A 72,089-nucleotide genomic window follows, 5' to 3' on the forward strand; every position below is an offset into this window, starting at 1 on the left:
TGCCCATACCCGATTATTAATTTTCTTTTGGTGATGAAGAAGATGGTGGTGGTGGTGAAGTAGTATTCTCCAATATAACCATGAGTAGATCCTTCAAACCTTGAATCTCCCGAAGGGCCTGATGAAGTAATTCACTATTTTTCTTCACCTCAACCATTATGTGTTTATTCTTCGGGCCCCACGGTTTTGTTCCTGCACTGTTTTCTCTTGGCCGAGATATGTCCCAATTGGACGGAATGTGCCTACGAGGAGTGTTCTCGAACCCATAATTGTGAATCAAATTGCGAAAATTGTTACGATGTAACCTGTGTAAAGGCCTCCTTGGTGGGAGTTCTTCTTGAACTTCCAGGCTCGCTTGATTGTTTGATGATCCCATGACTTGATGAGGATTAAGGTGAGTAGAGATGCGAGCTTGTGTGCCTCTCTCGGTGGCCGGAGAGTGAACCCCAAAGGGATTTTCCTCCTCTTATTCCATGCCAACCACTTCAGCTTCATCCCTCCTTAGATCCTCCTGAACCACCCTTGTGTCTTCTTCTCCATTGTTGAAGGGTGAGGAAGACATGATGTTGGTCTAGCTGAATCTATAAGAAAACAGCAAGAAAAGGGAACAAAAGATTTCTCTGCGATACGATGGTTAACAGGTTCGGGGAGTATATAAAGATTTTTATCTTGGGAGACAAGCAAACGGAAGAAAAACGGAGTCCGGAAGGTGCCCCAGGTGGGCACAACCCACCTGGTCAGGCGCGCCCTGGTGTCTTGTGCCCACCAGGGTACGCTTCCTGAATGTTTCTTATTTTCCTAATTTTCTAAATATTCCAAAACTGACAAAAAATATTTTTGCGGATTTTTTGGAGTCCGTTTACTCACCGTATCACGTACCTCCTTATTTTCACGATTCTGGAGTGTTCTGGAAGGACTCTTTTATGTGTTCTTCCGGCGTCAAAGATTCGATAATATTGCTTTCACATTAATGGGCGTACATGAGATACAATGCTTTATTCGTTGCCCATTAACAACCTTTGGGCTAGTACCTTCGACATTATTTATTTTGATAGGTCCAGACCGGTAAACCTCCTCGATAAGATAGGGTCCTTCCCATTTCGAGAGGAGTTTTCCTGCAAAGAACCTGAAACGAGTTGTACAAAAGAACATATTCTCCAAATTTAAACTCACACTTTTGGATTCTTTTATCATGCAATCTTGTAACTTTTTCTTTAAACAACTTGGCACTTTCGTAAGCTTGGGTTCTCCATCCATCTAATGAGCTAATATCAAATAACCTCTTTTCACCGGCAAGTTTGAAATCATAGTTGAGTTCTTTGATTGCCCAATATGCTTTATGTTCTAATTCAAGAGGCAAATGACAAGCTTTTCCACAAACCATTTTATAAGGAGACATACCCATAGGATTTTTATATGCTATTCTATAAGCCCAAAGTGCATCCTCTAATTTCTTAGACCAATTCTTCCTGGACCTATTGACAGTCTTTTGCAAAATTAATTTTATTTCTCTATTGCTAAGCTCAACTTGACCACTAGACTGAGGATGATAAGGTGATACAATTCTATGGTTAACATCATACTTAGCAAGCATTTTACGGAAAGCACCATGAATGAAGTGTGAACGACCATCAGTCATTAAATATCTAGGGACTCCAAACCTTGGGAAAATAGCTTCCTTAAGCATTTTAATAGAGGGTCTGTGATCAGCACTATTGGTTGGAATAGCTTCTACCCATTTAGTAACATAATCAACAGCAACCAAATATGTGTATACCCATTAGAGGAAGGAAAAGGTCCCATGTAATCAAATCCCCAAACATCAAATGGTTCAACAACAAGTGAATAATTCATAGGCATTTCATGAGGCCTACCAATATTACCTAGTCTTTGGCATTCATCACAAGATAAGACAAACTTACAAGCATCCTTGAAGAGAGTAGGCCAATAAAATCCAGATTGCAATACCTTGTGAGCGGTTCTATCTCCAGCATGATGCCCTCCATATGCCTCGGGGTGACATTTCCAAAGGATTTGTCCCTTTTCATGCTCAGGTACACAACGTCTAATAATACCATCTACTCCATCTTTATAAAGATGTGGGTCATCCCAAAAATAGTGTCTTAAATCATAGAAGAATTTTTTTCTTTTGTTGGTATGTAAAGCTAGGTGGTAAATATTTAGCAACAATATAATTAGCATAGTGAGCATACCAAGGAGTATTATGAGCAACATTTATTGCAGCTAACTGCTCATCAGGAAAACTATCATTGATTGGTAGTGGGTTATCAAGCACATTTTCAAGCCTAGAAGTTATCAGCTACGGGGTTCTCAGCTCCTTTTCTATCAATGATATGCAAGTCAAATTCGTGTAGCAAGACAACCCATCGAATAAGTCTAGGTTTAGCATCTTTATTTTCCATAAGATATTTAATAGCAGCATGGTCGGTGTGAACAACTACTTTTGAATCAACAATGTAAGATCTAAATTTATCACAAGCAAACACCACTCCTAGAAATTCTTTTTCAGTAGTACCATAATTCTTTTGAGCACTGTCTAGAGTTTTACTAGCATAATAGATGACATTCAATTTCTTATCAACCATTTCTCCTAGAACAACACCAACAACATAATCATTAGCATCACACATAATTTAAAAAGGCAAGTTCTAATCAGGTGGTTGGACAATAGGTGCAGAAATTAAGGCTTTCTTGAGTGTTTCAAAGGTTTCAAAACAATCATCGTCAGAAACAAAAGGGACATCCTTTTGCAAAAGGTTTGTGAGAGGCCTAGAAATTTTAGAGAAGTCTTTGATAAATCTCCTATAGAAACTAGCATGACCTTGGAAACTACGCATACCTGTAATGTCTTTAGGACATGGCATTTTCTCAATTGCATCAACCTTAGCTTTGTCCACTTCAATACCCTTTTTAGAAATTTTATGACCCAAGACAATACCTTCATTAACCATAAAGTGGCACTTCTCCCAATTCAAGACAAGATTTGTTTGTTCACATCTCTACGGAACTCGATCAAGATTGCTTAAACAATCATCAAAATACTGCCCATAGATGGAGAAGTCATCCATGAAAGCTTCAACAATCTTTTCACAAAAATCAGAGAATACAGCAGTGATACATCTTTGAAAGGTAGCCGGTGCATTGCATAAACCAAAAGGCATACGTCTATAAGCATAAGTTCCAAAGGGACAAGTAGAAGTTGTCTTTTCTTGATCAGGTTGAGAAACAGGTATTTGTGAAAAGCCAGAGTATCCATGAAGTAAGCAAAAGTGTGTGTGCTTAGATAATCTTTCTAACATTTGATCAATAAAAGGCAAAGGATAATGATCTTTTCTAACGTTTGAGTTTTTGCTTTCTAACATTCTATAGCCTGTAACAATTCTTTGCGGAATAAGTTCATTCTTATCATTAGGAACAACAGTAGTACCTCCCTTCTTAGGAACACAATGAACAGATTATACCTGCTTCCAGAAGTTTTAATATTTCCGTTCTTACCACCTCTTTCATCTTCGGATTTAACCGATGTTGGTGATCAACATTGGGTTTAGCATCAGGTTCCATATTAATCTTATGCTGACAAAGAGTGGGACTAATGCCCTTTAAATCATCAAGAGTATACCCAATAGCAGCTCGGTGCTTCCTTAGAACTTTCAATAATCTTTCTTCTTCATGTTATGAAAGGTTAGAACAAATAATAACAGAATATATCTTCTTTTCATCAAGATCAGCGTATTTCAAAGTGTGTGGCAATTTTTTTAATTCAAACACATGATCACCTTTAGGTGGAGGAGGATCTCCTAGGGTTTCACAGGCAAACTGTGTTTAAGCAGAGGATGTTGTTCAAAGAAAATATCATCTATTTCATTTCTTTCATGCATATGTAAATCATTTTCATGGTCTAGCAAATATTGTTCTAAAGGGTCAGTAGGAGGCACATCAATAGAAGCAAGACCAATTATTTCATCCTTTCTAAGAAATTCTTTTTCATGAAGCTTTCTACGAAACTTGGAGAAATAAAATTCATGGTACTCTTCACCAAAGCTAACACCAACAATTTGTTTCTCACAATCTATTTTAGCATTAACAGTGTTCAAGAAAGGTCTACCAAAGATAATGGGACAGAAGTCATCTTGTGGGGAACCAAGAACAAGAAAATCAGTAGGGTATTTTATTTTCCCACACAAGACTTCAACATCTCTAACAATCCCAATTGGTGATATAGTATCTCTATTAGCAAGTTTAATAGTAACATATATGTCTTCTATCTCTACGGGTGCTATGTCATTCATAATTTCTTGGTATAAGGAGTAGGGAATAGCACTCACGCTAGCACCTATGTCACATAAACCATGATACAGTGATCCCCTATTTTAACTGAGAAAACGGGCATGCCAACAACAGGTCTATGTTTATACTTTTTATCAGGTTTGGCAATTCTAGCAGCTTCTTCACAGAAGTAAATAACATGCCCATCTATGTTTTCTTCCAAGAGATCCTTAATCATAGCAATACTAGGTTCTACTTTAATTTGTTCATCTGGTTTAGGTGTTCTAATATAACTTTTGTTAACCATAGTTCAAACTTTAGCATGTTCCTTTATCCTAACAGGAAAAGGTGGTTTCTCAATATAAGCAGTAGGAACAACTGGATCAACATTATAAAGTATAGTTTCTTCCTTAGCTAGTACCCATTCCTTAATTTCTTCTTTAATAGGTGGGTGATATTTAAACAACTTCTCTTTAGGGAGATCAACATGAGTAGCAAATGGTTCACAAAAGGAGGCTACTATCTCAGAGTCAAGTCAATATTTGTGCTAAACTTTTGAAAAGCATCGGTATTCATAAAAGATTTAACACAATCATACTTAAGCTTAATATCTGACTCTTTACCTTCTCGAGTTCCCAATCTTCAGAGTTGCATTTAATTCTTTCCAAAAGATCCCACCGGAATTCAATAGTCTTCTTCATAAAGGAACCAATACAATAAGTATCAAGCATGGATTGATCATCATGAGAAAAGCCGAGCATAAAAATTCTGAATAATAATTTCCCTCGAGAGCTCATGATTGGGGCATGAATATAACATTGACTTAAGCCTCCCCCAAGCTAGAGCGATACTTTCTCCTTCATGAGGCCAAAAATTATATATGTAATTCTGATCACGATGAACTAGATGCATAGGATAATTTTTTTGGTGGAACTCCAATTTCAATCGATTCCAATTCCAAGATCCAATATCATCGCATAGCCTATACCATGCCAATGCTATTCCCTTCAAAGATAAAGGGAAAACCTTTTTCATAACTTCATCTTCGGGTAAACCTGCAAGCTTAAACAATCCACAAATTTGTTCCACATATATCAAGTGCATATCACGATGTTCGGTTCCGTCTCCTGCATAAGGATTAGCTAGCAGTTATTCTATAATACGCGAAGGAATTTCATATTCAATATTTTCAGTAGGTGCAGTAGGTTGAGGGGTAGCTAATTGTGGTTCCGGACAAGGTGAAGATACCCCGAACAAACCCCTTAAAGGATTGTTTTCCATAGTAAGAAGTGACAGTAAATTTCAGCACACTATATAAATGTTTCCTTACCAAATTCCACTTACCAAAGGCGCTTCACTCCCCGGCAATGGCGCCAGAAAATAGCCTTGATGAACCACAAGTATAGGGGATCAATTGTAGCTCTTTTCAATAAGAGTGTCGACCCCAACGAGGAGCAGAAGGAAATGACAAGTGGTTTTCAGCAAGGTAATGTCTGCAAGTGCTGAAATTGTAGGTAGTAGAGTAGTTTTATAGCAATATAATTTGCAGTGAGCAAGTAACAATATTTGTAACAAAAGTGCAACAAGGTAGCCCAATCCTTTTGAGTCAAAGGACGGGCCAAAATGGTCTCTTATGATAAGCAAAGCGTTATTGAGGGTACATCAGAATTTCATCTAGTCACTTTCATCATGTTGGTTCAATTTGTATTCGCTACTTTGATAATTTGATATGTGGGTCGATCGGTGCTTAGGTGCTGTTCTTACTTGAACAGACCTCCTACTTATGATTAGCCCTCCCGCAAGCATCCGCAACTACGAGAAAAGTATTGAGAATAAATTCTAACCATAGCATTAAACTTTTGGATCCAATCGGTCCCTTACGAAATAGCGCATAAACTGGGGTTTAAGCTTCTGTCACTCTCGCAACCCATCATCTAATTACTACGCCACAATGCATTCCCCTAGGCCCAAATATGGTGAAGTGTCATGTAGTCGACGTTCACATGACACCACTAAGGGAATCACAACATACATACTATCAAAATATCGAACACATATCAAATTCACATGATTACTTGCAACATGATTTCTCCCGTGACCTCAAGAAATAAAGTAACTACTCACAAATGATAATCATGCTCAAGATCAGAGGGGTATTAAATAGCATATTGGATCTGAACATATAATCTTCCACCAAATAAACAATGTACTAATCAACTACAAGATGTAATCAACACTACTAGTCACCCACAAGCACCAATCTATAGTTTCGGTACTTGATCGCTTGGAACGAGAAGAAGTTCGACTACATCAACCGCGTTGTCAAATGCTTCCGCTTTCAGTCTATGAGGGTACGTATACACACTCTCCCCCTCTCGTTTCTATGAATCTCCTAGATAGATCTTGCGTAAGCGTAGGATTTTTTTTTGAAATTGCGTGCTATGTTTCCCAATGGTGGCATCCGAGCCAGGTCAATGCGTAGATGATATGCATGAGTAGAACACAAAGAGTTGTGGGTGGTGATCATCATACTGCTTACCACCAATGCCTTATTTTGATTCGGCGGTATTGTTGGATGAAGCGGCCCGGACCAACCATACATGACCACATTCATGAGACCTGTTCCACCGACAGACATGCAACTAGTTTTGCATAAAGGTGGCTGGCGGGTGTTTGTTTCTCCTAATTTAGTTGAATCGAATTTGACTGCGACCCGTCTTTGTTGAAGGTTAAAACAACAAACTTTATATATCACCGTTGTGGTTTTGATGCGTAGGTAAGAACGGTTCTTGCTAGAAGCCTATAGCAGCCACGTAAAACTTGCAACAACAAAGTAGAGGACGTCTAACTTGTTTTTGCAGGGCATGTTGTAATGTGATATGGTCAAGACATGATGTGATATACATTGTTGTATGAGATGATAATGTTTTGTAGAAGTTATCGGCAACTGGCAAGAGCCTTATGGTTGTCGCTTTGTTGTATGAAATGCAAATGCCATGTAATTTCTTTACTTTATCACTATGTGTTAGCGATAGTTGTAGAAGCAATAGTTGGAGAGCCGACCACGACGCTACGATGGAGATCAAGGTGTCGAGCCGGTGACGATGGAGATCATGACGGTGCTTTGACGATGGAGATCAAAGGCACAAGATGATGATGGCCATATCATGTCACATATTTTGATTGCATGTGATGTTTATATTTTATGCATCTTATTTTGCTTAGTACGGCGTTAGCATTATATGATGATCCCTTAACAAAATTTCAAGTTATAAGTGTTCTCCCTGAGTATGCACCGTTGCGACAGTTCGTCGTGCTGAGACACCACGTGATGATCGGGTGCGATAGGCTCTACTCACATACAACGGGTGCAAGACAGTTTTGCACATGCGGAATACTGGGGTTAAACTTGACGAGCCTCGCATGTACAGACATGACCTCGGAACACTGGAGACCGAAAGGTCGAACGTGAATCATATAAGTAGATATGATCAACATAGAGATGTTCACCATTGATGACTACTCCATCTCACGTGATGATCGGACATGGTTTTGTTGATTTGGATCACGTATCATTTAGATGACTTGAGGGATGTCTATCTAAGTGGGATTTCTTAAGTAATTCAATTAATTGAACTTAATTTATCATGAACTTAGTCTTGATAGTATTTGCATATCTATGTTGTAAATCAATAGCTTGCGTCGTAGCTCCCCTATGTTTTTGATATGTTCCTAGCGAAAACTAAGTTGAAAGATGATAGTAGCAATGAAACGGACTGGGTATGTGATCTGAGGATTATCCTCATTGCTGCACACAAAGAATTATGTCCTTGATGCACCGCTAGGTGAACAGACCTATTGTAGGAGCAGATGCAGGCGTTATGAACATTTGGCAAGCTCGATATGATGACTACTTAATAGTTTAGTGCACCATGCTTTACGGCTTATAACCGGGACTTCAAAAATGTTTTGAATGCCATGGAGCATATGAGATGTTCTAAGAGCTGAAATTGGTATTTCAGACTCATGCCCTTGTCCAGAGGTATGAGACCTCTGACAAGTACTTTGCCTACAAGATGGAGGAGAATAGCTCAACTAGTGAGCATATGCTTAAAATGTCTGGGGTACTACAATCGCTTGAATCAAATGGGAGTTAATCTTCTAGATAAGATAGTGACTGGCAGCATTCTCTAGTCACTATCACCAAGCTACTAGAATTTTGTGATGAACTATAATATGCTAGGATGACGAAAAACGATTCCCGAGCTCTTCTCGATGCTGAAGTCAACGAAGGTAGAAATCAAGAAAGAGCATCAAATGTTGATGGTTAACAAGACCACTAGTTTCAAGAAAAAGGGCAAAGGAAAGGAGGGGAACTTCGGGAAGAATGGCAATCAAGTTAAACTTAACGAGCCTAGCATGTACATACCTGGCCTCGGAACACTGAGACCGAAAGGTCGAACGTGAATCATATAGTAGATATGATCAACATAGAGATGTTCACCATTGAAAACTACTCCATCTCACGTGATGATCAGACATGGTTTAGTTCATATGGATCACGTGATCATTGAGATGACTCGAGGGATGTCTATCTAAGTGGGAGTTCTTAAGTAATATGATTAAATTGAACTTAATTTATCTTGAACTTAGTCTTAATAGTATTTGCAAGTTATATTGTAGATCAATACCTCGCGTTGTAGCTCCCCGTTTATGTTTTTGATATGTTCCTAGAGAAAATAAGTTGAGCAATGATGTGGACTGGGTCCATGATTTGAGGATTATCCTCATTGCTGCACAGAAGTATTATGTCCTTGATGCACCGCTAGGTGAAAAAGCTATTGCAGGAGCAGATGTAGACGTTATGAATGTTTGACAAGCTCGGTATGATGACTACTTGATAGTTTAGTGCGCCATGCTTTACGACTTAGAACGGGACTTCAAAAATCTTTTGAATGCCATGGAGCATATGAGATGTTCCAAGAGCTAAAAATGATATTTCAGACTCATGCCCGTGTTAAGAGGTATGAGACCTTTGACAAGTACTTTGCCTACAAGATGGAGGAGAATAGCTCAGCTAGTGAGCATGCGCTCAGAATGTCTGGGTACTACAATCGCTTGAATCAAGTGGGAGTTAATCTTCCAGATAAGATAGTGATTGACAGAGTTCTCTAGTCACTATCACCAAGTTACTAGAACTTCGTGATGAGCTATAATATGCAAGGGATAAGAAAAACGATTCCCAGGCTCTTCGCGATGCTGAAATCGACGAAGGTAGAAATCAAGAAATAGCATCAAATGTTTATGGTTAATAAGACCACTAGTTTCAAGAAAAAGGGCAAGGGAAAGAAAGGGAACTTCAAGAAGAATGGCAAGCAAGTTTCCACTCCCGTGAAGAAACCCAAAGCTAGACCCAAGCCTGAAACTGAGTGCTTCAACTGCAAAGGATATGGTCACTGGAAGCGGAACTGCCCCAAATATTTGGCGGATGAAGGATGGCAAAGTGAACAAAAGTATATTTGATATACATGTTATTGATGTGTACTTCACTAGTGTTCGTAGTAACCCCTGGGTATTTGATACCGGTTCAGTTGCTAAGATTAGTAACTCAAAACAGGAGTTGCAGAATAAACAGAGACTAGTTAAGGGAGAAGTGATGATGAGTGTTGGAATTGATTCCAAGGTTGACATGATCAACATCGCACACTCACTCTACCTTTAGGATTAGTGTTGAACCTAAATAAATGTTATTTGGTATTTGCATTGAGCATGAGTCGGGGGGTTGAACCCCGGGCAGGCAATGAAACCCGAATCCTTTTCAAAAACAACGGGGCTCGCCACACCCCTCAAGCCGGCCCACGCTTGGCCGGGTTGCTCAACCCGTCCAAGCCCCTCAACCCGGCCGAACTCCTCAACCCGGCTCCAACGACCGGCACAAGGCGGCCGAACGTGGTGCACCAATACTTCTCCAACAAGCCAGCTCGCCTTTTGGCGTGTTCCTCAACCCGGCCTCGGGTCAGCTCCCGTCCCATCCCAGTCGTACGATGGGACGAGTCTCCATTCACGGAGGATAAAGGCCACAGTGCCCCGCCCATGCCTCTGGTCAGCTGGGACGTGGCAACAGTGCCCCACCTACCCGCTGACCAAGGCCGGCGTGGCTACAGTGCACCAATCATCACTGCTGACGCTAGCAAGCAGTGACTTGACGGAGCGCCACTGTAGCGGCTGTCAGTTCTCAATCCGGCATATCTTGTAGTAGGGGTCCTAAGCTAGGCATCTTGGAGCAATGGTAACACGGACACATGATTTTACCCAGGTTCGGGCTCTCTCAAAGAGATAATACCCTACGTCATGCTTTTGATTGTATTGATATGAGAATAGTACATAGTACATGTATCTACCATGAGATTCTAGTAATGAATATGAGATAATCTATTGACTAGCCTGACCTCGGTTTATATAACACACCGAAGGCTTAGGGTTTCAGGAGAGTCCTTGGCTTGAGCGCCAAGTCTTGTGGAGTCTTCCTTGTATGCGGCATGGGCTGTCCGAAGTGGCCCAATAGCGAACCACCATGGGGGTCCTCGGCCTGATCCAACTGGTCAGGAGACGATGTGGTGAGTACCCATAGTCCAAGACACCGTCAATAGCCCCCTGAACCGGTCTTCAAGTTGGAGACACTCCTCGGTTCTTCCGAACCGTTCTTCGTCTTCGGTCGTCGGTCTTGAAAATTGGTTCAAAAAATCTTCTCAGCTTCTATCTTGAGGATCGCTGAAGTGAATCCGAAGAGTTTACACGTCGGGTATCCGAGGAGCCCCTTTTAAGTTCTCGGCCTTTATCAATGCTTTGTTATTTTTTACGCCACATCTCGGGTTTGAAGTTGTTCCCGTGCGAGGGTGTCCTCTTGCATCCGAGCCCCAACACTGAACTGCATTTGAGGTATCCTTTGCAGCCGAGCACCAACGCCAGAATGTATCCGAGCTCTAATGCCGGATTGCATCCGACCTTAAACACCGGACAATATCTGAGGTGTCATAGATCACCTTGGCTTGAGAAAGTTTGGAGGAGGTTCTTCGAGCTTAACGCTGAAATGTTCTCTATGGAGCCAGCCGCTCACAGCCGAGCTTTTTGCTGGACTGCTTCTGAGGTGATGCACCACCTCGGGCTTGGGCTGATTGTTTGCGGATTTTATTTCCGATTGATGCAATTTATTTACTGACAAGATACATAGTCAGTAGCCCTCAAGGTGTGTGTCAGCCTAAAATTTGAGATGCACATTAGAGGAGATAGTGATCGGCAGACGGGCCCTTGAGAGAGGATTTTGAGAAGCCATCGTAATATATTAGCTTGATACCGGATAAGTACCCGATGGTAACTATTGTTGTCCGAAGACGAGTTTGCCCATAGTTTGGTCAAGCCGAACAGTGAGCACTTTGAATTTTCTGTATTGAGTAGGCAATGCAGATCAGGGGATCAATGTGCCCCTTTAATATTTGTAAATGATAAGCCCGAAGCCCAGTAGCCCCCGAGCCTTAATCCGAGCACGGGAGGCCGGATTAAGGATCGATATCCAGAGTAAAATCACAAATTATGTGTAATGATTCTATGTATCCAAGTACTCTACATCATTAATGCTCGGATCCGCAGTATACAAAACTTTGTTGACCGACCATCGGCTTCAACCTCTTCGGCCAGTAGCCGAGGAGTGTTTTCCTACTTTATAAAGCCGTTATAAGGGCAAATATTTATGGAAAACAAGGCAATCCGGCCATACGGTTTTATAAACAAAGGTACGCAGAGAGATATAAAACATCTTCCAAAGAAAATAATCCCGCTATCGGTTCCTTTCTTTGGGTTGTCATGCTGATCATGATCATGAAACCTCACCTCCGATCAATGTGAGGGGAAAATATTGAGGATTTAGTTCGCGGAAAGTTCCCGAACTCTATGGTATTAATGAACCAAAATTTTCACTCCTGTCATTGCCGACCAATTATATCCTTTAAGATCGCTAGCTTTCAGCTTCATCCAGTCTGAGGTACTAACTCGGATGACCCGGTAGTAACAATCATAGAGGTGCTCCCTTTACCGCCTAGCCGAACAATCGGAAACGTAGGGGTAAGCACAGGAGCCACACAACCCAGCTTGGCCAAAATCTTAAGTCAAGTTTATGCATATTTATGGCTTTATAACAATGATTGAGGAAGGCATCCCTCGTATATTAAATACAAACGCCGATGATATGTTTATTTTGATTCCGTTCCGACCGTTTATCAGTTGAAAGTGGCCCATCATCGGCTTCCACCCCCTTGTAGATGCTACGCAGGGTGTTTTCGCAATAACAAAACAACCCTTAGCCGACGTCTCGGTGCCCGAAGGCGGTTGTGTTAGCGGAAATGAGGCAATTAGATATGCGGTAACTTTCACTTAGTCATGGGAGTTTAAAGTAGGGAGGCTAGTTACTAGCCCCCGGTTAGTGTTCGGCGACAGTTGAGGTCAAGCCGTAAACACTTCGACCAATGTTATGAATGGACCGTCATTTAACACGGGGTGACCTCTATCGATCTTATAGTTTAATACAGTCATCGGATCGCTGACCAGTTTACGGTTATTGTGACAGTCAGTTTTCTTCTTTCTCCACTGAGGCGCTTAACCATGCTAGCTGGAAGCACAATCGCAGTGGTTCTCCCTTTGTGCACCTAGCCGAACAAAGCGGAATGTAGGAGGCAAGCACAGGAGCCGGGCAACCCAACTATTGACCGAAGACACAAGTCTAAACCGATGCATATATAGCAATATCCAAGAATGTTTTTGCTTAATCTCTAAAGGTGTCCGGTGTTGCACTGCGAGACTTATGCTGGAAACACACAAATAGTTTAAAAGTGCCATAGGCTTGGAAAACCAAAAAACATCAGTAAAAACTTGACGTCCGAACTAGATCAAGTGTTCGGTGCCAATCCAAAAATTGGTTTTAGAAAAAAATGTGCTTCTGTCGTGCTTTAACATGACACATCCTATCTCAAGACTTCAAGCGGGTCAGCCCATGGCTTCAACCTCCTATCCCAAAGGCGGAGTACTTCTTGTTAGGCCGGTTTAGCAAACTAAACTCTAGCGGCTTTGAGAGAGAAATTAGGCTACCCGGCTATTGACCACACACTTGCGTCGAAAAAAGGAGTGATAGAAAAAGACTTTGCCACGACTAAGAAGAAGAACACTTATTATAAAACAGCTCACATAAATTTTAAGAGCCCCCAGTTAACATGGGAAAATGGAGTTTCTTTTAACAAACAACGTATGTGAGCATGGTTGAACCAAACACAAGTTAAAAATTTAAAACATTGAGCATGAAAACAACTTAGCTGGTCAATGTGTTCGGCATTGATGATGCGCTCCCAGCTTGATGCGGGACAAGGTCCCAGTCCCCAAGCCGGTCTTGAGGTGGCGGAACGAAGAGCTCGACACTCCGAAGTGGCGACATAGCATGGCCAATGTGGCGAGGTGGAACCCCCAGTCCGACTGAGGCGACGGAGCAGGCCGGTAGTATGACGCCGAAGTCCCCGGCATGGGTTAATGAAAAGACGACGAAGCCCCCGGTCCAAGCGAGGTGATGTGGTACGTCGGTACGCCGAGGTGACAGTGTTGCCCAACCCCGATCATGTACCGGTGCACAGAAAATAGTGCAAGCCGGAGATAATAGTAATAATAATAAATTAAAAAATTTGTTGCATAATTAATAATTTATGCAAAATGAGTAATAAAAGAAATATGGCCCGTGTGCCGGACACTTGATGAGGTAGATCTCTCTCAACGATGCCGAAGTGACCACGTGACACAGTTGAAGTCGATTACCTACACATGCAAAATAGTGCAGTCCAAAAATAAAAAAATCTTCTTCTTAATTGACATAAGTGAAGTAAAAAAATGAATAAATATGGCCTGGGCGACAAGGTCAGCCTGGCGGAGCGGCAATGCGTAAAAGCCGACACAGGGACGCGCGTCGAGGCGACACCACGACTTGGTGAACACAAGGGGAACGATGACTTCGGCTTGCCAAGGTGTTAGCGCGGCCCAATCTAAATAGATTGCCTGCACACACACAAAGTAGTGCAACCAAGAAATAATAATAAAAAAAAGGTGCATAATTAATTTATGTGAAGTCAAAATGTTTGGTAAATATGGCCTCAGCGCTGAGGCTAGCTCGACGGCGCGATGGCGTTGTGGCACGGCTATGTCGGCGAAGGTCGCCCTGCCCAGGTGACAGGAAGGAGCTGGCCGGACTGACGCTAGGTACAAGTGTCGAGAAAATATCTCTGCAAAAATAATGCAGTGCAAAACAACAAAACATATTCTGTGTGCAATAATTTTAGGAGCTAACTGAATAGTTAGGAAAAATAAAACCTGTTCGTCGGCGGCGATGACCTTAGCGGACCTAAGCAAACGTACGAACTAATCCATACTGAACACGCTGCAAAAATAGTCCTCACTATACTTGGTAATACTTTTGTTTTGCGTGCTTGTCAGCAAAAGTAGTGAGAAACCGGCGATCGACTAAGTAGGTATTGAATAAAAAGGGGAAAAACAAATCTCCCTGTGGTGTGCTGCCATCGAGCTAAGCTCTGATTGGTGCACTGCCTTGCACTGTCTCTTCGACGCTCATGATTTCTTCGGTTGGATCGTCCGCCGCCGCCGCGCTGCTGCGCATGCGTATGCCCGTCTAATCCCTTTGACGACACGTCTCTTCGGCCGTTGTGAACGGCTCCATGAGAACCTGGTCAAGTGAAAGCTAGCTAGGCCACCATGTGATCACAACAATGATCAAGAAAAGGAATGCTTAATTAGTGACCTGGACAAATTAGTATGTAGCCGGGCAAAAACAGTGATATTCATCCATTAGACATCGAGAAGCGTGCTAAAGTTTGTGAGGACTTTCCTTGCTAGTATTCAAGGGACGCTTTACTCTGTAGATGGATCGTCCCTGCTGAAGAGTAAAAGAATCTTTGGCGATCGCCAGCGGCCGCGTACGGAATATTGCATAATCTTTGTCAAGCTCCATCTGCGAATAAAAATTGCTCTAGACAGCAGTATCAATTCGCAAAAAAGAGGAACAAATATAAGTGAAATTATAGCACCTAATTTGGAGTTAGTTGAGATCCCATCGATCTGTGATTATCTGCCGGCATCACGCACGAGCGCCAGTAAAATACCTCTACAAAACGGAAATGTTAACGCCCACACGTGTGGGCGTTTGCACATCACCCACACGTCTCCATCACCACTCATTTTGCCACGTATGATTAGATGACATCAGCAGAATTTTTTTTGACTTTCGGCTTAAAAATGTTGTATCTCCTAAATAAAAAAACGAACTAAAAATCCGTTTTCACCATTAAATCTGTCTCGACGAGATCTTCGAAACTAGACCCCATGTTGATATGTTTCGACGATTTTTTGCCAGAAGTTGCCACGATGTTTACACTGCAGTTGCCATAGGGCTTAAACTAAAGTTGCCATGTGGCAATTTTAGTTTGTAGATCATGGCAATTTTAGTATTTTGATGATGTCAACTTCAGTATTTTGACCATGAAAATTATTTTTTGTATGAACCATGGCAATTTTATGTGCATGTATCATGGCAATTTTAGTTTATGGTTCATGGCAAGTCTAGTTTCTTAATTTCCCGTTTTATAAATGTCAAAATTTACTTTTAAATATAGAAGAAAATAGCTTAAACATATCATGACAACTTCAGTGTAAACATCATGGCAATTCATATGCAATAGACATGGCAACTTTTAATCCAAAAAAATTTTCATCAAAACATATCAACATGGGATCTAGTTTCGAAGATCTCATCGCGAGGGATTTAATGGTGAAAACGGATTTTCAATCGGATTTTTTGTTTAAGAGATAAAACATTTTAAAAACTGAAAATCTAAAAAGATTCCTGCATGCATGCATGCGATGACGTGACAATCTGTTTACATTAGAGACGTGTGGTGCGTCTCTCTTTCTGCGACACGTGTGGCAGTTAGCGCGACCCCAAAACGGATAAGAAAATAATGTTCCGCGTGTAGAACCATCTTGTGCGATAAGAAATCCTCAAAAAGACATCACCTGGCAAATTGCTCGGCGCGTGGCCGTACTACTGGTATTGGTACTGATAGATTTGCCATGAGGAATCGCTTGCGAGTCTGTGCAAGCTGGCTGATGGTTCTTGTAGGGGAGTTTTCGGATGAAGCTTCCCTAAATTGTTTATGAAGAAACTACGGAAATGTTAACGCCCACACATATGGGCGTTGATCATCTCGACCACACGCATCCATCATCGTCCAGTATTATATGTACGAATCTTGGCACAATTTGGCTGATTTTCTGTGCCACGTAGGACAAGGCGTGTGTGTGGTGTGTGACATAGTTCGCCCACACATCGATTTTACCACACGGAGGGACCGGTGTGTGGGTGTTTAGCATTTCACCCACACACCAGTTTTCAGTCACGCACAAGGGCTGGTGTATGGGCGTTTGCCATCTCGCCCACACGTCCGCCTCCTCTCCCACACCCAAGCTACCATTTGCCATGCGTTTTGCAGTGTACATGACAACTGCCCTAGTGTGATTGCAAGCAGATGGCAACTCTCTCTTTTTTTACCCGAACATGTTAGTTTTCATATGTTTATACGGTACATTGCAAACTGCCCTAGCGTGCATGTAAGTAGATGGCAGCTCTTTCTTTTTACATGGCAACTGCCCTAACGTGCTTGTGAGCACATGTCAACTCTCTCTTTTACCCGAACATGTTTTTTTGTCATGCCATTTTTTCAGTGCTACATGGCAACTGGCTAGTGTTAGTAGGTGGCAACTCCTAAAGTTTTGAAATCATGGCAACTGCAGTAGACCAGACCACACATGGCAACAACTGTAGTTGTTCAAAAAATGGCAATCTGGAACTTTGACCTGAGATGGCAACTGCAGTTGAGCAGACATGACAACTGTAGTTGTCCGACATGGCAACCGCAGTTCAGCGACATGCAACTGCACTTAAACGAACATAGACGAGGGTCCGGCCCATGGCAACTGCATGCGCGCGGTAAAGTGTCACGTGGGGCGTGCGGGACCATGAGGTACGAGGCCTGACGTACCGGACGTGTGGGCGTTATCTATTTTCGCCCACACGCACGCGTGTAAGAGGGACCGGGAGGGAAAAAAAGAGGCGTGTGGGCGCTAGTTGTTTTGCCCACACACAAGCGTGTGGGCTGGTCCTCTTAGGCACCACACAGAACGTGTGGGCAGATTCCTTAACGCCCACACATGTGGCAGTTATCGGGACCCAAAAACTAACGCCCACATGTGTGGGTGTTTGCACATCGCCCACACGCTTTCATTACCACTCATTTTGCCACGTATGAATAGATGACATTAGCAGAAATCTTTTTCATTTTCGGCTTAAAAATGTTTTATCTCCTAATTAAAAATCGAATTAAAAATCCGTTTTCACCATTAAATCCGTCTCGTCGAGATCTTCAAAACTAGACCCCATGTTGATATGTTTTGACGATTTTTTTTGCCCAAAAGTTGCCATGATGTTTACACTGTAGTTGCCATAGTGCTTAAACTAAAGTTGCCATGTGGCAATTTTAGTTTGTAGAACATGGCAATTTTTGTTTTTTGATGATGGCAATTTCGGTACTTTGATCATGAAAATATTTTTTGTATAAACCATGACAATTTTAAGTGCATTTATCATGGCAATTTTAGTTTATGGTGCATGGCAAGTCTAGTTTCTTAATTCCCGTTTTATAATATGTCAAAGTTTACATTTAAATGTAGAAGAAAATAGCTGAAATATATCATGGCAACTTCAGTGTAAACATCATGGCAATTCATGTGCAATAGACATGGCAACTTTTAACCCAAAAAAATTCGTCAAAATATGTTGATATGAGATCTAGTTTCGAAGTCTCATCGCGAGGAATTTAATGGTGAAAACGGATCTTCAATCGAATTTTTCATGTAAGAGATAAAATATTTTAAAAACTGAAAATCCAAAAAGATTCCCCATACATGCATGCGTGACATGACGTAGTCTGTATGTTATAGGGCGTGTGGGCGGGTTTGGGTCCCACCACACATGTGGGTGTTAGCGTTGTCCATTGTTTATCAATCATTGGTAATCGCTCTCACGTACTAGTACTAATTGGGCGTACTAGATGACAAGCCGCCATCACGTGAACCAGGGTAGGTTTGTGTTTTCCAAGGCATTGCCATCCTCCATCTTGCTCATGCCTGTAGCGCTACTCGACCACAGCCGAACTCTCCATAGCCAGATCTAATCGATATTGAAGATCAATTTAGATGGACTGTCCAACACTGCATACGGACGCCATAATCTGAACTCCTCTTAGTCCAATCTAGTACAATCTGCCACCAAAAATTGCACGGACGAGCAGTAGTATATTATATATATATATATAAGAGATTGACATGGAATACATCTAACTGAAAGTATAACACCTGATCTGACGTTGGTTGAAGATTCCATCCCACGGCAACGAAAACCCAGCAGGCTCTCAATGAAAGCACCAATGTTGGTTCTCAATTCGGCATATCTCATAGTAGGGGTCCTAAGCTAGGCGTCTTGGAGCGATGGTAACACGGACATAGGATTTTACCCAGGTTCGGGCTCTCTCGAAGAGATAATACCCTACGTCCTGCCTTTGATTGCATTGATATGAGATTAGTGTATCTACCACGAGATTGTAGTAATGAATATGAGATGATCTATTGACTAGCATGGCCTCGGTTTATATAACACACCGAAGGCTTAGGGTTTCAGGAGAGTCCTTGGCTTGAGCGCCAAGTCTTGTGGAGTCTTCCTTGTATGCGGCATGGGCTCGCCCAACCTATTGTGCGCCATGATGCAGAGCCTTCGCGTCCCATCGCCACCGACGTCGACGCCTCCAACATTGCCGAAGCCCAGACTTAGCTCGAGGAGGACCGCCAGCGCCTGCTGGACCTGAGCGAGATGCTCGCCGCCATGCAGCGTCGCCTAGACTCCGATCAGCTGGAGCGCAACGCCGCGTACGGCTTCATGCCTGACATGGACGAGGCAAGCCAGGTCGTCGACGTGTGAGCCAGGGGCGGCGCGATCGGCCGCGCCTTCGACGCCATCCCTCCCGTCTAGGAGACTCCCGTGAAGAACATGCATGCCGCCCAGGCGGCCGCAGTTGGCCTGGATCAGCTCGCGGGGCGAAGAGCTGAGAGACCGCCTGAAGCGGGTAATCAACCTCCTCGATGCGGCCAACGCACAACAGGACCGCCTGAACGAACTCGCCAAGCCAGCGGGATCCGGCTCCATCCGCGCCAACGGCCCTGAGGACCAGCAGAACACGGCGTCTTCACCACCCGACGAGGTGCACTTCGGCCGCTCCCGAACCCGGCGCAACCCCGCCCCGATGACTGTCGGCGGCTTGGGCGACGAGCCGGCCCTGGATGGCCGGCGCCGGCGTGACCCTTCCCTGCAACCCGGCCAACGTCCGGCTTCGGTCGACCCAGCCCCTGTGGTGCGGTCGCCACCCGGCTAGGTCCGTGCGCCATCGACGACGCCGACACTCGCCACCGCCTCGACCAACTCGCCCTCTCCCTGGAAGTGGAGGAAAGGGGCGCTGTCGGGCCGGCGTGCTTCGGCCCGCGCATCCGGGAAGAGCCTTTTCCTAAAGGGTTTACTCTCCCCCATGACACCACCAAGTACAACGACACCGACAAGCCGGAGGACTGGCTCATCGACTACACCACCGCCATCGGCATTGCGGGCGACAACAATCGGCTCGCCATGCGCTACGCATCGCTCATGCTCCAGGGGTCAGCCCGCACATGGTTGAACAGCCTGCCGGTGGGCAGCATCAACGCGTGGGTCGATTTCGAGCAAGCCTTCGTATGCAACTTTACCAGGACCTACCGGCAACCCGGCCGTCCCAGCCAGCTCGCCATGTGCGTGCAGGGGCCTACAGAAACCGGGCAAGAGTACCTCGCATGCTGGACCGAGCTCAGGAACAGTTGCGAGGGCGTCCACGAAGTCCAAGCAAACCAGTACTTCCTCAACGGGTGCCGAGATGGCATCCTCCTCAAGCACAAGCTCTTGCGCTCCGAGCCGGCCACCATGGCCACACTCATGGTGACGGCGGACAAGTACGCCAATGCCGACTCCGCCATAAAGATCTAGGTGGCGCTAGACGAAGCCGGCAAGGCGAAGCCGGTTCCCCCTCCGAAGCCGTCTGGCAAAGGTAGCCGACAGCAGCACAACCAGCAGAACAATAAGCGCAAGGCTGATCAGCCGGCCCAGCGCTACGACAATCGGCTCATCGCGGCCATCGAGCAGGCGCCCGCGACCGACCCGGCCGCCAAACGCCGGCAGGCCGGCAAGACTATGTGGCAACCCGCCATGAGTTTTGAGGAGATGCTCGACGCTCCCTGTAAGCACCACAACGGCGTGAGGCCGTCCACACACACATGCTTCAACAGTGCGCCATCATCAAGCGCATCATGAGGGGCGACATCCCACCTCCTTCGGCCCCGGCTCCAGGAGCGGGGCAGCCGGCTCCGCCTCCTCCAACGCCCCTGACTGGCGGCGCGATGCGCCACGACGTCTACCCTGCCCAAAAAGCGACCTACGTCATCTTCACCAGCCTCAGTGACGACAAGCGTAGCGAGCGGCTGCTCCGCCAAGAGGTGAACAACGTCATCCTGGCCAAGCCAGAATTCATGCACTAGTCGGAGCGCCCGTTCACATGGACTCAGGAGGACCACCCGACTGTCATGCTGAACCCGGGTGGCTACACCCTCGTCCTCAACCCCACCATCGTCGTGCCTCGACGTACGTGCAAGTTCTCCCGGGTTCTCATCAACGGCAGCAGCAACATCAACATCCTCTACCGCTACACCATGACCAAGCTCGGCCTCGAGGCCAAAGACCTGGAGCCGACCCGGAGGGTCTTCCATGGCATCATTCCCGGCCTCTCCTGCTCCCCGATCGACCGGATCCGGTTTCACGTCCTGTTCGGCACCACCGACCACTTCCGACGCGAGCCGCTCTGGTTCAAGGTGGTGGACCTGTCTAGCGCGTACCATGTGCTGTTGGGCCGGCCCGCGCTCGCCACGTTCATGGCGGTCCCCCACTACGCCTATCTAAAGATGAAGCTGTCAGGTCTGAAGGGCCTCATCACCATCACCGGCGATTACCGCAAGTCCCTGGAATGCACCTGAGACGGTGCCAAACTGGCCGAGTCGCTGGTCATAGCCGAGGAGCGGCGCCAGCTCGACCGGATCTTTGCTTTGACTGGTGAGATGCCGGACGCGCCGGTTCCGGCCGAGGAGCCGACCGATGAGGCCACGTTCAAGCCCTCCAAGGAAACCAAGAAAGTGAAGCTGAACCCGGAAGACCCTAGCTGCAGCAAGTACGTCGTCATGGGCACCCGCCTCGACAGCAAATAGGAAGGCGAGCTCGTCGACTTCCTCCGTGAGAATCGGGATATTTTCGCATGGACTCCCAAGGATATGCCGGGTATCCCGAGGAAGTACACCAAGCGCAAACTCAACGTATGTAAGGATGCCAAACATGTCCGCCAACCCCTACGATGTTTCTTCGAGGAGAAGAGAAGAACCATTGGTGAAGAGGTTGCCAAGATTTTGGCGTCCGACTTCATCATGGAAGTGTTTCACCCCGAGTGGCTGGCCAACCCAGTCCTCGTCCTGAAGAAGAACAAGACCTGGCGCATGTGCATCAACTACACGAGCCTGAATAAGGCATGCCCGAAGGATCCATTCGCCCTCCCGCGAATCGACCAAGTCATCGACTCCATCGCCGGCTGTGAGCTCATGTCCTTCCTGGACGCTTACTCCAGCTATCATCAGATAAAGCTGGACCCGGCAAACGCCCTGAAGACATCCTTCATCACGCCCTTTGGGGCGTATTGCTACATCACCATGTCATTCGGCTTGAAGAATGCCGGCGCCACTTTCCAGTGCTGCATGCAGAAATGCTTGCTGCCGCAACTCAGTCGCAACGTGCACGTCTACGTGGGCGACATCATGGTGATGACCAAGATGCACCTCACGCTCCTCGACGACCCGAAGGAAACCTCCACCGAACTACACGAGTACCAAGTCAAGCTCAACCCGGAGAAATGCGTTTTTGGTGTCCCGACCATAAAGCTACTCGGCTTCCTCGTCTCGGAGCGCGACATTGAGGCAAACCTGGAGAAAATCAAGGCCACCGGGCACATGCGCAAGCCAGCTTGGTTGCGCGATGTCCAGAAGTTCACCGGATACTTGGCCTCGGTCAGTTGGTTTCTCAGCCGGCTGGGCAAGAGGGCCTTGCCCCTATATCAGCTGATGAAGAAGACGACGCCGTTCAAATGGAACGACCAGGCGGACGAGGCTTTCTGGGACCTCAAGTGCATGCTCTCCACTGCACCCGTCCTGGCTGCACCGGCCGAGAGGGAGCCGCTGTTGCTCTACATTGCCGCGATCTCGCGGTCGGTCAACACGGTCATGGTGATCGAGCGCCCAGAGAAGGGCAAGATCCAAGCCGTCCAGTGCCCGGTCTACTACCTGAGCGAGGTGCTCTCCATCTCCAAGCAGAACTACCCGCACTACCAGAAGATGTGTTACGGCGTGTACTTCACCGCCAAGAAATTGAAGCAGTATTTCCAAGAGCACGTTGTTACCGTGGTCAGCACGGCCCCCTCGGCGAGATCATCGGATGCCGAGACGCCTCTGGCCGGGTTGCCAAGTGGGCACTCGTGCTAGCCGACCACACCATCCTCTACAAGCCTCGCACTACGATCAAGCCCCAAGCTCTGGCCGACTTCCCCGTCGACTGGACCGAGACTCAGTACCTGCCGCCGCCGCCGAACTCGATGCACTGGCGCATGCACTTCGACGGCTCCAAGATGCGCCTCGGCTTGGGGGCCGGCATCGTGTTGTCCTCCCCGAAGGGCGACCGACTTTGGTACGCGCTCCAGATCCACTTTGCCGACTCCAACAACGTCTCCGAGTACGAAGCCCTTATGCATGGCCTCCAACTTGCCAAGGAACTCAGCATCCGGCGCATCCTGTGCTACGGAGACTCGGATTTGGTAGTGCAGCAATTGAGGGAGTCCTGGACTAAGGGGTCCTCGGGCGTTCGACCTATTAGCCATGGGCCGGACTGATGGGCTGTGAAGATATGAAGACCGAAGACTGCACCCGTGTCCGGACAGGACTCTCCTTGGTGTGGAAGGCAAGCTTGGTGATAAACTATGTAGATTCCTTTTTATGTAACCGACTCCATGTAACCCTAGATTTCTCCGGTGTCTATAAAACTGGAGAGCATAGTCCGGATAGGCGGATACTCATTATCATAGTCATACATGCTAGACTTCTAGGGTTTAGCCATTATGATCTCGTGGTAGATCAACTCTTGTAATACTCATATTCATCAAGATCAACCAAGCAGGAAGTAGGGTATTACCTCCATAGAGAGGGCCCGAACCTGGGTAAACATCGTGTCCCCCGTCTCCTATTACCATCGACCTTAGATGCACAGTTCGGGACCCCCGACCCAAGATCCGCCGGTTTTGACACCGAAATTGGTGCTTTCATTGGGAGTTCCACCATGCCGTCCTCAAGAGGTTAATGGCTCCTTCAATCGTCCATAGCAACGCTGTCCAAGAGGAAACCTTCCTTCCCGGATAGATCTTCGTGTTCGGCGGCTTCGTACTGCGGGCCAACTCGCTTGGCCGCCTGGAGCAGATCGATAGCTACGCCCCTGGCCATCAGGTCAGATTCGGAAGCTTGGACTACGTCGCAAACATCCGTGGATACTTGATCTTCGACGGATTTGAGGTCGTGGCAACCGCTCCCCTTCACCCCAATGAGCATGGCTGAAACCTGTCATCGGACCACATCCAGGAGATAGCTCATGTGACAGCTCTGGCCTTAGATCTGGAGCAGATCGCGCCATCCGAGGAGGCCGCTGATTCCGTGGCGTTGGAGCCGCACACAGATTCAACTTCATGTGATATCTGCGTCACCGAAACTCTGGACTCGTCTCCGGTGATAAGTTCTGAACCATGAAAGTCCGCGGATACCGAACTTGATAGGTTATCAATCTTCAAGTTTAGCACCGCAGACATCTTCCAGCACTCGCCCATGGGTGATGTGCTAAACTCATTAAAAAACCTATCCTTGGCGGGTGACTCGCAGCTGAACTATGTCCGGTTTGAACTAACGACTGAGGATGGAGAATTTTGCTTCCCACCCGCCACCCACTTAATAGCCACTGTCGAAGGCCTAACCGATATGCTTGATTATGGCTCCGTAGACATCGATGGTATGGATGACGATGCCGATGAAGAGCAAGGCCAAAACCCGCCATTCACTGGACGTTGGACGACCACATCATCATACGACGTGTAGATGGTAGATACACCCAAAGAAGCTAATGACGACGACAAAGAAAACCCAGTTGAGGATAAACCTCCTGGGATACAGTCCAAACAGCAGTGTCCCCGGCGCCGTCCTAAGTCACGTCGCTCAAAAGACAACAATACCGGCACCGGAGAAAATAATACTCTGGACAATGCCGAAAACAATGAAGACCCGGATGAGATAGCATCCGAACAAGAAAAACAAGAAGACGGGCAAGTCAGCCCAAATGAACAGGCCATGCCCAACGACCCGGAAGACGGTAGTTATCGTCCACCCTCCAAGGATGAGGAGAGCCTCGGCGACGAAGATTTCATCGTGCCTGAGAAACCCCTCGAGTAGGAGCTCTTCAAGCGCCCGCTAATAGCCATGGCAAAGAGCCTAAAGAAGAAGTAGCAGCAACTTCAAGCGGACCAAGACCTGCTCATTGACAGATGGACTGACGTCCTCGCAGCTGAAGAATACAGCCTCAAGCGCCCAGCCAAGAGTTACCGAAGCGCAAACTGCTGCCTAAGTTTGATGAGGAAGCACCGGAGCCCATACCTCCTTTTCACAATGCGGCTGACCGATCACCACGCAGACGGGACAGTGCGGCGGAGCGACCACCATGCGGCTGGGATAAAGCGGCAACTCAAGCCGAACACCAGCCCGCCCTTCCACCGCATAAAAATAGATACAAAATAGCTCGGGATTACACACACGACCTTCGGCAGGACCTGGACAATAGTGCAGGACACCCCAGACCAATCTATGGATCGCGAGGATGTTCCTTAACGCGCGATGATGGCTACCTATTCAGACGTGACAAACCTAGTCACACCCGGGCCGATAACCATAGACGAACTCCTTCAGAGTTTCGTCGCGACGTGGCGTGATATGGAGGCGCCGCGCATCCTCTTTGCTCCACTGACGATGTAATGGATCATGAATTTTCCGTAGGATTCAAACCCGTCAATATCAAATCATACGGCGAAACAACCGATCCCGCGATATGGATCGAGGATATTATTCTTCATATCCACATGGCTCGCGGCAATGACCTCCACGCCATCAAATACCTCCCACTAAAGCTCAAAGGGCCAGCTCGGCACTAGCTAAATAGCCTGCCTGAAAAATCTATCGGCAGCTGACAGGACTTGGAAGAAGCCTTCCTGGAGAACTTCCAAGGTACATATGTCCGACCACCAGATGCCGATGACTTAAGTCACATAGTCCAACAACCTGGAGAATCAGCCAGGAAGTTCTGGACTAGGTTACTAACTAAAAAAACCAAATCGTCGACTGTCTGGATGCCGAAGTCCTAGAGGCCTTTAAACACAGCATCCGCGACAAATGGCTCTCCCGCCACCTCGGCCAAGAAAAGCCAAAATCTATGGGAGCCCTCACGGCACTCATGACCCGCTTTTGCGTGGGTGAGGATAGTTGGCTGGCCCGCAGCAAAAACACAGCCAGCGAGGCAGGCCCCTCTGAGGTCAAAGGTAGCAACGGCAAGCTCCAACGCAACAAACACAAACGCCAAGGCAACGACGATAACACCAATGACACTAAAGTTAATGCCGGATTCAGAGGCTCCAAGTTCGGTCAGCGGAAAAAGCCATACCAAAGAAACAACCAGGGACCATCTAGCATGGACCGCATACCCAACCGTCCGTGCCAAATCCATGGCACCCTGCACAAACCAACCAACCATACCAACAGAGATTGCTGGGTCTTTAAGCAAGTCGGGAAGTTAAGTGCCGAAAACAAAGAAAAGGGATCACAAAGTGAGGACGAGGACGAAGAGCCCCAGCAACCGAACACGGGGGGGGGGGGGCAGAAGAAGTTTCCCCTTCAAGTAAGAACGGTGAACATGATATATGCTACACACATCCCCAAAAGGGAGCGCAAACGCACACTTAGGGACGTCTATGCGATAGAGCCAGTCGCCCCAAAATTTAATCCATGGTCGTCATACCCGATCACCTTCGATCATCGAGATCATCCGACTAGTATTTGTCATGGCGGTTCGGCCGTGTTGGTCCTTGACCCCATCATTGATGGATTTCACCTGACATGCGTCCTCATGGACGGCGGTAGCAGCCTCAAGCTGCTCTATCAGGATACAGTCCGCAAAATGGGCATTAACCCCTCATGGATCAAGCCTACAAAGACTACCTTTAAAGGAGTCGTCCCTGGCGTAGAGGCCCATTGTACGGGCTCAATCACGCTGGAGGTTGTCTTTGGTTCTCTGGACAACTTCCGAAGCGAAAACCTCATCTTCGATGTCGCCCCCTTTCACAGCGGCTATCACGCACTGCTCGGACGAACCGCGTTTGCTCGATTCAACGCGGTGCCATACTATGCTTATCTTAAGCTCAAGATGCCCGGTCCATGCAGCGTCATAACAGTCAATGGAAACATAGAACATTCCCTCCGTACAGAGGAACACACTACCGCCTTAGCAGCAGAAGTACAGATCGACCTTCTCAAGCAGAACCATAATCCGGCTGCCGAGCCCCTGTACACCATCAAGAGAGTCCGAACAACGCGGCAACAGGACAACTCAGCTCGTCAAGAGCTTGATTAGCAATTCGCTATTTCCTTTTTTCCTTTCAAGGTTTCTTTGGCATAGGCCTTCTTTGCTGGCCTGCTTACTGGTACTGTCAAAAGGTGATAATACCAAGGAGGCAAGGAGCTTTAATGTACAAGGGGATCCCCATACTGGTACAAGTACGCCTCGACGTATTATTCATGTTATAATGGTAAATCAATGGCAGCATCAGCTTATTGCTTCATTTCCCCCTTTTCCGTACCTTGGTATTTATTACTCATTGCACACATACACTCTGGTGCATTTTATTCACCAGGGGCTTTCACACCCTGCAGTACGGCAATAAAGTCCAAACACCTTTTCAGTGCAGTTCGGCACCCCGAACTTATAGCATTATATGCATCGGCTCCGAATCATGTCTTTGGTCAATAGTTGGGTTGCCCGGCTCCTGTGCTTACTACCTTAAGTTCTGCTATATCGGCTAGGGTAGTAAAGGGAGAACTACTACGATTGTAGCCCGGTTCTTCCGGACGAGCACCTTAGTAGAGAAAGCCGAAAACTAACTATAATGATGCGGCGAGAGCTGGTCAGCTATTCGAGAGGTCTCAAATCCTTAGAGATTTTTACCTCTTTATGCGAGGAATCATTTTTTCTCCAATTAGGCGTGTATAGCGGCCCCTAGTTCGGCTTTCCGAACACTAGGGGCTTCGCAGAAATTCTCACTGTCAAACTCCTGTGGCTAAGTGAGGGTGATAAAGGCCGTATAGTCTAATTGCCTTGTTCGTTGCGCTAAACACCTCCTCGAAGGACCAGAATGTGGAGTAAAGAGTGTTTAGATTTATCCCGAACACCCCCGTACTATCTATGTGGGGGTAGAAGCCGACGACTGACCAGCCCTCAGATTTCATAAACGGCCACGCAGGAGGAAAAATTTCAAAAATCACAAGTATTATATTACATAAAGATCTTGTTTCATATTACAGGACAGGGCAACCCAAATGCCTTCATGGGAATATAACGTCCTTCACACATTGATCCGCCACAAGGTGAGACCCCTCCAGGACACTATCAAAATACAGCTCGGGTCGATGATGCTCCTTGCCCTCAGGAGCCCCCTCGGTCATCAGCTTCTTGGCATCCATCTTCGCCTAATGCATCTTGACACGGGCAAATGCCATCCGTGCACCCTTAATGCAGACCAGCCGCTTCACGGCTTCAAGCCGTGGGCAGGTGCTACTGTCCACACTGTGACATTCTTTCTCCAATTATTACCTCAAAGCCTGTTAAAAGGCTAGCGCAAGCCTCAGTCTATCCGCTCTTGGCGGACTGGACCTTTTCAATCACCGTATCCATAAGGACACGATGCTCATCCACAATGGAGGCGCCTTGCAGCGTTTCCAGCAGATTATCCGGTGCCTCTAGTTGGACAGAGGTCACCGGCGGAACAGGCACACCTCCTCCTTTCGGGGAAGGCCGTTCGCTTGACTCCAGAGTCGCGTAGGTCTCCGGAATAATATCCGGTGGAGGGCCGAATGGAATTTGGCCCCCATCACCAGTCCCCATGGGGGCTTTTCCCCCATGTGCCCGGCGGCCGAGGAGTCATCCTGGGGCGCCACTCTGATGATCTCCGGGACCTCTCCCCAGTCTGGGAAGGTCCTTTGGGATGCCACCTCGCCATCACCCTTGAGCGAGACAGAGTGAGCGAGCGGCGGAGACATACTAGCCATTTCCTCTGTGTCTAGGGAACCCTCCGTCGAGGATCGCGGGGAGCCATCATGGGCTGGACCGGAAGGGCATAAAGCAAACATATTAATATTATAAAGTGGAAGAACCAGGATACTTATAAGGCTTTTTGTACTTACGAGGCGGCCCGAGGCTTGGCCCGAGGTGTTTGCTCTGGGCTGCTATTAGCATCCCATGCGGAGTTATCCGCAAAGGAACCCTTCCCCCTCTTGGGCACCTCCGCCTCCAAATTCGTGGAGGCCTCCCTTTTCTTCCTTCCCCCCTCAGGGGGGAGCCGCTTTATTCCTCGTCGCCATCTTCGGCGGCTGAGTGGTCTGTCTCGTCATCAGACGAAATGACCAAGGTGCCCCTTCGGCGAAGACCACTCCTGGTCCCCTTGGCCGTAGTCTTGGCCTTCTTTTTTGGCACGTCGTAAGGCGCCAGAAGCAGCATCTCCGTCAAGAGCGGAGTTTCCTCGTCTTCGGGTAGCGGAGCCGGACAATTAATCCGCCCCGCTATATCAACCCAGTCCTAAAAAAGAAATTGGTAAGAGGGCTTAGTCTCCTTCCTCAAAGTGACTCCATAAAGGCTATACCTTGAAAACATGAAAGAACTTACTGAATTGACCTGGCGCTTTAAGCTAAGCCCATATCCTCGGTCATAGGCGGTGGTGTCTCGCTGGTCTTAAAAAGCACTTTCCAGATGTCTTCGTGCGTCATGCCAAAGAGCTCTAGCAGCGTCTGGTGCTTGGCCTGATCGAACTCCCACAAATTGCAGATCCGGCATTGGCACGGAAGGATCCGGTGAATGAGCATGGCCCGGATCACATTGACAAGCTTGATCTTCTTGGTTATCATGTTTTGGATGCACGTTTGGAGCCCGGTTATCTCGCCCAACAATCCCCAGGTCAGGCCCTTCTCTTACCAGTAGGTAAGCCGCATTGGGACTCCAAATCGGAATTTGGGGGCTGCCGCCTAGTTGGTGTCACGCAGCTCGGTGATGTAGAACCACCCCGATTGCCACCCCTTCACTGTCTCCACAAAGGAGCCTTTGAGCCAGGTGACATTAGGCATCTTGCCCACCATGGCACCTCCACACTCAGCTTGTTAGCCGCGCACCACCTTCGGCTTCACGTTGAAGGTCTTCAGCCATAGGCCAAAGTGGGGCGGGATGCGGAGAAAGGCTTCGCATACAACTATGAATGCGGAGATATTGAGGATGAAGTTGGGGGCGAGGTCATGGAAGTCTAGCGCATAGTAAAACATCAGTCCATGGACAAATGGGTGGAGAGGGAATCCCAACCCACGGACGAAATGCGCAAGGAACACCACCCTCTCTTGAGGTTCGGGGGTAGGTATGATTTGCCCCTTGGCCGGGAGTCGATGGACAATCTCCCCGGCCAGGTATCCGGCCTCTCGGAGCTGCTTGATATCTTTCTTCTTAACGGAGGAGGCCATACACTTGCCTCCAGCTCTGGATCCGGACATGGTTGGAGTACTTTCTTGGGTGGGGAAGGCTAGAGTTTGGGCGCTGGAGCTCAAGAATGTATAGGAGAGGAAGGAGAAGGCACGGGTGAATGAGGAGGAATCCTTATCCCCTTATAAAGGCCGCGAATATCAAACGCCCCCCACTCGCCCTAAAAGCTCGCCTATTCCCAAAGGGCTATGTAAACAGTGCGGTTGGATTACTCACGCCCGTATTGATGAGAATCCCGTGATAAGGGGACACGATCTCTGCTTTGACAAGACGTGCCAATAAAACTGCGTCTCAAAACATGGGACAATGGCTAGCCAACGGTTCGAAAATAATGACTGGGCAGACGTGACGTCATGTTACCAAAAGATTGTCAGCGGATTGGATTCGTGAAATGTTGTATTCTCTCTACAGTTGTGTATACAGGTCCGGATATACTCATTTCGTCCGAAGACTATTTTGGAGTTCGGGAAGGGGAACCCGCCTTGCAATGCCAAAGACAAATCTACGCGCCAGACTCCTCGTCATTGAAGCCAGGTTTAGGGGCTACTGAGGGAGTCCTGGACTAAGGGGTCCTCGGGCATCCGTCTTGTTAGCCATGGGCCGGACTGATGGGCTGTGAAGATACGAAGACCGAAGTCTGCACCCGTGTCCGGACAGGACTCTCCTTGGCGTGGAAGGCAAGCTTGGCGATCAACTATGTAGATTCCTTTTTATGTAACAGACTCCATGTAACCCTAGATCTCTCCAGTGTCTATATAAACCGGAGAGCATAGTCCGGATAGGCGGATACTCATTATCATAGTCATACAGGCTAGACTTCTAGGGTTTAGCCATTATGATCTCGTGGTAGATCAACTCTTGTAATACTCATATTCATCAAGATCAATCAAGCAGGAAGTAGGGTATTACCTCCATAAAGAGGGCCCGAAGTTGGGTAAACATCGTGTCCCCCATCCACTGTTACCATCGACCTTAGATGCACAGTTCGGGACCCCCTACCCGAGATCTTCCGGTTTTGACACCGACAACAGTGCTCCGGCGAGTGGGACGCTCGCGACTCCAACATGGCAAGCTACCGCTTCCTTGTCCAAAAGTTGTCCGGTTTCTTAAAGGGGACATGGTCACCAAGATCGCGTCGTCCCGGCAGTCCATCCCGTCCGGTATCTCCCTCGAGCAACTTGCACAAGCCGTCCGTCAAGCTGTCTCCGGACTCGGAGTACATCTTCATCCCAAGCGACCCGACCGCGCCTCAACCCGGCCCGGGGACTGCCGAACCTGGCCCGGTGGGTGCCAAACCCCGCTCGGGTACTGCCGAACCCGGCCCAAGGATTGCCGAACCCGGCCCGGGGGCTGCCGCAGTCGACCCGGTCGCCGTCGTCCTCAACCCGGCTGCCGCCTCCAGCTCGGGGGCCGACATCCTAGAACCCGTCATGGTGTCCGTCTTCGCCGTGGTTACTGCACCATCATGGGGCCTGCCCATCTCTGAGTTTCTGGAGAATGGGGTTCTCCCCATGGATGAGATCGAGGCCCGGCAAGTGTTGCACCGGTGTCCGCCTACAGCATCATCAACAACGAGCTTGTCAAGCGCAGCTCCACCAGCGTGTTTCAGCGCTGCGTCGAGCAGGACCGGGGCATTGAGATCCTCCTCGACATACACCAGGGCGATTGCGGGCACCACACCGCCTCATGGTCCCTGGAGGCCAAGGCTTTCCACCATGGTTTCTACTGGCCCACGGCCCTCCAAGATGCCGAGTCGCTTGTCCTCTAGTGCGAGGGATGCCAGCGTTTCAGCAAGCGCAACCACCAGCCGGCCTCAACACTACGGACCATCCCAATCGCCTGGCCTTTCGCGGTCTGGGGACTCGACATGGTGGGACCCTTCAAAACCTCCCGCGACGGCATGACGCATTTGCTGGTGGCGGTGGACAAGTTCACCAAGTGGATGGAAGCACAGCCGATCAAGAAGCTGGACGGGCCGACAGCTATCCGGTTCGTCAAAGACATCGCGGTACGCTACGGCATGCCGAACAACATCGTCACGGACAACGACACCAACTTTGCCAAGGGCGCGCTCATGCAATACTACTCCGTCTCCGGCATCCGCCTCGACCTGGCTTCCGTTGCACACACGCAGTCCAACGGCCAGGTTGAGCGGGCCAACAGCCTCATTCTATCCAGCATCAAATCGCGGCTCATCGAGCCACTCGTTCGCTCACCCGATAGCTGGCTCGACGAGTTGCCGGCCGTCCTCTGGAGCCTCCGCACCATGCCGAACCAGTTGACCGGGTTCACCCTGTTCTTCCTCGTCTATGGAGCCGAAGCCATCATCCTGATCGACGTCGAGTTCGACTCGCCACGCTTCATGATGTACACTGAAGCCGAAGCCAAAGAAGCCCGTGAAGACAGCGTCGATCTACTCGAAGAAGCACACCTCTTGGCGCTCAGCCGGACAACCATCTACCAGCAAAGTCTGAGGCACTACCACAACAAAACGATCAAGCCCCTTGCATTTCGCAAGGGAGACATCATCCTCCGACTCGTCTAGCAGCAAGCCAGGCAGCACAAGTTGTCCTCCCCATGGGAGGGCCCCTACATCGTGAGCAAGGCCTTGTGCGACCGCAACGCCTACTACCACATCGACGCCCGCAAGTCAAACAAGTGCAAGAGAGACACCGCCAGCAAAGAAACACCTGGTCGTGGAACGCATAGCTCCTCCGCCCGCAAGTTAGCTGTGTGTAGGTATGTATCGCTGCCTTTTGTAATCAGATGAAAACTCTGGAGTCCCCGAACGATGCTCGGGCGATGCCCTTCCCGACCAAGCTATTGTGTCTCCGGCACTTGCGCATTCTTTTTCTCCTAATCTGACACCCACCACCGGTTCGACTTGCTCGACTCGGGGACTCAGGGGCTGGCCGGCTTGGTCACCACCCGCCGCCCTCCTTAGTAATTCCTGACACGTCAAGGTCGCCACGGCCCCCACTTCGCCCTAGGCCACAGAACCGGCTTCGGCTGTCGGTTGGCAAGCAAAGGGGCCAAAACACTAACGTGACATGAATGCTAAGTCAAGGACCACTGGATTGCCCAACCCGGCCCCATCACTTTAAATTGCCGCACGACCGGCTACTCGCCAACCGGCTTCGCCGGATTGCCACCAGCCGGCCCAGTGGGTGTTTCGCTCGCGCTCAACATTTCGAAAGCCTAAGTACCGTGCCTTCCTCTCAAAGGCCGAACTCCTTGTCACGGACCGAAGCCTCGACCGCAAGACTCGCGGGGAGGGGGGGAGGGGGATGCCCAAGAGGGGAATGTCGCAAGAAAATGGCTCAAAAGACGAGAAGCAAAAGCGCAAACATCCACGAAATTTATACATCACAAATTTAAAGACAGGCCCAAGGACACAGTTCATTACACCCAAATACCCCCAGTGGGTGGGTGGTCCTGCTACCTAACGAAAATTTTTACTAAGTTAAAACAGGACAGCATCAGGCATTCCTAGCGCCGGGTCGCGCAGCCGCCGGCTCCTCTTCGGTGGCCTCCGAGTTCGCCGAGGTGCCGGTGTCCTCCTCCTCGGCATCATTGCCGTAGACGCCCGTTTCCTTAGAACTGCCCTCCGGGTCGCTCAGAAGCAGGCCGTAGTCGTCAGCTGGCACGACTCCGTCATCCTCTATCCGCTTCGGCTGGAACTCGTCGTGAAGAGCGAACCCGGAAATATAGCTGGCTCGGGCAGCAATCTGTCCGGCCTTCGCCCGCAGCTGGTTCTCCGCGCCGGCTCGCTAGCCCATCAGCGTGTCCAGCGACAGATCCGAATGCCAGGACATCATGAACCTGAGCGCCATCTCAGCACCAGCATGAGCAGGGGAAACACGCCAATCGTGGAGCCAGTCCGGGCGTGCCTCCAACCACCGCGAACCGCGTGAAGCTGTTCGGTGCAATGGAGCCCGGCCAAAGGGTCGTCGTCATCACTGTGCTGGCCTCGAAGAGCCGCGCCATCTGATCGCCCAAGGCTCGCAGACAAGCCCCGGCAGCGGTCACGATCTCCGGAAAGGTCCAAGCCACCCGCAGGTCGGTCCCAGAGCGGACGACTCCCTGCGGATCTCGCTCAAAGCGAACGGCCTCCTCCGCTAGCTAGCTTGTCTCCAGGAAGGCCCCTATCAAAAAGCAGAGCAAGTCAGTATAATCACCAAGGAAAAGAAGCCGACATTCCAGCACCGGCCGAACCCAAGAAAAGCACTTACTGGAGAAGGACTCTTCCAGGTGCTACACTTCAAGCAACGTACCACGCCGCTCCCTGGCAAGTGTATTCTCACGGTAGACAACTTTTGCAAGGGACACTTTCAACTCGGTTCTCTTGGCCTCGGCCGCCTTCTCGGACTCCTCATAGCGACGGGTTTCTGCTTGGCGGGCCTCCTTCGTCGTGGCCACCAGCGCCTTCAGGCGCTCCACCTTAGTCTGGAGCTGGCCCTTGTCGTCGGCTAGCTTGCCGCGTTGCTGGTCAGCCTCGGCAGGGGCCCGCTGCGCCTCCACGACCTTGGCGGCCTCCTCCTTGAGGAACTCCACCTCAGCCTCAAGACGATGCTTGTCGCCTGCCAGCTGCTCATGCAACCAGCCGGCTTCATCAAGCGCCTGCCAGGCTCCTGCCGCCTCCGCCCTCGCTTTCGCCACCTCGGCCCCAAGTCAGCCGACGTCGGCAACAAGCCGGTCGTAGTAGTAGCCGGTGATACGTCTCCAACGTATCTATAATTTTTGATTGTTCCATGCTATTATATTACCCCTTTTGGATGTTTATGGGCTTTATTTTACACATTTATATCATTTTTGGGACTAACCTACTAACCGGAGGCGCAGCCCATATTGCTATTTTTTGCCTATTTCAGTATTTCAAAGAAAAGGAATATCAAACGGAGTCCAAATGAAATGAAACCTTTGGGAGCGTGATTTTTGGAACGAACATGATCGGGAGAGCTTGGAGTGCAAGTCAAGAAGCTCCCGAGGGCCCCACGAGATAGGGCCCCCCCGTAAGGTGCGCCCCCTGTCTCGTGGGCCCCTCAGGCAGCCACGAACGTACTTCTTCCTCCTACATATACCTACGTACCCCAAAAACATCCAAGGGCACCACGAAACACAATTTCCACTGCTGTAACCTTCTGTATCCGCGAGATCCCATCTTGGAGCCTTCGCCGACACTCTGCTGGAGGGGGAATCAACCACGGAGGGCCTCTACATCAACATCCTTGCCCCTCCGATGAGTTGTGAGTAGTTTACCACAGACCTACGGGTCCATAGTTATCATCTAGATGGCTTCTTCTCTCTTTTTGGATCTCAATACAATGTTCTCCCCCTCTCTTGTGGAGATCTATTCGATGTAAACTCTTTTTGCGGTGTGTTTGTCGAGATCCGATGAATTGTGGGTTTATGATCAAGTTTATCTATGAATAATATTTGAATCTTCTCTGAATTCTTTTATGTATGATTGAGTTATCTTTGCAAGTCTCTTTGAATTATCAGTTTGGTTTGGCCTACTAGATTGGTCTTTCTTGCCATGGGAGAAGTGCTTAGCTTTGGGTTCAATCTTGCGGTGTCCTTACCCAGTGACAAAAAGGGTTGCAAGACACGTATTGTATTGTTGCCATCGAGGATAACAAGATGGGGTTTATATCATATTGCATGTGTTTATCCCTCTACATCATGTCATCTTGCTTAATGGGTTACTCTTTTCTTATGAACTTAATACTCTAGATGCAGGAGCCTCCTACTGGATTGATGCCTTGGTTCTCAAAACTGAGGGAAATACTTACGCTACACTTTGCTGCATCACCCTCTCCTCTTCGAGGAAAACCAACGCAAGCTCAAGACGTAGCAAGAAGGATTTCTGGCGCCGTTGTCGGGGAGGTCTTCGCTCAAGTCAAGACATACCAAGTACCCATCACAAACCCATCTCCCTCGCATTTACATTATTTGCCATTTGCCTCTCGTTTTCCTCTCCCCCACTTCACCCTTGCCGTTTTATTCGCCCTCTCTTTCCCAATCTCCTCCTCTCTTTTCGCTTGCCATTTTTCTATTTGCTTGTGTGTTCGATTACTTGTTGCCATGGTGCAAGATAATACCAAATTGTGTGACTTCTCGAATACCAATAATAATGATTTCCTTAGTACTCCGATTGCTCCTCTTAATGATGTTGAGTCTTGTGAAATCAATACCGCTTTGCTGAATCTTGTTATGAAAGATCAATTTGCCGGTCTTCCTAGTGAAGATGCCACTACTCATCTAAACAATTTTGTTGATTTGTGTGATATGCAAAAGAAGAAAGATACGGATAACAATATTGTCAAATTGAAGTTATTTCCGTTTTCACTTAGAGATCATGCTAAAGTTTGGTTTTCGTCTTTGCCTAAAAATAGTATTGATTCTTGGAACAAGTGTAAAGATGCTTTTATCTCTAAGTATTTTCCTCCTGCTAAGATCATCACTCTTAGGAATGATATTATGAATTTTAAACAACTTATCATGAGCATGTTGCCCAATCTTGGGAAAGAATGAAGTTGATGCTTCGCAATTGCCCTACTCATGGTTTGAATTTATGGATGATCATACAATTTTTTTATGCCGGTTTGAACTTTGCTTCTAGAAGTCTCTTAGATTCGGCCGCGGGAGGCACGTTTATGGAAATCACATTAGGAGATGCTACAAAATTGCTTGATAATATTATGGCTAATTATTCTCAATGGCACACCGAAAGATCTTCTAGTAAAAAAGTGCATGCTATAGAAGAAATTAATGTTTTGAGTGGAAAGATGGTTGAACTTATGAAGATGTTTGCTACTAAAAATACTACTCTTGATACAAATGATATGCCTTTGTCTTCCTTGATTGAGAATAATAATGAGTCTATGGATGTGAATTTTGTTGGTAGGAATAGTTTTGGAAATAATGCTTATAGAGGAAATTTTAATGCTAGACCGTTCCCTAGTAACCCCTCTAATAATTATGGAAATTCTTACAATAATTCTTATGGTAATTTTAATAAGATGCCCTCTTATTTTGAGAATAGTGTGAAAGAATTTATGATTTCTCAAAAGAATTTTAGTGCTTTTCTTGAAGAAAAATTGCTCAAAGTTGATGATTTGGCTAGGAACGTTGATAGACTTTCGCTTGATGTTAATTCTCTTAAACTTGGATCTTCTTCTCCTAAGCATGATATCAATGAGTCTCTCAAAGTAATGAGAATTTCCATTGACGAGTGCAAGGAAAGAACCGCTAGATTGCGTGCTAAAAAAGAAAGCTTTATAAAAGCGTGTTCTTCTAGTTTCCGTGAAAATAATGATGAGGATCTTAAAGTTATTGATGCATCTCCTATTAGATCTATGTTTTGCAATATGAATTTTGATGATTATGGGAGTGATGATGAATCAACTTTGCCTAGAAGGCGTCCCAAAAATTCGGAGTCTTTAGATCTTGATGTTAAATTTGGTAAAAGTGAGATTGGAGAATCCTCACCTTCTAATAATGTTGAACCCACTATCTCAGATTTCAAGGAATTTGATTATGATAATTGTTCTTTAAAAGGGTGTATTTCCTTGTTGCAATCCGTTGTTAATTCTCCTCATGCTTATAGTCAAAACAAAGCTTTTACCAAAATTATTGTTGATGCCTTGATGCAATATTATGATTAAAAACTTAATTTGGAAGTTTCTATACCTAGAAAACTTAATGATGAGTGGGAACCTACTATAAAGATTAGAATTATAGATTATGAGTGTTTTGCTTTGTGTGATTTGGGTGCTAGTGTTTCCACTATTCCGAAAACTTTATGTGATATTCTAGGTTTCCATGATCTTGATGATTGCTCTTTAAATTTGCACCTTGCGGATTCCACCATTAAAAAGCCTATGGGAAGGATCAATGATGTTCTTATTGTTGCAAATAGAAATTTGGTGCCCGTAGATTTTATCGTTCTTGATATAGATTGCAATCTTTCTTGCCCTATTATTCTTGGTAGACGTTTCCTTAGAACGATTGGTGCGATTATTGATATGAAGGAAGGGAATATTAGATTCCAATTTCCATTAAAGAAAGGCATGGAGCACTTTCCGAGAAAGAAAGTCAAATTACCTTATGAATCTATCATGCATGCTACTTATGAATTTAGTGCCAAAGATGGCACCCATTAGTTCTATCCTTGCTTTTATGCCTAGCTAGGGGCGTTAAACGATAGCGCTAGTTGGGAGGCAACCCTATTTTATTTATGTTTTTTGATTTTGGTCCTGTTTAGTAATAAATCTTGCATCTATCTTCTGGTTAGATGTGTTTTTATCTTTTAATTAGTGTTTGTGCCAAGTAGAACCTATAGGATAACCTACGATGATAGTTGATTTGATTCTGCTGAAAAACAGAAACTTTGCACGCACGAATATAATTTTGTTAAATCACAGGAACGTGATTTTGCGTTTATTATTTTTTATTCTATTAAATAAACAAAATTTCCAGGACTTCCTATTTTGGTAGGAGTTTTAGAGTTCCAGAAGTTTGCGTTAGTTACAGATTGCTACAGACTGTTCTGTTTTTGACAGATTCTGTTTTTTGTGTGTTGTTTTCTTATTTCAATGCATCTATGGCTAGTAATTCAGTCTATGAACCATAAATAAGTTGGAATACAGTAGGTTTAACACAAAATTAAATAAATAATGATTTCATTGCAGTACCTTATGTGGTGGTTTTGTTTTCTTTCACTAACGGAGCTTATAAGATTTCCTGTTGAGTTTTGTGTTGTGAAGTCTCAAGTTTTGGGTAAAGCTTTTATGGACTATGGAATAAGGAGTGGCAAGATCCTAAGCTTGAGGATGCGCATGGCACCCCAAGATACTCAAGGATAGCCAAGAGCCTAAGCTTGGGGATGCCCCGGGAAGGCATCCCCTCTTTCGTCTTCGTTCATTGGTAACTTTACTTGGAGCTATATTTTTATTCGCTACATGATATGTGTTTTGCTTGGAGCGTCATGTATTATATTAGTATTTTCTTTTTAGTTTACCACAATCATCCTTGCTGTACACACCTTTTGGGAGAAGCCTATTTGATTAGAATTTGCTAGAGTACTCTATGTGCTTCACTTATATCTTTTGAGCTTGATAGTTTTTGCTCTAGTGCTTCACTTATATCTTTTAGAGCATGGTGGTGTCTTAATTTTGAAGAAATTGCTAGTCTCTCATGCTTCACTTATATTATTTTGAGAGTCTTTTAGAACAGCATGGTATTTGCTATTATCATAAAGTTGGTCCTAGAATGATGAGCATCCAAGTTGGGTATAATAAAAACTATCATAGAAAGTGAATTGGATGCTATGATCAATTTGATACTTGATAATTGTTTTGAGATATGAAGGTAGTGATATTAAAGTCATGCTAGTTGGGTGATTATGAATTTAAAGAATGCTTGAGTTGAAGCTTGTGATTCCCGTAACATGCACGTATGGTGAACCGCTTTGTGATGAAGTTGGAGCACAATTTTATTTATTTATTGTCTTCCTTATGAGTGGCGGTCGGGGACGAGCGATGGTATTTTCCTACCAATCTATCCCCCTAGGAGCATGCGCATAGTACTTTGGTTTTTGATGACTTCTAAATTTTTGCAACAAGTATATGAGTTCTTTTGATTAATGTTGAGTCCATGGATCATACGCACTCTTTCACCCTTCCACCATTGCTAGCCTCTCTTGTATCGTGCAACTTTCGCCGGTACCATACACTCACCATTTACCTTCCTCAAAACAGCCACCATACCTACCTATTACGGCATTTCCATAGCCATTCCGAGATATATTGCCATGCAACTTTCCACCATTCCGTTCATATGACACACATTACTTTTGTCATATTGCTTTTTGCATGATCATGTAGTTGACATTGTATTTGTGGCAAGGCCACCTTCATAATTTTCATACATGTCGCTCTTGATTCATTGCATATCCCGGTACACCGCCGGAGGCATTCATATAGAGTCATATCTTGTTCTAGCTTTGAGTTGTAAATCCACAAAAGTGTGATGATCTTCATTATTAGAGCATTGTCCTAGTGAGGAAAGGATGATGAAGACTATGATTCCCCCACAAGTCGGGATGAGACTTCGGACTTTACAAAAAGAAAAAAAAGAGGAAAAAAAGAAAGAAAAAAAAGGAAGGCCAAAGAAAAAAAAGAGAAGGCCAAAGAAGAAAAAAAGAAAAAAGAAAATAAAAAATAAAATGAGAGAAAAAGAGAGAAGGGACAATGCTACTATCTCTTTTTCCACACTTGTGCTTCAAAAATAGCACCATGATCTTCATGTTAGAGAGTATCATATGTTGTCACTTTCATATACTAGTGGGAATTTTTCATTATAGAACTTGCTTGTATATTCCAATGATGGGCTTCCTCAAAGTGCCCTAGGTCTTCGTGAGCAAGCAAGTTGGATGCACCCCACTTAGTTTCTTTTATTGAGCTTTTGTATATTTATAGCTCTAGTGCATCCGTTGCATGGCAATCCCTACTCACTCACATTGATATCTATTAATGGGCATCTCCATAGCCCATTGATACGCCTAGTTGATGTGAGACTATCTTCTCCTTTTTGTCTTCTCCACAACCACCATTCTATTCCACACATAGTGCTATGTCCATGGCTCACGCTCATGTATTGCGTGAAAGTTGAAAAAGTTTGAGATTATTAAAGTATGAAACAATTGCTTGGCTTCTCATAGGGGTTGTGCATGATTAAATACTTTGTGTGATGAAGATAGAGCAACAGCCAGACTATATGATTCTGTAGGGATACTTTCTTTAGCCATGTTATTTTGAGAAGACATGATTACTTTGATTAGTTTGCTTGAAGTATTACTCTTTCTTATGTCAATATGAACTTTTATTTTGTATTCATTTGGATCTGAACATTCATGCCACAATAAAGAAAATTACATTATGAATTATGCTAGGTAGCATTCCACATCAAAAATTTCTTTTTTATCATTTACCTACTCGAGGACGAGCAGGAATTAAGCTTGGGGATGCTTGATACGTCTCCAATGTATCTATAATTTTTGATTGTTCCATGCTATTATATTACTCCTTTTGGATGTTTATGGGCTTTATTTTACACATTTATATCATTTTTGGGACTAACCTACTAACCGGAGGCCCAGCCCATATTGCTGTTTTTTGCCTATTTCAGTATTTCGAAGAAAAGGAATATCAAACGGAGTCCAAACGGAATGAAACCTTCGGGAGCGTGATTTTTGGAACGAACATAATCCGGAGAGCTTGGAACGCAAGTCAAGAAGCTCCTGAGGGCCCCACAAGATAGGGGGCCGCGCCCCCCTGTAGGGCGCGGCCCCCTGTCTCGTGGGCCCCTCGGGCGGCCACCGACGTACTTCTTCCTCCTATATATACCTACGTACCCTCAAAACATCCAGGGCACCACGAAACACAATTTCCACCACCGTAACCTTCTGTATCCGCAAGATCCCATCTTGGAGCCTTCGCCGGCACTCTGCCGGAGGGGGAATCAACCATGGAGGGCCTCTACATCAACATCCTTGCCCCTCCGATGAGTTGTGAGTAGTTTACCACAGACCTACGGGTCCATAGTTATTAGCTAGATGACTTCTTCTCTCTTTTTGGATCTCAATACAATGTTCTCCCCCTCTCTTGTGGAGATCTATTCGATTTAAACTCTTTTTGCGGTGTGTTTGTCGAGATCCGATGAATTGTGGGTTTATGATCAAGTTTATCTATGAATAATATTTGAATCTTCTCTGAATTCTTTTATGTATGATTGAGTTATCTTTGCAAGTCTCTTCGAATTATCAGTTTGGTTTGGCCTACTAGATTGGTCTTTCTTGCCATGGGAGAAGTGCTTAGCTTTGGTTCAATCTTGCGGTGTCCTTACCCAGTGACAGAAAGGGTTGCAAGGCACGTATTGTATTGTTGCCATCGAGGATAACAAGATGGGGTTTATATCATATTGCATGTGTTTATCCCTCTACATCATGTCATCTTGCTTAATGCATTACTCTGTTCTTATGAACTTAATACTCTAGATGCAGGCAGGAGTCGGTCGATGTGTGGAGTAATAGTAGTAGATGCAAGCAGGAGTCGGTCTACTTGTTATGGACGTGATGCCTATATGCATGATCATGCCTAGATAATCTCATAACTATGCGCTTTTCTATCAATTGCTCGACAGTAATTTGTTCACCCACCGTAATACTTATGCTATCTTGAGAGAAGCCTCTAGTGAAACCTATGGACCCCGGGTCTATCTCTTATCATATTTGCTTTCAATCTACCTTTATTTGCATCTTTAATTTTTGCATCTATATTATAAAATACCAAAAATATATTTATCTTATCATACTATCTTTATTGGATCTCACTTTCGCAAGTGGCCGTGAAGGGATTGACAACCCCTTTATTGCGTTGGTTGCGAGTTCTCAGTTTGTTTGTGTAGGTGCGTGGGACTTTTGAGGAGCCTCCTACTGGATTGATACCTTGGTTCTCAAAACCGAGGGAAATACTTACGCTACACTTTGCTGCATCACCCTCTCCTCTTCGAGGAAAACCAACGCAAGCTCAAGACGTAGCAGCTAGCTCGCATTAGCCGGGTGCTGCAAGACATCACCTCGACTGCAGAAGAAAGACCCAGAAATAAAGAACCACTTTAAGATTCGAACCAACTACTATGTAGTTTGCCCGAATCTCAGGGGCTACACCAAGTGGGTGCGCTAGCGCGTCCCCACACGGAAGAAGCAATAAAAAGAAAGACTGAAGACAAGGGAGAACTTACGAGCACGGCCCGCTCCAGCTCCCGCATCTGCTCCACCTCGGCATGTGCGAAGGCCTGGATCCTATCCGTCCGCCCCCGCGGGCGCCGGCTGACGGCAGTCATCACCGCTTCCTCCTAGGACGGGGGCCCGAAGAAGACCTCACCGGTCCCGCCCCGAGCTGGCTGCGGCCCGACGGCCCGACGACCCCCTGGCTTGAACACCAGGGCTTGCTCTCCGCTGGCCGCCTTTTCTGCGGCCGGCGCCCTCTCCGGCATCTTCTTCGGCACCACTAGCAGCGCCCCGCTCGTCGGCGCCCGAGGCCCTCCCTCCGGCGCCGTCCGCGGTGCCTCCTCTAAGATGGCGTCACCACCGCCTCCCTCGGTCACCGCCCGCTCGACCTCGTCGGTCCGCGCGGGGTGTCGTCCCCGACGACCGCGACCTCCCGGTCGAGGTCCATCACGTCTGCACAGCCGCCTCGGCCGCGCTCCCCTCTAACGATGGTACAAAGGCCATCGCAGCCGGCTCCAGCCCTGTCGGCATCTCGGGCCACACCGGCTCCTCGCCGGCTCGCGCCCACGTCGCCACGGTTTTGGCCCAGGCCTGGGCTGATGCCGCCTCCAGATCCTCCTCAGCCCTGTTCCGATCCCGCCAGGCCAGGCCTTCAGTGTCGGCCTGGTCCAGGCCGAGATCCGGGTCGGCCACCTCCTCGTCTCGATCGATGGCGCTGGACCGGGTCCGCCGGAACACTGCGCCCTTGGTGGACGCGACATCCGCCGCCGCTAGCACCAGTGAGATCGGCGATGTGAAGATCAACGAAGTAAACGAACAAGAACCAAGCAGAGCCGCTCGGCCATTCGAATTCAAACCAAAAGGGAACTTACCCAGGCACCATCGGAACGGCGGACCTCGCCGGCTTCTCCTACGGGACCTCGCGCCTCCTCTTGGCGGGCGGTTTTGCGCCGGCGGCCGGGTTCGCCGCGCACTTCATGGTTGGGGCTCGGGGCACGGCCGCGTCCTTCCCATGCGGCCGGCTCGCCGCCGTTGCCCGCCCCCCGAGATGACCCGGCTCCGGCCGCACAACTGCCTCCTCCACCCAGCGCCACAACACCGACAACTCACGTCAGCACCCCCCTCGTGCCACTTCGCACCCGGCAAGTCAAGAGATACAGAGGACAAACTGACCCGCACGACGTCCAATGCCGACATCGGCGGCCACCTCGTCCTCCTCCTCCTCCTCCTCGCCGTTAGCCACAGGCTCCTCCGAGCAGGCTCGCACCACCTGCGTCGGAACCTGGTCATATTGATGCCGGATGGCGTTCAGAAGCACCTCCCGTGTCGCGTCGGGGCGAACAAGAAGATAGCCAGCGACAAAGTACGAAGACCAGGGACTTACCACGGGTGCCGGGTTCGCCTGGCTGTACGGAGCCTTACCGAACTCCCAGTCGTCTCGTAGCCCGGCCTTAGAGATGTCGTTGACCCGACAGGCGACCTGATCCACCCCCAGGCGCAAGTTTGACATGCGGTTGGAGTCCTGGAGTCCGGTCATTTGACCGATGATGTGGGTGCGCTGCTGTAGCAGCAGCACCCAATGTCGGATGAAGGCAGTGATGAGGTCGGTGCCGGTGAGACCTTCCCGCTCCCTCATCTCCAACACCCGCTGGCACAGGTTCAACACCTCTTGCGACAGGTGTTTGGGACAATAACCCCAGTTCTGTTTCGACCACGGCGGCGCGTCGACGAAAGGCGGCAAGTTGATGCTGTCTGCACCGAGGTTGCGGACGTAGAAGAAGGAGTTCTACCGCTTCTTGGTGGAGTCCTCTAGCAGCATCTTGGGGCAGTCAGCGCCTGTCCGCTTGTAGATGACGGCGGCCCCGTAGTCGGACATCTCCCCGGCCCTCGGCCCCTGCTGCTTGAAGGAGAAGAAGCACACCCAGAGATGGATTGAGGGCTCGACCCCCAGGTACCCCTCGCAGAGGGTGGCGAAGCCGGAAAGCTGCACGATGGCGCCCGCGCCAAGATGATGGGGCTGGAGCCCGAAGAACTCCAGGAAGCTACGGAAGAAGCTGCTCGCAGGAAGACCAAACCCGTGCTTGAAGTGCGGGCAGAACACCACGCGCTCCGTGCCCTCGGGCCGCGGCTCCCGCTCACCCTGCGGCAGGCGCACAACAACCTCCATCTCCCTCGGCAAGCGCTTGGTGGAGCGGAGATACTCGATGTCGTCCGAGGTGACGGTCGAGCCCATCCACCAGCCCGAGGGAGCGCCATCAGCCAAGACAAAGAGAAGGAATGTGGAGAAGTGGAGACAGAGCTCTGCTCGAAGCGGCGTTCGTCACAGCGCGCAGCAGTCGCAAGAAGCAGAGAGGATGGAGAGGCGGAGCAGCGCGAGTGAGAATGATTTCCGCCGTTCCCCTCCTCCCAATTTATAAGCCACAGTTCAAAACATGGGGAAGTGGGATTGTCTGCACTCGCCCCTCCCAGTTTCCCGCAATAAGTGCGCACGTACGCACACAATAACTGCCTCGAGAATGGCAAGCGACTCGCAGACGCCGCAATAAATCCGCGCATGTGGGCCGAGGGCGCGCGGCGGCGGGCCCCAGCGTGTCGCCCTGTCCCATCGCGCGCGTGGCCTGTTAGGCCCCTTCGGCTTCCAGGCAGCACGTGGCGCCCGCATGAAGCCCAAAAGATTGCCCCAAGATTCGATGGACTCGTCGATTTCCCGCCCCCCGCCGAGGTGCCGCGATCTATCTTCCGGAAGCCGGAAAATAGTGGATGTTGCCAGACCCAGCGGTTGCAAAAGTCGCCTTCTCAGGGGGGGACTTCGAAGGCCCTCCCATCCGAAGACGGCGGACCTTCACAGCTTCATGGACTACTGTCGGGGGGATGAACCCCGGGCAGGCAACGGAACCCGGATCCTTTTCAAAAACAACGGGGCCCACCACACCCCTCAAGCCGGCCCGTGCTAGGCCGGGTTGCTCAACCCGGCCAAGCCCCTCAACCCAGCCAAATTCCTCAACCCGGCTCCAACGGCCGGCACAAGGCGGCTGAACGCGGCGCACCAAGACTTCTGCAACAAGCCAGCTCCCCTTTTGGCGTGTTCCTCAACCCAGCCTCGGGTTAGCTCCCGTCCCATCCCGGCCGTACGATGGGACGAGTCTCCATTCACGGATGAGCAAGGCCAAAGTGCCCCGCCCATGCCTCTGGTCACCCGGGGCGTGGCAACAGTGCCCCACCTACCCGCTGACCAGGTGAGGGAGTCCTGGATTAGGGGGTATCCGGACAGCCGGACTATATACTTTGGCCGAACTATTGGACCGTGAAGATACAAGACTCAAGACTTCGTCCCGTGTCCGGATGGGACTCTCCTTTGTATGGAAGTCAAGCTTGGCGATCCAGATGTTATATTTCTTTCTTTGTAACCGACTCCATGTAAACCCTAGCCCTCTCCGGTGTCTATATAAACCGGAGGGTTTAGTCCTTAGAGACAGAATCATAATCATCATAGGCTAGCTTCTAGGGTTTAGCCTCTACGATCTCGTGGTAGATCAACTCTTGTAATACTCATACCATCAATATCAATCAAGTAGGAACTAGGGTTATACCTCCATCGAGAGGGCCTGAACCTGGGTAAAACATTGTGTCCCTTGCCTTACCATTAGCCTTAGACGCACAGATCGGGACCGCCTACCCGAGATCCGCCGGTTTTGACACCGACATTGGTGCTTTCATTGAGAGTTCCTCTATGTCGTCGCTGCGAGGCTTGGTGGCTCCTTCAATCGTCAACAACACGGTCTAGGGTGAGACTTTGCTCCCTGGACAGGTCTTCGTGCTCGGCAGCTTCGCACTGCGGGCCAATTCGCTTGGCCATCCGGAGCAGATCGACTGCTACGCCCCCGGCCACCAGGTCAGGTTCGGAAACTTGAACTACACGACCGGTATCCGCGGAGACCTGATCTTCAATGGATTCGAACCTATGCCCAGAGCACAGGACAGTCATGATGAGCACGGCTAAGACCTGCTGTCGGACAATGCTCGGGATATTGCCCCTGCAGGAGCCCCGGACCTAAATCCGGGGTTGATTGCATCGTACGAGGACGGATGGATGGAACCCGCCCCGGAGGCTGCACACCCATCGGCGGTAAAGCCGAGCACGGGCTTCACCCCCAAGGAAGCCTGTGTCACCGGACCCCCGGACTCGCATCCGGCTGTAGGTTCCAGTCCGCGCACTCCCGAGCCCGCCGAATCTGGTTGGGCTCCCGTAATGGAGTTCACCGCTGCGGATATCTTCCAGTACTGGCCCTTTGGCGACATGCTGAATTCATTAAAGTCTCTCTCTTTGTCAGGAGACTCTTGGCCGAACTATGTCCGGCTCAAGGGGGAAGAAGGTGACAAAGAAATCCATTGCCCACCCACCACCCACTTCATAGCCACTGTCGACGATGTATCAGACATGCTTGACTCGACTCCGATGATACCGACGGTATGGACGTTGTTGCAGGAGACGATTCAGAACCAACGGGGCGCTGGACTGCCACCTCGTCATACGATATATACATGGTGGATACGCCTGAGGAGGACGACGGCGACAAACCGTAGGATAAAACCCCCGGACAAAAGCCAAAAACGACGGCGCAGACGCCGCTCCAAGTCCAGCAACAGTAAAAATAGCGACAACGGCGCTAGAAAGATCGACACCCCAGTCAACTCCGAAGGCAACAACGACCATATGGACCCAGCAATGGAGCAGGATGAGCCAGGGCACGCCAAACACAGCTCGGAGCAGATGCTCGATCACAATGATCCCGAGGGACAAACTCATCAAACCGCCCTGGGACAAGAGCACAGTCCGGATGACAATGCACTCATCATCCCGGAAACACGTTTGGAACGAGATAACCTCCACAGAAGGCTTATGGCCACTGCGAGAAGTCTAAAGAAGCAGAAGCAAAGGCTTAAGGCTGCACAGGAAACGCTCAATCACAGATGGAATAAAGTGTTAGACACTGAAGAAAATTATGGCGACGATCGCCACACAAAGAGCTATCCAAAACGCAAGTTGCTGCCAGAATTCGACGATGATGCCATTCCACCAAAAAACAATACGGCCAGGAGGCCAGAAAAACCACTTCGTAACCGCAATAGAGCGTCTACCGACACCGCACATGATTTACGTGAGCTCCTGGATAAAAAGGCTGGCGCGGCTAGGTCCATCTATGGATCTAAAGGACACACCCCAGCGCGGGACTATGGTCACCAAAATGATCATACCGATCGGATACCAGTTCGGAATCAGCACCGGACACAACAATAGCTGACGGCATGCCACAACACGTCCAGATACAGAGGGGTTGCTCACCCCCTGTGCTTCACCGAAGCGGTGCTGGACCATGAATTTCCATAGGGTTTTAAACCTGTGAACATAGAGGCATACGACGGAACGACAGACCCCAGGGTCTGGATTGAAGATTTTATCCTGCATATCCACATGGCTCGTGGGGACGACCTCCACGCCATCAAATGCCTTCCCCTCAAGTTAAAGGGACCAGCTCGACACTAGTTGAAAAGCCTCCCCGAAAATTCAATTGGAAGTTGGGAGGACCTCGAGGATGCTTTCAGGGCCAATTTTAAAGGGACCTACGTCCGGCCTCTGGATGTGGACGATTTAAGTCACATAATTCAACAGTCCGGAGAGTCCGCCCACAAGCTTTGGAATAGATTCCTCACTACGAAGAATCGAATTGTCAATTGTACAGATGCCGAAGCCCTAGCGGCCTTCAAGCACAGCATCCGGGACGAGTGGCTCGCCAGACACCTCGGCCAAGAAAAGCCGAGGACAATGGCAGCCTTAACAAGCCTTATGACCCGTTTTTGCGCAGGCGAAGATAGCTGGTTGGCCCATAAAGGCACCAGCAACCCAAGTACATCCGAAATCAGGGATGGCAATGGGAGGCCACGGCGCAACAAAAACAAATGTCAAAACAAGGAAGAAAGTCCGGACAACACAACGGTCAACGCCGGATTTAGGGGCTCTTGACCCGGTCAACAAAATAAGCCATTTAAAGGCAGCAAAGAGGGACCGTCCGGCTTGAACAAAGTCCTGGACAGACTGTGCCAAATTCATGGCACCCCCGAAAAACCTGCGAACCACACTCACACAGAATGTTGGGTCTTCAAGCAGGCCAGCAAACTAAATGCCGAACACAAGGGAAGGGAAACACCAAGTGAAGACGAGGATGAGCCTCGCCAGCCAAATACCGGGGACAGAAAAAATTCCCACCAGAGGTAAAAATGGTAAACATGATCCATGCGACTCACATATCCACGAGAAGGCGCGAACGCGCGCTCATAGACGAACACGCTGGTCGGCTTGCCCGATCACCTTCGATGACAGGGACTACCCGACTAATATGCGGCACGGAGGATCAGCTGCCTTGGTGCTCGACCCAGTAATCGATGGATACCATCTCACTCGTGTCCTCATGGACGGCGGCAGTAGTCTTAACCTAATATACCAGGACAGGGTCCGCAGGATGGGGATAGACCCATCCAGCATCAACCACAGTAACACCACCTTTGAAGGGGTGATACCAGGCGTCAAAGCCCACAACAGGGGCTCCCTCGTACTAGAGGTGATATTCGGCTCCCCAGGCAACTTCAGAAGCGAAAAACTACTATTCACCATCGCCCCCTCCAAAGTGGTTATCACGCATTGCTCGGGAGAACGGCCGTTGCCTGCTTCAATGCAGTACTGCACTACGCCTACCTTAAACTCAAGATGCCCGGTCCACGCGGCGTCATCACCGTTAACGGAAGTACAAAGCGTTCCCTACGCGCCGAAGAGTATGCGACGGCTCTAGCAGCCGGACTCTAAGTGGCCTCTAGCATATGAACGCATGATTGGTCGTTCAGACCACGGGCACGGTTAGACGAGTCCGGCAGCCCGGATACACATGAGCTGGGCGCTACACATGTAATCCCATAGAGGACACCAGGGGCTTCAAATATTCAATAAAGCCCACCTTTTTGCCTGACCCTACTAACAGGCCAATGTCTTATCACTTTTACTATCCATTAGTGATAGCCAACTCTTCACACGCTTACGTCATACTCTTTCACATGAGTTTTTCTTTTTACACACACCATTCATGCGATACCCTACCAGGACACGGCACAATGGAGATAAAGGTGCAGACGTGCAGCAGGGCCCCGTTCAAAGGTTTCTCTTTAGATTAAGCCCATGTGTAAACATTTTTATTGTCTCTTGTTGTTTACACATCCCATGGGAACTACACCCACAGAGGATACTGCCGGTATTGGCATCTCGCCACGGCAGAATAATGCACGTACTTGGAAATACAGGGTTCATAATAAAGGGCGTTACTTAGCCCAGTATATGTTATCAAGTCCGAATACCTTCGGGAGTGTTCGGCATCGCGAGTTTGGCCTTATATGCATCAGCTCCGAATCATGTCTTCGGTCAAATGTTGGGTTTGCCTGGCTCCTGGGTTTGCCGCCTTACGTTCCGTTCTTATCGGCTAAGGCAGCCAAAGGAGAACTACTGTGATTGTGCCCTGGTTATTCCGGATGAGCACCTCAGTAGAGAAAGCCGAAAACTGACTGTCATGATATAGCGAGAGACTGTTCAACCACTCGAAGACTTATCGGAATCTTTAGGATTTCTCCGCATTAACGAAGGACCGTTTCCCGGTCATGTACACATGCGCCTGTATTCGGATGCACGCAAAGGTAGCAGGGGCTACATAGTAGCCCCACCGTCAAACTCCTATGGCTAAGTGAAATTGTTACAGCTATATAGTTCGGTTGCCTAGTTCGACGTGCGATTACCTCCTTAATGGACCAAGACGTTGGATCAAGTGTGATTACGCATATTTTTTGCGAACACCCCCGCATTGTATGCGTGGGGGCTGAAGCCAACGACTGCTAACTTTCAGATTACACATATACATAAAAACAGCCGCACAGGAGGCACAATAATACTTTCGGGCAAAAAGTATAAACATAAGCCTTCATAATTAAAATAACATCGTTTTTACAATGACACGATTTGTCACTCGAACATGAAATTCTTCGAGCACTGAGCCTCTATTAAGCAAGCACCTGCTGCTACCTGCTCCAAGAAGTGCTCGGCCAGATCCTGGCCCCCCGCCGGATTCTGGGTCGCAACGACGGAGGCCTCCATATCTGTCCAATATGATTTAACACGGGCAAGAGCCATCCGTACACCCTCTATGCACGCCGACCTCTTCATGGCATTGATCCGCGATACGACACCAAGGAATTGTTGCACTAAACCAAAATAACTGTCCGGCTTAGGCCCCTTAGGCCATAGATGGTCTATTACAGACTGCATTGCAAGACCAGACAGCCTGTGGAGCTCGGCGACAACAACCATCCTCTCACTCAAAGGCAATGTGCGCGTTGGAGCGCTGAACTGCGACCAGAACAGCTTTTCCACTTCATCATCTTTTTTTATCCTCAAAAACCTTGGCCGCATCAGCTGCACTCTTCGCCAAATCCGCATAGGCGTCTGCAGGACTCCAGCGTCGATCCAGAGGAGCGTACTTCGGATATAAAAACTTCATCCGCAACAAATAGGGGTTTCCAGCCGCTATTTCTCTGACATGTCGGAGTTCCTCCCGCGCATCCCTAATGTCGGAACGCGTCTCCTTGGCCGCATCAAGGGCCTTCTTCAGGTCAGCCTTATTCGCCTGATTTTCTTTTTCAAGAAGCTCATACCAGTTGGCGGCGTTTTCTAGCTCCACAGCCATTTCGGCTATTTTGTCTTCGCTCCAGCGACGAGCAGCCTGTTCGGCTCTCAACTCTTCGGCCGCCTTTAGGGCAGCCGCATTGCTCGCCCGGGCCTGTTCCTTGGCCAGGGCAAGTTCCGCCCTCAGGGCTTCCATGGCAGCAGCACCGTCTGCAGTCCAAGCATATAACATTAGCATTATGCTCCTCTCAGTTTTTCCTATAAAAAATAATAAGGAAAGCAGAGCACATACCCTGTGACTCGTTAAGCCGCTCGTTCACCAGTGTGATATCGGCATCAATAGCTCCAATCTGCCTCCTTAGTTCGGCAACTTCAACGGACCAGTCGGCTGCCGGATCCTTAGACACCTGCGCATAAATACAGTGCGATCATAACTTACACAATATGATCCTCCATTTGCCGCCTAGGGCGGGCAACCACAGTCTCAGGGGCTACTATCCATATGGAGCACACCTAGCGTGTGCGTCACAGCCAAAAATTATGTATTTTTCATTACATACCTCAAAGCCTCTGAGCAGGCTCCTAAAGGCTTCATTCAACCCGCTTGTGGCAGATGAAATCTTCTCAAGCACCATGCTCATTAATGAACGGTGCTCCTCCGAGAGAGCAGCTCGCTCCAGAAGGCCTGTCAGTGTGTCCGGCCGGACGCCAAACTGTGTTGGACCCTTCTTATCACCCCCCGTGGGAGCCGAACGCTCCGGGCTCAGGGCGGCCGAAGTATTAGCTTCTGGCTTCGGCAGATCTGGACTCCTCGGTGACGACACCTCGGGGTCGCCCGCCTCATGAGGCGAAGAGGTTGGTGGGGTCTCACTCTCCATCATCTCCGGAAGGAGATCCCCCGAAGACAAACTCTGTCGAGAAGAGCTGCTAGCCGTACTGCAAAGAATGGATCCTGGTTATTGTTCTCGGAGAAGGAAGCAGTACCTTCGTATTTACGATTAACTTATATTGGAAATATGCCCTAGAGGCAATAATAAAAGCATTATTATTATATTTCCTTGTTCATGATAATTGTCTTTTATTCATGCTATAATTGTATTATCCGGAAATCGTAATACACATGTGAATACATAGACCACAATACGTCCCTAGTAAGCCTCTAGTTGACTAGCTCGTTGGTCAACAGATAGTCAAGGTTCCCTGACTATGGACATTAGATGTCGTTGACAACGGGATAACATCATTAGGAGAATGATGTGATGGACAAGACCCATTCCTAAGCATAGCACAAGATCGTGTAGTTCGTTTTGCTAGAGCTTTTCCAATGTCAAGTATCTCTTCCTTAGACCATGAGATCGTGTAACTCCCGGATACCGTAGGAGTGCTTTGGGTGTACCAAACGTCACAACGTAACTGGGTGACTATAAAGGTGCACTACAGGTATCTCCAAAAGTGTCTGTTGGGTTGACACGGATCGAGACTGGGATTTGTCACTCCGTATGACGGAGAGGTATCACTGGGCCCACTCGGTAGTGCATCATCATAATGAGCTCAAGGTGACCAAGTGTCTGGTCACGGGATCATGCATTACGGTACGAGTAAAGTGACTTGCCGGTAACGAGACTGAACGAGGTATTGGGATACCGACGATCGAGTCTCGGGCAAGTAACATACCGTCTGACAAAGGGAATTGCATACGGGGTTGATTGAATTCTCGACATCGTGGTTCATCCGATGACATCATCGAGGAGCATGTGGGAGCCAACATGGGTATCCAGATCCCGCTGTTGGTTATTGACCGAAGAGCCGTCTCGGTCATGTATGCGTGTCTACCGAACTCGTAGGGTCTACACACTTAAGGTTCGGTGACGCTATGGTTATTAGGAAGACTTGTATGTGATTACCGAATGTTGTTCGGAGTCCCGGATGAGATCCCGGATGTCACGAGGAGTTCCGGAATGGTAGGAAGGTAAAGATTTATATATGGGAAGTTGTCATGCGGACACCGGAAAGTTTCGGGGGCATATCGGTATTGTACCGGGGCCACCGGGAGGGGCCACCCCTCTCGGAGGGCCTCATGGGCCGCATGGGGCAGGGAACCAGCCCCTAGAGGGCTGGGCGCCCCCCCCTTGGGCCCATGCGCCTAGGGTTGGGGGGGGAACCCTAAAGGGGGTGCACCCCCTTTGCTTGGGGGGCAAGCCCCCTCCCTGGCCGCCGCCCCCCTCTAGATCTCATCTAGAGGGGGCCGGCCCCCTTCCCCCTTCCCCTATAAATAGAGGGGCGAGGGGAGGGCTGAATACCTGATCCAAGGCGTAGACCCTCCCCTCCCCAACACCTCTCCTCCTCCGTTGAGCGCTTGGTGAAGCCCTGTTGGAGTACTGCTTCTCCACCATCATCACGCCGTCGTGTTGCTGCTGGAGCCTTCTTCCTCAATCTCTCCTTTCCCCTTGCTGGATCAAGAAGGAGGAGACGTCGTCCGTACCGTACGTGTGTTGAACGCAGAGGTGTTGTCCGTTCAGCACTTGGTCATCGGTGATTTGAATCACGGCGAGTATGACTCCATCATCACCGTTCCCTTGAACGCTTCCGCACGCGATCTACAAGTGGTATGTAGATGCAATCTCTCTCCCATGACTCGTTGCTTAGATGAACTCATAGATGGATCTTGGTGAAACCGTAGGAAATTTTTTATTTTCTGCAACGTTCCCCAACAACTTACAGCTCGGCTGAGGGCTGGCCCGTTGGCGGGCATGGCACGGTGAGGACGCCCTTAGGGGAAAGGCCCCCTGGTGAAGCTTTCTTCCCTTGTCTGGGCACCTCCGTCTCCAAGTCTGCGGAGGCGGCCCTCTTCTTCCCGCGAGGGGAGGAGGCCTTAGATTCCCCTCCCTGACTATCCTCCTTTGGGGAGGTAGCAATTCCCCCGGTTTGGATGCGCAATGTGTGAAGTTCTGCTTCTCTGTTCTTCCCTTCGTCTTTCCCTGAGGGCACTCTACTTAGCACATGGCTAAGCATCTTGGCTATGGTGGGACTTGGCGAGCCTTCGGGAAGTGTCGCGGGACACCTGATTCTCTCCGCCTTGCTGAGCCATTCCTGGGCACGGAGGATTTTCAGAACAATGACTATGACAAAAATAGACGAAGTGTTCGTTTTCTGGGTTACTTACTTGGGTATCTTGGCGATTGCAGCTCAGGCCCACATCCTCGGTGGTATCCGGATAGTTTACTTGTGACCCAAAGAATAATTTACACATCCCTTCGAGCGTCAGGCCGAAGAAGTGTAGAATAGTCCGCGGACCCTCCAGATTAAACTCCCACATCCGGAGAGGCCGGCATTTGCACGGCAACATCCGTCGGATTAGCATTACCTAAATTATGCTGACAAGGCTAATGTCCCTCTCAAGAAGCTCCCGAATACGGCTCTACAGTATTGGTACATCACTAGCAGATCCCCAGTCCTGTCCAATATTGGTCCATGACGCCAGTTGAGAAGGAGGGCCCGGACGGAAGTCGGGGGCAGCCACCCACTTTGTGCCTCTGGGAGCCGTGACGTAAAACCACCTCCGCTGCCATAGATCGGACACCTCTGGGAAGGAGCCCTCTGGCCATGGGGCGTCGGCATTCCTGCTTATTACAACACCTCCACACTCTGCGTGTCGTCCCTCAATCATCTTTGGCTTCACATTGAAGGTCTTGAGCCATAAGCCGAAGTGTGGAGTGACGTGGATAAAAGCTTCGCACACAACGATGAATGATGAGATATGGAGGATAGAGTCTGGGGATAGATCGTGAAAATCTAACCCGTGATAGAACATGAGCCCTCTCACAAAGGGATCAAGGGTGAAGCCCAAGCCACGGAGGAAATGAGAAACAAATATGACGCTCTTGTTGGGCTCGGGAGTAGGGATGACCTGCCCTGGAGTGGGAAGCCTGTGCTTGATGTCAGCGGTCAGATATCCGACCTCCCTAAGCTTCGCAATGTCCTCCTCTGTGAGCGAGGAGGCCACCCGCCGGCCTTGAAGGTCGGATCCGGACATGGTTGAGGATCCGAGGTGCTTGAGCTTGGGCCTCGGGTGTTAGAACTCGAGATGCAAAAAGGCGCAAGAGTGGTGTAAAAGAGGGATAGGCCTCGGCCCCTTTATATAGGGGGTGAATATCAAGCGTCCTCAGCGTAACCGCTTGGGACTTATCTAAAAACACAGAGTCATACCAACAGACGTTGTGGGGACGCATGCGCCTGTATTGATGGAAGATCACGCGATAAAGGGAACACGATCTCTGCTTTGGCAAGGTGCCCCAATAAAACCGCCTCACAACATGTATCGAGGCCGGCCAAGAAAAACCGGTTCGTATTGGACCAGGCCACGATGCCGGAGCATGCCATACACGAATTGCCAGCAGATCAGATTTATGAAGTACTATGCTCCCTACGGTGGTATGTGAAGATCATCCTGCAGATCTGAACATGATTTAAGTGTTCGGTAATTACTTTGGAGTATTCGGAGATGGAACCCGCCTTGCAATGCCGAAGACAAAACTGCGCACCGGACTCATCGACATTGAAGCCTGGTTCAGGGGCTACTGAGGGAGTCCTGGATTAGGGGGTATCCGGACAGCCGGACTATATACTTTCGTCGGACTGTTGGACCGTGAAGATACAAGACTCAAGACTTTGTCCCGTGTCCGGATGGGACTCTCCTTTGCGTGGAAGACAAGCTTGGCGATCCGGATATTGTATTTCCTTCTTTGTAACCGATTCCATGTAAACCCTAGCCCTCTCCGGTGTCTATATAAACCAGAGGGTTTAGTCCTTAGAGACAGAATCATAATCATCATAGGCTAGCTTCTAGGGTTTAGCCTCTACGATCTCGTGATAGATCAACTCTTGTAATACTCATAGCATCAATATCAATCAAGCAGGAAGTAGGGTTTTACCTCCAGCGAGAGGGCCCGAACCTGGGTAAAACATCATGTCCCTTGCCTCCTGTTACCATTAGCCTTAGACGCACAGATCGGGACCCCCTACCGGAGATCCGATGGTTTTGACACCGGCACCAGGGCCGGCGTGGCTACAGTGTGCCAATTGTCACTGCTGACGCCAGCAAGCGGTGACCTGACGGAGCGCCATTTTAGCAGTCTCAACCTGGCCACTCCCTGACGATTGACAAGATGGCGAACAATGCCCCTAGGCACGTGATAACCCACAAGTATAGGGGATCGCAATAGTTTTTGAGGGTAGAGTATCAACCCAAATTTATTGATTCGACACAAGGGGAGCCAAAGAATATTCTCAAGTATTAGCAGTTGAGTTGTCAATTCAACCACATTTGGATAACTTAATATCTGCAAAAAAGTATTTAGTAACAAAGTAGTATGAAAGTAACGGTAACGGTGGCAAAGGTAACTATAGCAGTTTTGTTGTAATTGTAACAGTGGCAATGGTAAAGTAACTAAGCAAAGATCAATGTGTGAAAAGCTCGTAGGCAATGGATTAGTGATGGATAATTATGTCAGATGCAATTATTCATGCAACAGTTATAACATAGGGTGACACAGAACTAGCTCCAGTTCATCAATGTAATGTAGGCATCTATTCCGAATATAGTCATACGTGCTTATGGAAAAGAACTTGCATGACATCTTTTGTCCTACCCTCCCGTGGCAGCGGGGTCCTTTTGGAAACTAAGGGATATTAAGGCCTCCTTTTAATAGAGTACCGGACCAAAGCATTAACACTTAGTGAATACATGAACTCCTCAAACTACGGTCATCACCGGTAAGTATCCCGATTATTGTCACTTCGGGGTTAACGGATCATAACACATAATAGGTGACTATAGACTTGCAAGATGGGATCAAGAACTCACATATATTCATGAAAACATAATAGGTTCAGATCTGAAATCATGGCACTCGGGCCCTAGTGACAAGCATTAAGCATAGCAAAGTCATAGCCACATCAATCTCAGAACATAGTCGATACTAGGGATCAAACCCTAACAAAACTAACTCGATTTGATGATAAATCTCATCCAACCCATTACCGTCAAGCCTACGATGGAATTACTCACGCACGGCTGTGAGCATCATGAAATTGGTGATGGAGGATGGTTGATGATGACGATGGCGACGGATTCCCCTCTCCGGAGCCCCGAACGGACTCCATATCAGCCCTCCCGAGAGAGTTTAGGGCTTGGCGGCGGCTCTATATCGTAAAACGCGATGAATCCTTGTCTCTGATTTTTTTCCCGAACACGAATATATGGAGTTGTAGTTGAGGTCGGTGGAGCACCAGGGGGCCCACGAGGCAGGGGGCGCGCCCAGGGGGTAGGGCGCACCCCCCACCCTCGTGGACATGGTGTGGCTCCCCTGGCCTTGATTCTTTCGCCAGTATTTTTTATATATTCCAAAAATATTCTCCGTGAAATTTCTGGTCATTCCGAGAACTTTTATTTCTGCACAAAAATAACACCATGGCAATTCTGCTGAAAGCAGCATTAGTCCGGGTTAGTTCCATTCAAACCATACAAATTAGAGTCCAAAACAAGGGCAAAAGTGTTTGGAAAAGTAGATACGATGGAGATGTATCAACTCCCCCAAGCTTAAACCTTTGCTTGTCCTTAAGCAATTCAGTTGACAAACCGAAAGTGATAAAGAAAAACTTTGACAAACTCTGTTTGCTCTTTTTGTTGCAAATATGTAAAGCCAGCATTCAAGTTTTCAGCAAAGATTATGAACTAACCATATTCACAATAACTTTTAGGTCTCATGTTTACTCATATCAATGACATAATCAACTAGTGAGCAATAATAATAAGTCTCGGATGACAACACTTTCTCAAAACAATCATAACATGATATAACAAGATGGTATCTCGCTAGCCCTTTCTGAGACCGCAAAACATAAATGCAGATCACCTTTAAAGATCAAGGACTGACTAGACATTGTAATTCATGGTAAAAGAGATCCAGTCATAGTCATACCCAATATAAACTAATAGTAATGCATGCAAATGACAGCGATACTCTCCAAATGGTGCTTTTTAATAAGAAGGTGATGGCTCAACATAAAAGTAAATAGATAGGCCCTTCGTAGAGGGAAGCAGGGATTTGCAGAGGTGCCAGAGTTCGATTTTGAAATAGAGATAAATAATATTTTGAGCAGTATACTTTCATTGTCAACATAACAACCGTGAGATCTTGATATCTTCCTTGCTACACACATTATAGGTGGTTCCCAAGTAGAATGGTAAAGTTTATACTCCCCCACCACCAACAAGCATGAATCCATGGCTTGCTCGAAACAACGAGTGCCTCCAACTAGCAACAGCCCTGGGGGAGTTTTGTTTAATTATTTTGATTTGATTTGCTTAGAGCATGGGACTGGGCATCCCACTGACCAGCCGTTTTCTCACGAGTGAGGAGCGGAGTCCACTCCTCTTGAGAATAACCCGCCTAACATGGAAGATACATACAGCCCTAGTTGATACATGAGCTATTTGAGCATACAAAACATAATTTCATTTGAAGGTTTAGAATTTGGCACATACAAATTTACTTGGAATGGCAGGTAGATACCGTATATAGGAAGGTATGGTGGACTCATATGGAATAACTTTGGGGGTTTATGGAATTGGATGCACAAGCAGTATTGCCGCTTAGTAGAATTGAAGGCTAGAAAAGGCTGGGAAGCGACCAACTAGAGAGCGACAACAGTCATGAACATGCATTAAAATTAATTTACACTGAGTGCAAGAATGAGTAGGATATAATTCACCATGAACATAAATATCATGGAGGCTATGTTGATTTTGTTTCAACTACATGCATGAACATGTGCCAAGTCTAGCCACTTAAATCGTTCAAAGGAGGATACCACCCCACTATACCACATCACAACCATCTTAATAGCATGTTGGCATGCAAGGTAAACCATTATAAACTCGTAGCTAATCAAGCATGGCATAAGCAACTATAATCTCTAATTGTCGTTACAAACATGTTTATTCATAATAGGCTAAATCAGGAACGATGAACTAATCATATTTAAAAAAAACAAGAGAGGTCGAGTTCATACCAGCTTCTCACATCTCAATCAGTCCATCATATATCGTCATTATTGCCTTTCACTCACACGATCGAACAGTGTGTATAATCATAGTGCACGTGCGCTTGACTAAGCTGGAATCTGCAAGCATTCAATTCAAGAGAGAATACAAGGTAATATGGGCTCTTGGTTAAATCAACAATAATGCATATAATAGACACTAAACATTTTCATCATGGTCTTTTCCTCTCGACCCCCAAAGGAAAGAAAAGAAATAAAACTATTTACACGGGAAAGCTCCCAACAAGCAAAAGAAGAACGAGAAATCTTTTGGGGTTTTCTTTTAATTACCACTACTACAAGCATGGAAAATATACTAGCTAAAAGCTACAACTAGTTTTTTTGGTTTTTCTTAAGGTTTTTCGAACACACAAGAAGAAAACAAGAAAAAGAAATAAACTAGCATGGATAGTACAATGAAAAAGTATGAGCACCGACAACTGGAATGAGTGTGTGGACATGAATGTAATGTCGGTGAGAAATACGTACTCCCCCAAGCTTAGGCTTTTGGCCTAAGTTGGTCTATGCCCAAGGATAAAAGTTATAGCTGGGGTCATACTGAGATGCAGCCGCTATTGCATCATGAGCTGCAGCTTGAAGACGAGCTGCCTCCATCCTCCTCTCGTACTTGGTCGCCTCTTCCCTAGTTATAACATATCTCCCCTTTGCTTGAGAGTCAAAGAAAGTCGGAGCAAGGAGAGCAATATGGACAGTGCGATGTCTGTCAAAGATTAGTCGGTACTAGAGAGGATGTTCATTCCTCTTAATAAACTGGTGGCGAACCATAGCATTAAAATCTAGATAAGCAGGAGGCAGCTCCATATGATCTTCACGAATGGGTACCTCAAGAAAATTAGCTAAACAGGTTGCATAAATTCCCCCAAACAAATCTCCACTTATACTGTTATTATGCAACCTACGTGCAACAATAGGTCCCAAGTTATATTGTTTATCTCCTAATACAGCACTCTTGAGAACACTAAGATCGAGAACGCACATATGACATGCTTCATCTTTACCATTAATACATCTACCTATGAAGAGAGCAAAATAATGTATAGCGGGAAAGTGAATGCTCCTTATGGTAGCTTGCGTAATTTCCCTAGACTCCCCCACGGTTATATTAGCAAGAAAGTCTTTATATTCAGATTTGCGAGGTTCACTAGTACTACCTCACTGAGGGAGTTTGCAAGCAGTATTAAAATCCTATAAATCCATGGTATAAGATTTATCATAAAGATCAAACAGGACCATGTGAGAATTACGTGCGGATGTAAATTTAAACCTTCTCACAAAGGAGTCAGTAAGGTGATAGTATTGAGAGCACTTATCTGACTCAAAGCTCTCCAAATCAGCGTTACGTATGCATGCGTCAAATTCCTCCATAATACCTGCCCGAACCATAAAGTCTTCTGACGGGTATTGACAAGGCTGCACTTGAGCTTCTCTTGGTAATTCATGGTCTGGCTCACGTATCGCGGGCCTAGGTCCTTGCTTCCTTGATGAACCACCTTGGTATAATTTCCTAAACATATTTCTTCCTCTGAAAAATTTCTGAAATTTTTAGTAACTCAAAATAAAATTGAACTAAACTCAGCAAGATTGATAGCAACTACTCCCACAAGTGCCTAGAGACTATATCATGCATTAGAACTACTTGGGACCATATAATTTTGACATGCAAGCTCAAGAACAGGGTCACCTTAGCAGCAAAAAATTGCAATAAATAAAGCACTAGAACAAAAACTAATTGGACCATTGAAGGAGTCACATACCAAAGAACAATCCCCCAAAGTAGTTTTGTGAATGGAGCTTTGAGCAAGGAGATCGAAAATGGCAGCAAGATAAGCTAGAGAACGGGTTTGATCTGGCTGGTGATTTTTTTGGGAGTAAGAAGAAGTGTGTGGGTGCAGGAATAAGTGGAGGGGGGCCACGTGGGACCCACGAGGCAGGGGGCGCCTAGGGGGTGTGGGCGCGCCCTGGACCCTCGTGGACAGGTTCTGGCTCCCCCTGATGTGTTCTCAGTGCCAAATATTCTTAAATATTTTAGAAAAAAAAATCATATTTCAGTTTCAGGGCATTTGGAGAACTTTTATTTCGGCGTATTTTTTATTGCAAGGATAATTCAGAAAACAGACAAGAAAATACTATTTTTGCTTTATTAAACCTAAATAACAGAAAGTAAAAACTGGATACAAAAAGTTGTGCTTTCTAACTTCATCCATCTCATGCTCATCAAAAGGAATCCACTAACAAGGTTGATCAAGTCTTGTTAACAAACTCATTCGAATTGCATGAAACCGGAGAATTTTTGAATAGCACTAAGTTACCTCAACGGGGATATGCACGTCCCCAATAATAAGAATATCATATTTCCTCTTGACAGTACGAAGAGGAAATTCAAAACCTCCAATAGTAATTGTTGGAATTTTTCCAATAGAATTAATATTGTGGACTTGAGGTTGTTTCCTCGGAAAGTGTACCGTATGCTCATTACCATTAACATGAAAAGTGGCATTGCCTTTGTTGCAATCAATAATAGCCCCTGCAGTATTAAAAAGGGTCTACCAAGGATAATAGACATACTATCGTCCTCGGGAATATCAAGAATAACAAAGTCCTTTAAAATAGTAACGTTTGCAACCACAACAGGCACATCCTCAAAATACCGATAGGTATAGCAGTTGATTTATCGGCCATTTGCAAAGATATTTCAGTAGGTGTCAACTTATTCAAATCAAGTCTACGATATAAAGAGAGAGGCATAACATTAACACCGGCTCCAAGATCACATAAAGCAGTTTTAACATAATTTCTTTTAATGGAGCATGGTATAGTTGGTACTCCTGGATCTCTAGTTTCTTAGGTATTCCACCTTTAAAAGTATAATTAGCAAGCATAGTGTAAATTTCAGCTTCCGGTATCTTTCTTTTATTTGTAACAATTTCTTTCATGTACTTAGCATAAGGATTCATTATAAGCATATCTGTCAAACGCATACGCAAAAAGATAGGTCTAATCATTTCAGCAAAGCGCTCAAAATCCTCATCATCCTTTTTCTTGGATGATTTAGGAGGAAAAGGCATGGGTTTATGAACACATGGTTCTCTTTCTTTACCGTGCTTCCTAGCAACAAAGTCTCTCTTATCATAACATTGATTCTTTGATTGTGGGTTATCAAGATCAACAGCAGGTTTAATCTCTACATCATTATCATTGCTAGGTTGAGCATCAACATGAACATCATTATTAACATTATCACTAAGTCATGTTCATCGCCAGATTGTGTTTGAGCATCAGCAATAGAAATATCATTGGGATTCTCAGGTGTGTCAACAACAGGTTCACTAGATGCATGCAAAGTCCTATTATTTTTCTTTTTCTTCTTTTTAGAAGGACTTGGTGCATCAACATTAGTTTTCTGAGAATCTTGCTCAACTCTCTTAGGGCCTCCCTCAAGATACAAAGGTTCATGAGTCATTTTATCCCCTCTAGTCATAACTCTAATAGCATTATCATTTTTATTATTTAATTCATTGAGCAAATCATTTTGAGCTTTAAGTACTTGTTCTACTTGAGTGGTAACCATAGAAGCATGTTTACTAATAAGTTTAAGTTCACCTTTAACCATAGACATATAATCACTCATGTGTCCAATCATATAAGTATTATCTTTCAATTATCTACCAAAATAAGCATTGAAGTTTTCTTGTTTAATAATAAAATTATCAAACTCATCTAAGCATTGGCTAGCAATTTTAGTAGACGGGATTTCAGCTTTATCATATCTATATAGAGAATTTACCTTTACTACCTGTGTCGGGTTATCAAGACCATGTATTTCTTCAGCATGAGGTAAATTAAGACCATGTATTTCTTCAGCAGGCGGTAAATTCTTAACATCCTCAGCTTTAATACCTTTTTCTTTCATAGATTTCTTTGCCTCTTGCATATCTTCAGGACTGAGAAATAGAATGCCCCTTTTCTTCGGAGTTGGCTTAGGAGTTGGCTCAGGAAGTGTCCAATTATTTTCATTAGTAAGCATATTATTTAATAGCACTTCAGCTTGATCAACAGTTCTTTCCTTGAAAACACAACAAGCACAACTATCTAGGTGGTCTCTGGAAGCATCGGTTAGTCCATTATAAAAGATATCAAGTATTTCATTTTTCTTGAGAGGATGATCAGGCAAAGCATTAAGTAATCGGAGAAGCCTCCCCCAAGCTTGTGGGAGACTCTCTTCTTCAATTTTCACAAAATTGTATATCTCCCTTAAAGCAGCTTGTTTCTTATGAGCGGGGAAATATTTAGCAGAGATGTAACAAATCATATCCTGGGGACTACGCACACAACCAGGAGACAATTAAACCATGTCTTAGCATCACCCTTTAATGAGAACGGAAATAATTTAAGGATATAGTAGTAGCGAGTTTTCTCATCATTAGTGAATAGGATGGCTATATCACTTAATTTAGTAAGATGTGCCACAACAGTTTCAGATTCATAGCCATAGAAAGGATCAGATTCAACCAAAGTAATTATCTCAGGATCGACAGAGAAATCATAATCCTTATCGGTAATAAAAATAAGTGAAGTAGCAAAAGCAGGGTCATATTTCATTCTAGCATTTAAAGACTTTTTTCAGCTTAGCTAGTAATTTCTTAAGATCATTCCTATCATTGCAAGCAAGAAAGTCTCTAGCAGTTTCTTCATCCATAACTAACCCTCAGGCACAACGGGCAATTCATATCTAGGGGGAGAATCTTCATCATCACTTTCATCAATATTATCGGTTTCAATAATTTCATTCTCCCTAGCCTTAGCAAGTTTTTCATCAAGAAATTCACCTAGTGGCACAGTATCATCAAGCATATAAGTAGTTTCATCATAAGTATCATGCATAGTAGAAGTGGCATCATCAATAACATGCGACATATCAGAATTCATAGCAGAAGCGGGTTTAGGTGTCGCAAGTTTACTCATAACAGAAGGTGAATCAAGTGCAGAGCTAGATGGCAGTTCCTTACCTCCCCTCGTAGTTGAGGGAAAATCTTGGTTCTTTCATCTTTCAAGTTCCTCAAAGTGATCAACAGATATAAATCTCAAGTGACTCAAAGAATAGAGCTATGCTCCCCGGCAACGGCACCAGAAAATAGTCTTGATAACCCACAAGTATAGGGGATCGCAACAGTTTTCGAGGGTAGAGTATTCAACCCAAATTTATTGATTTGACACAAGGGGATCCAAAGAATATTCTCAAGTATTAGCAGTTGAGTTGTCAATTCAACCACACCTGGATAACTTAATATCTACAACAAAGTATTTAGTAGCAAAGTAGTATGGAAGAAATGGTAACGGTGGCAAAGGTAACAATAGCAGTTTTGTAGTAATTGTAATAGTGGCAACGGTAAAGTAACTAAGCAAAGATCAATATGTGAAAAGCTCGTAGGCAGTGGATCAGTGATAGATAATTATGTCAGATGCAATTATTCATGCAACAGTTATAACATAGGGTGACACAGAACTAGCCCCAGTTCATCAATGTAACGTAGGTATGTATTCCGAATATAGTCATACGTGCTTATGGAAAAGAACTTGCATGACATCTTTTGTCCTACCCTCCCGTGGCAGCGGGGTCCTATTGGAAACTAAGGGATACTAAGGCCTCCTTTTAATAGAGTACCGGACCAAAGCATTAACACTTAGTGAATACATGAACTCCTCAAACTACGGTCATCACCGGTAAGTATCCCGATTATTGTCACTTCGGGGTTAACGGATCATAACACATAATAGGTGACTATAGACTTGCAAGATAGGATCAAGAACTCACATATATTCATGAAAACATAATAGGTTCAGATCTGAAATCATGGCACTCGGGCCCTAATGACAAGCATTAAGCATAGCAAAGTCATAGCAACATCAATCTCAGAACATAGTGGATACTAGGGATCAAACCCTAACAAAACTAACTTGATTACATGATAAATCTCATCCAACCCCGTCCAGCAAGCCTACGATGGAATTACTCACACACGGCGGTGAGCATCATGAAATTGGTGATGAAGGATGGTTGATGATGACGATGGCGACGAATTCCCCTCTCCGGAGCCCCGAACGGACTCCAGATCAGCTCTCCCGAGAGAGTTTAGGGCTTGGCAGCGGCTCCGTATCGTAAAACGCGATGAATCCTTCTCTTTGATTTTTTATCCCCGAACACGAATATATGGAGTTGGAGTTGAGGTCGGTGGAGCACCAGGGGGCCCACGAGGTAGGGGGGCGCCCCCAGGGGTAGGGCGCGCCCCCACCCTCGTGGACAGGGTGTGGGGCCCCTGGCCTTGATTCTTTCGCCAGTATTTTTTATATATTCCAAAAATATTCTCCATGAAGTTTTAGGTCATTCTGAGAACTTTTATTTCTGCACAAAAATAACACCATGGTAATTCTGCTAGAAACAGCGTCAGTCCGGGTTAGTTCTATTCAAATCATGCAAATTAGAGTCCAAAACAAGGGCAAAAGTGTTTGGAAAAGTAGATACAATGGAGACGTATCAGCACATGGGGCCCGCGCACGGAGAACCCGGCGAGCCCTGACACCCGGCAGGTCCCAGCACCAGCTTCCCGGATGCCGACAACCTGGCCCCACGGCTTGTAACTTTACCGTTGTACCCTTGGGGGGTTGACCTATAAAACCCCCCATGAGCCCTCATGCATACAAGATCATCAGCACATTACGCACACACCCACACAAGTAGTAGCACGCAGTCACCAGGAAAGGGAGCAGCCTAGGCTTTGGCCTGTCTTCCTCCTTCCTCCATACAGCTCGAGGAGCGACTCTGTACTATTGTTTATCAACCACACTCGGCAGGACTAGGAGTGTTATCTCTCCGGAGAGCCCCGAATCTGGGTATGTCTTGTGTCCCGCACTCGCTCATGCCGACATCGCCTCTGGAGCCCACCAGTGCCCTCAAGCCTCCTCCTCTCTTTAGCCATCTCATGGCATCTGCCGTGCGCCCACCACAACAGCATGAATATGATTAGATCATGTTTATTGCGATACAGTTATTCATTAAGTCAGAGAATAATTGTTGTTCTATTTACACGAATAAAACCTTCTATGATCATACACCCAATGTCAATGGTTTATTGAATCTCAATCGTAGTAATACACATACTCATAATATTGATGCCAAAAAATGCAAAGTTCATAATGATAGTACAACATATTAGTAGCACTACCATTTAGGTCATATTGGTATAAAGCGCATGAAGAAACTCCATGCGGATAGACTTTTGGAATCACTTGATTATGAATCATTTGACACTTGCAAACCATGCCTCATGGGCAAGATGAATAAAACTCCATTCTACGAAACAATGGAGCGAGCCAATGACTTCTTGGAAATAATGAGTGTTGAGGCTCGCGGCGGGTATCGTTATTTTCTAACCTTCACAAATGATTTGAGAAGATATGGGTATATCTACTTGATGAAACACAAGTCTGAAACATTTGAAAAGTTCAAAGAATTTCAGAGTGAAGTGGAGAATCATCTTAACAAGAAAATAAAGTTTCTACAATCTGATCACGAAGATGAATGTTTGAGTTGCGAGTTTGGCCTTTATTTAAAACAATGTGGAATAGTTTCACAACCCACGCCACCTGGAACACCACAGCATAATGGTGTGTCCGAATGTCGTAACCATACTTTATTAGATATGGTGCGATCTATGATGTCTCTTATCGATTTACCACTACCGTTTCGGGGTTATGCATTAGAGACAGCTACATTCACGTTAAATAGGGTACCGTCTAAAATCGTTGAGACGACACCGTATGAACTGTGGTTTGGCAAGAAACCAAAGCTGTCGTTTCTTAAAGTTTGGGATTGCAATGATTATGTGAAAAAGCTTCAACCTGATAAGCTCAAACCCAAATCGGAGAAGTGCGCCTTCATAGGATATCCAAAAGAAACTGTTGGGTACACATTCTACCACAAATCCGAAGGCAAGATCTTTGTTGCTAAGAATGGATCCTTTCAAGAGAAGGAGTTTCTCTTGAAAGAAGTGAGTGGGAGAAAAGTAGAACTTGATAAGGTAATTGTACCTTCTCTCGAATGGGAAAGTAGCTCATCACAGAAAACCGTTCCCGTGATGCCTACACCAACTAGAGAGGAAGCTAATGATAATGATCATGGAACTTCAGATCAAGTTACTACCGAACCTCATAGGTCTACGAGAGCATGTTCTGCACCAGAGTGGTACGATAATCCTGTTCTCAAAGTCATGTTACAAGACCATGACGAAGCTACGAACTACGAAGAAGCTATGATGAGCCCAAATTCCGACAGATGGCTTGAGGCCATGAAATATGAGATAGGATCCATATATAAGAACAAAGTGTGGACTTTGGTGGACTTGCCCGATGATTGGCAAGCCATTAAGAATAAATGGATCTTCAAGAGGAAGACGGACACTAATGGTAGTGTTACTATCTACAAAGCTCGAATTGTCGCAAAAGGTTTTCGACAATTCAAGGTGTTGACTATGATGAGATTTTTTCACTCGTATCGATGCTTAAGTCTATCCGAATCATGTTAGCAGTTACCACATTTTATGAAATCTGGCAAATGAATGTCAAAATTGTATTTCTTAATGGATTTATTAAAGAAGAGTTATATATGATGCAACCCAGAAGGTTTGTCGATCCTAAAGGTGCTAACAAAGTGTGCAAACTCCAGCGATCCATCTATGGACTGGTGTAAGCATCTCGGAGTTGAAATATACGTTTTGGTGAGTTGATCAAAGCATATAGGTTTATATTGATTTTCGGAGAAGCCTGTATTTACAAAATAGTGAGTGGGGGCACTACAACATTTCTGATAAGTATATGTGAATGGCATATTGTTAATCAGAAATAATGTAAAATTTTCTGAAAAGGATAAAGAAGTATTTGAAAGGGGTTTTTCAAAGAAAGACCTCGGTGAAGCTACTTAGATATTGGGCATCAAGATCTATGGAGATAGATCAAGATGTTTGATAAAACTTTCGATGAGTACATACCTTGTTTTACAAAAGAAATTCGGAATATTTTTGTTCAATATTTCCACAAATTTTCAGAAAATGTTCGTGACTACAAAAAACGTTCTCCTTTTCTAAAATTATTCACAAATTCAAAAAAATGTTCAGGTGTTCCAAGTAATTTTTGTAACTTTAAAAATGTTCAGGTTTTCCAAATAGTTTTCATAAATTTAAATTTTTTTCTCTGTTTACAAAAGTGCTCTGAATTTTAAAATTATTCACGTTTTCAAAAAAACATGTTAATTTTTTTCTCCTTTTTATAACTTTTTAGTGTTTCAAAATTTGTTCATGGTTTTTCTAAATGTTCGAAATTTTGAAGAAGTGTTCGCATTTTGAAAATAATTTTTGGGCCTTTTAAATTTTTTCATGGTTTCCTTATTTTTCGAGAACTGTACAATAATCATAAATGTTCAGGTGTTTTATAATTGTTCTCGGTTTCCCTTTTTTTGTTCCTGCGTTTTGTAAAATGTTCGCATTTTCAAAAATTATTCGTAGATTGGAAAATGTACTCGTTTTCAAATTTGTTCCTTTTTTTCCAAAAAATGTTTGAGATTCCCAAAAAATGTTTGAGTCTTTTCAAATTTTGTTCGATTTTTCAGAAAGCATTGACTTTTGTGAAAAATAAATTTTTTGTTCGAAATTTCAAAAATGGATTAAATCTTTTGCTGCCTACAGGTTGTATAAAGTGAGCTGGCAGATTCAGACAACAAAATTTATGTCTTACAGTGGGCAGGGACGTGGTTCACTAACATTAGATCGTGTGTTCGATCCTACTCACCTACGGTTTTTTGGGAGATGTTCTTTAAAATTTGCCGCTGCTGTTTGGTTCTTTAAATGTCGGGCTGTGATGTTTACACGAAAGTGATTGTGTCGCACTGGCTTAGCAGGTATAGCATTGTTGGTGCACGTCTCTTGTTCGATTCTCACCGGCGGCACTAATTTTTGTTCATTTTTTATCGCACGCAGCCATGAGCCCACTAAGCCCGCCAACTTGGTTTCCTGTGCGAAACGGCTGCAACCTTACGCAGAACGGAGAGCTCCTAACCGGCACCTTCAGCGCCGGTCTCATGATCACACTTCTTTTGGTTGTCGCGAAACCACCGGCGCTGAAGGCGCCGGTTAGGAGCTCTCCATAAGACCTCTCACCTCCTATGTATCGCATTCTGCGTCAGAATGCCGGCAATTCGCATAGGGACGTTCAAGTGGGCCGGCCCGTTGGCAGCGCCCGTGCGGAAAAAAATGCGAAAACTGTAGCTATAAAAACAATGCGCGCGGCCGGAGAATCGAACGCAATACCTGCCGTTTAGCATGCTCGCCACCAGCCATTCCACCACGAGAGCTTCTTCAAAAACTATACGTAGCACACTTTATAACAACAAAATAAGCCACGACAGATCTAAACTTTTTTTAAAGTTCGAACATAGTTCGTTCTCAAAACCTGTATCTAGGGATGGAATTCGAGCCGAGGCGAGCCAGCTAGGCTCGACTCGCTAGAGCTCGTTTCGTTAACGAGCTAGCTCGACTCGACTCGTTACTATAACGAGCTCAAACCCAAGATAATCTTGACTCGTATAACTCGCGAGCTGGCTCGTTTAATTTGTTAAGCTCGTTTAAGATATAAACATAAAGCCCTCAAATATGATAAAAATGATTATGTATATATTAAACATATATATCACTATACAATTGTAATATTATTGTAACGCGTGAGTCTCCTAGGAGGCTAGGCCTTCAACTGCTCGGCCTTGGGTTGTGCGCCTCGGACGTAGGCTGTTTAGTGGCTGATCTTTCTTTGTATTGGGAGTGGCTGAACTATTGTATCGAGCCTAACGAGTTACATGAGCTCGTGAGATTGGCTCGTTTAACTTGGTCTATAAACGATCTTAAACTAAAGCTCGGCTCGACTTGTCATTCTTCGAGTTCGAGCCCGATTCGAGCCGAGTCACGAGCTACTTGTTTAGCTCGCGAGCTTCGAACTTTTTTTCCAGCCCTACCTGTATCTTTTCTTGAACGCGGACAATTCCAAAATTGCAAATAATTATTGTAAAAGGTTAAAAAAATTACCTGTGAACATTCTTTTGCAAAATAGAAAAGTTTTTTTGTAATGTTGAACAGATTTTGAAAAACGAGAACATTTCAGAAAAATAGAACAAAAATTGAAAAGGCGAACATTTTTTGAAACTTGGATCAAATTTCGGAGAAACTGAACATATTTTTGCATCTGTAAACAATTTTTGAGAATTGGAGCATTTTATGTCTCTCTAAACAAAATTTGGCAAAGCAAACATTATTTCGAATTGTGAACTTTTTTGAAAATGCGAACAAATTATTAAAACAGAGAATTTTTTTGCAACGATGATTTTTTTAAAAGTGAGAAAATTCCATAAAATTTTGAATGAAAATTGAAAAGGCAAACATTTTTTGAAACTTGGACCAAAATTCGAAAAAAGTGAACATATTTTTGGATCTGTGAACAATTTTTTATAAAGGGAATATTTTTTGTAACTCTGAACAAAATTTGCCACAGCGATCATTATTTCGAATTGTGAACATTTTATGACAATGCGAACAAGTCTTGAACCTTGAACATTTGTAAATTAATAGAAACAAGTTTTCAAATGTGAACAAAATTTTGAAATTCTGAACCTTTTTTGAAACATGAAAAAAATTACAAATTCGTGAACAAAATTATAAAATTGTGAACATTTTTTGAATTCTGCACAAATTTTGAAACCGTATTTTTTTTCCTAATTGTGAACAAATTTTAAAACATGAATAAATTTCAATTTCGTGAACAAAATTAAAAAATGGTAACCATTTTTCATATCTCTGAACAAATTTTGAAAACCGTGAACATTTTCGAATTGTGAACAAATTTTCGAACATGAACAAATTTCAAATTCATGAACAAAATAATAA

The sequence above is a fragment of the Triticum dicoccoides genome, chromosome 5B (genome assembly GCF_002162155.2).
Source record: "Triticum dicoccoides isolate Atlit2015 ecotype Zavitan chromosome 5B, WEW_v2.0, whole genome shotgun sequence".
In the NCBI taxonomy this organism is placed as follows: Eukaryota; Viridiplantae; Streptophyta; class Magnoliopsida; order Poales; family Poaceae; genus Triticum; species Triticum dicoccoides.